Source organism: Protopterus annectens, chromosome 3.part0 (genome assembly GCF_019279795.1).
Source record: "Protopterus annectens isolate FY-2018-M chromosome 3.part0, PAN1.0, whole genome shotgun sequence".
NCBI classification, from domain to species: domain Eukaryota; kingdom Metazoa; phylum Chordata; order Ceratodontiformes; family Protopteridae; genus Protopterus; species Protopterus annectens.
The window spans coordinates 1,393,021,968-1,393,094,056 of NC_056731.1; positions in this window are offsets into that span (position 1 = coordinate 1,393,021,968).

A 72,089-nucleotide genomic window follows, 5' to 3' on the forward strand; every position below is an offset into this window, starting at 1 on the left:
ACTTTTGGGTTCTTTCCTGTTGCTGCAGGTGTCTGGTAAGGTACATCCCAAAAGGGGCATTGTACTCAATTATGGGCCTGATGAGGGATGAGTAAAGAGGCATGATGACCTCCCCTGATCTAGATGTGAATCCCGTCATGATTAGGTGGGCTATATAAAATGTTTTTCTAACCACTTTGGCCATGTGGTTGTCAAATGAGAGATTGCTATCAACTTGGGTCCCCAGGTCCCTAATTACTTCTTCTGTACTTAATGGATTACCACCTATGTGGTAATTTGTGGGCACTTTGTTTTTGCCAAAGGGGATGACTATACACTTTTTGGCATTTAGCCAGTATATATCTAGTGGAGATAAAGAATAGGTTATTGGTATTAGTCCTGGTGGATGAAGCACCTAAAGAACTACAGACAGATGTTTGTGATAGCATCCTGGAGGTGGTAAGAAAAATATTCCTAAATGAAAGAAGATTAAGAAGGCAAAAATGGCTGGCAAGGAAGGTTAGAGAGAAAAAAGCAATGTAGATTGAGAAAAGCATGTTAAACGGAATGAAGAGTTTAAGAAAATAGCAAAAAAATGATAATAAGGCATATTTAAATGAAGCAAACAACAAGAATGAAAAATTCTCTAAGTTTAAGATAAAATAAATAATTTATTTAGCAACAAAGCTTTTGAGAAATAATCTCTTCCTCAGTGCTAAGTAACAATAATTAAAAAATAACTGATTTAAATAAAATCACATGACTAGAATACACCAATCAGAGCACTGCAAAACACAAAAAAATTAAATTAGCAGTCAATTTTAAATATCTAAAGATCTCATTTGTAAAACTGTTTTATTTTGATCTGGATATTTATGTGCTTGGAAATAATTAATCCGTTTATATTCAGCACATTAATTTTTAAAGACTTACCACCCCTTATGATATTTAATTGTACAGTGGTAATAAAGCTAAATGTAAATTTATGTTAATTTCTGTTGTTCATGACATGTTTTGTCAAAGCATTTGTACTGAGCTACCTGTTCCAGGGACCTTAATATGGCCTGCGACTTAAATAGGACATGCTGGAGGAACAGATTTATCTCCCAGCAACTGCCACATCTTTGGAACAGGCTACCAATTCATGTGAAACAGAGCATCTCTATGATACTATTCAAGAGGAACTTGGACAACTGGATGGGTCACCATAAATTCTTACCGGGGCTAGTGCCCACAAGCCTCCTGGACATGGGCAGTCATCACTAAATGCATTACTGTGTATTGACTATTATTTTCAAGGTATTACATTGGGATGAAATGGCTAGGCTTAAAATGACCTCCAGGTTGATAGCCTAGCAATCTCATATGACCCTATGATCCTATAATTTAATAGTCTGCATATATCTGAAACATGTTTAAATATATGTTCTTTTAGCATCTGATTTGTTTTATCTACACAAAAACAGCTATATAACTCACAGGTTGTTAAATACATTAAATCTGTAGTCCTACATTTAGCAAAACACTTAAAAAAACTCTGTAACCAGATGAAGAGAATCACTATTCCTGTTAACAGAAATACAGAACTGACAATTAAAACAAGATAGAGTAGACTTAATTGTAACCTAAACCTGGTGGACTTCTTTGAGACAGTTACCAAGGCTATAGATGAGGGAAAGGTGGTAAACACAGCCTACCTAGACCTCGCAAAGGCCTTCAACACCATTCCTTATTCTGGTATTATAGACAAGCTCACCAGCCTGAACATAAACCCCTACGTCACAAGATGGGTTGCCATCTGGACATGGAAAGAACCCACATGGTGAGAGTTGTGGAAGCTAGGTCTGACTCTAAACTGGTTACAAGTGGCGTTCCCCAGGGTTCAGTCCTAGGACCCCGCCTGTTTGGCATATACTTCTCAGAGGTACAGACAAGCACAGCAGGACTACGGCTGACCAAGTTCATAGATGACTGCAAACTAGGGGCTATAATTGACTCTCCGGCTGACACAGACATTCACCAAAAGGGTCTCACTGAGACGAATACCTAGTGTCAAAATCATGGCCTCAAGCTAAATGCCAAAAAGTCCATAGTCATCCCCTTTGGAAAAAACAAAGTAGACACAAACTACCACATAGGCAGTAGTCCTCTAAATACGGAAGACATAATAAGGCATCTGGGGACCCAAGTAGATAGTAATCTCTCCTTTGATAATAACATTGCCAAAGTGGTTAGAAAATCCTTCTATGTGGCCCACCTAATCACAAAGGGGTTTGCATCCAGATCAAAAGAGGTCATTGTGCCCCTCTACTCATCACTCATCAGACCCATAGAGTACAACGCCCCATTTGGGATGTACCTTACAAGACACCTGCAACAGCTGGAAAGACCACAGAAGTACCTCACTAAGAGTATCACTGGCCTCAAACAGATGTCATATGCAGCTCGACTGAAGAAACTCCAGCTGTACTCATTTGCATACCAGCTACTCAGTGGTGATCTCTGCCTGACATACAAGGCCATGTCCAACCCAGAATTGATGGACATGCTCCACCTAAACAATTCCATATCCCCTCGAGCCACAAGGTCTAGGGATCTAAACCTCACCACAACAATAAATAGGACATGCTGGATGGATAGATTCCTGTCCCAGAGACTTTGCATGCTTTGGAACAAGATTCCAGTCTACATTAGGCAGAGCTCCTCGCTAACACTCTTCAAGAGAAACCTTGACGAGTGGATGGGAAACAGAAAGTTTACCCCAGGGATCACTTCAGTGGCTCTGCTGTACAGAGGCACAGGGAACTAATCTAAGGGGGCGGCAAAAGCCAACACATTCTGGCTAGGATTATAAATGCCTTTGGGCAGATAGCCTAGTACCTACCTATGAACCTATGAACAGTAATGCAAAAGCCAATATTTACATTCTAGACTTTAGCATGTGAGCTGAAAGCAGCCGATATCCCACTGTGCTGTTTAATCCAAATGCAAGGATAGCAAATACAGCTAAATGGACAAGTACCAAAATTATCATCATTAGCTCCCTGTTCCAAATAACCTCCCATCCAAATATTAATAATCTCCTCCCTGGCAGAGCTTATCCAGTCAGCAGAAACAATATGCAAGCTTCTTAGAGTATCCAGATATTTAGATGTCTAGAAGACAAGCCTTCTTGAACAGCCACAGTTAGCAAGGTTTTAACCTACCTTATGTTCATTTTTCTATATGTTCTACACATACTTCCAGTAGGGTTTTGTTAAACAGAGGACAAGGGTTTTGTTAAATAGAGGAAAGCAATGCATACTACCACTGTATTACTAACTCTTATATAAAGGCAATTTTCCTGCTCACAGAATCCTCTCGGGACCCTGGAGCACCATATCTGAGTGTTCTCCACATGAGCTGTAAAAATGTGAAAGCAGCCACCACGAATATCAGCAGGACATAGGTTACAGCAACTCCCAAGTAATGACCATAGGCAATCCTTCAAAAACAGCAAGAACTTTTATTCAAATAACATGAAATGAGCGCTTTCGCATAGCCAAGCTATGCTTCTTCAGATATCAATTCAAAATGAAATCTGTAATGCTTATATACAGCTTTTGGGCGGGCTCATTAAACATACAAATGCAATTAATCAATTATAAATTAGTAGTCATAGAGACAAAAAACAATCTAAACAGTTTAAAAACAGTTTAAAAACAGTTTGAAATGCATTACCTAAAACTGTTCATATAAATTATGCACATAGCAATGTAATAATGAATCATAACCATCATTCAAATCAAACAACAAAATTTATCTAAAAACAGCTCCAAAGAATTCTACAACATCAGATATACATTTTAGTTCAGTATTATGCTGACCTTCATTTTCGTCAAGCATAACAGCCATTGCTGTGTTCAGAATAATAAAACTAAATAAAACAACTCACTGCTCACTAGCGTGAATATATCAAAATAGACATAAGGAACGCTGAAAATCTACGACCAAGCGTACAACATAAAAATAGAGCTTACTTTGCCTCAGTAGAACATTTCACGATCCAAAACCATGTATATGTTTACAAACCATTTCTACTTTGTATATAGTACACATCCAAAAGCGTTCATAGCTATCACGGAGGATCACGTGCTTCTGAAGGATGACTTGAAGAAGACAAGGCTTCTTCTGGGTCCTAATGCCTAGAGTATACATAACTTTACAAGCATTAAGGCGTGTTTATAACAACTGCCAAAGTTGCTTGAAACTTAATCATATCAATGAAAGGGGCATTGGTTCAAATACCGTAACTAAATGCCTCCCTTCTATGAACATATAAACTAAATACATAGCTAATAAAATGAGAAAAATGAGGAAATACATACAGTATGTAAAAATATATATACACAACCATAAAAGATATGTGCAAACAAGCATGAGAGCCTGTATATATGATGAATCCAAGCTCATCATATTAGCAGCTAGACTATAAGACCTCTCTGAATGTCAAATAAAACAATAGCTTAAATAAATATAAATATAAAGGGTGACCTGTCTATGCTGATTAAAAGTGTATCAAGCCAACATAGGCTAGAAACCACCCTGCGATGTGCCTACTAAGAGGCATTAAGATGCATGCATGAAACCTCATATCTTCATGCTGTTCTATATTGGACTTATGAAGAGGAAACATGTAGATATAAAATCAAAAGTTACAGAAAAATGATACCAGTGAATAATTCCTCTATATTAGAAATAATGTTCATGCCATAAGACAAGCTAATATTAATAAACATAGGGTATGTACTGGGTAAACCTCAAAAAAGGGGATGTTAATGGAATGGGAGCACCCTCAGACCATGGCTAAAAAATAGACAAAGTCATACAAGAATATAAATGTTAAAGCCATCATGTCCAAACAGTATAATGGTAAGAGAACCCTACATATTTAGGAACGAAATAAAATATAGTAAACTTATACAATCCTATCTACGTTCAAGTAGTATAGGTTTTAAAGGTATGTAGCTATTCAGGCCCGGGGGAAGGTGTGCTGCTAACTTGAGTATCCAGTGTAACTCAGCCTTGGCTAGCATGTGTTCATTGCTACCTCTCCTAGCATATCTGATGTTGTAGAATTCTTTGGAGCTGTTTTTAGATAAATTTTGTTGTTTGATTTGAATGATGGTTATGATTCATTATTACATTGCTATGTGCATAATTTATATGAACAGTTTTAGGTAATGCATTTCAAACTGTTTTTTAAACTGTTTTTTAAACTGTTTAGATTGTTTTTTGTCTCTATGACTACTAATTTATAATTGATTAATTGCATTTGTATGTTTAATGAGCCCGCCCAAAAGCTGTATATAAGCATTACAGATTTCATTTTGAATTGATATCTGAAGAAGCATAGCTTGGCTATCGAAGCGCTCATTTCATGTTATTTGAATAAAAGTTCTTGCTGTTTTTGAAGGATTGCCTATGGTCATTACTTGGGAGTTGCTGTAACCTATGTCCTGCTGATATTCGTGGTGGCTGCTTTCACATTTTACAGCTTTTTCTTCCTTTTGTTTGGTGAGAGCACCTTCAGCTGTGAGTAGTATTCCTGGTACTGTTATCTTCATCTGCTGTTTGTCTACTACTCTGTGCCCACGATGGATAATCAAAATGTTGGGAATGCTTCCACTCCAGGGTCGAGGGAGACGTCGCCTATGGACAGGTCTGTTTGTACAAGACATTAACCCTTTATTGTCACTGGATTTGAATGAGGCACCAACTTTAAGAAATGCTAATGACACTGGTGAAAATTTACAAGAGTTCCATGACCAATTGAGAATGCTAGAGAACAACCTTTATCAACTACAAAGATATTTGTGGCAAAGACTACACCTAGAAGCGTGTCTGCACTATAAGGTAGTCCCCAGAGGCATGCGGGTGTTCTGCATGCCTACCTATGGGGACTCCCATCCGTCTCTGTTAAAGCAATGGCAGGACTTAAATATTAATCTAGGGTTTGATTATGTGAGACTCCTGTTGTCCTATTTTTCAACATTAGAAACTGAACTTGGGAACAAAACAGATGTTCTTTATCAATATATTCTCGACAATTTCTCTTCTGATTATTGTAGCGAGAAGTTATGTGCAGTTTTTACACATGTTAAATCTTTTGGTGAAAGGTTGAGTAAAACCAAGCAACATAAATTAAAGAGAGACCACACAGACTTTCAAAATGGCCAAGTGTTTGTGTGGCCTAGACATCAGGGTGAACAAGCTAATGCCATTCGTAATACCACTCATCAGGCACATGTCTCTGCTGGCTTAGAAGCTACCAATGATCCTATATCATCATCTCTAGATCTCCACCCTACGGTGCAGACAGTGACGGTTTCTAACCGGATTCGTGATTTGGACCCTATTGAGATCCAGAGTATGGACACACCACCACCAAATCAGGAAGCCCTGCTGAACCATCATTGTACAGGAGCCATATCCAAGAATAAAAATGAGAAAGATATGAAGAATCCCCTTTTTACCCTATCAACGGAAGTTTACCCCACAAGGGAGGCGTTCCAGCAGCAGGGGGCGAGAAACGCAAATATTCTGTCGAACGGAACATGTCCAACAGAAGGACAAGGTACTGACTCTGGTGTTTAATTTTTCTAATGTTGCTATTGATCCAGCTGTATTCAGCCTTCTCAACAGAGGCCTTTCTTTTATTCCTGCTGCCAGAGCCTTACTAGAAGATACACTACTGGACTTGAGACTCTTTTGTAGACGTGTTAGTCTTAAACTCTTTTGCGAATAATGATAGCAGTGTTAATTCAAATGAACCACTACATATTTTTAAGAAAAGAGTACCTTTTCACCCCATTACAACCAATGTTACAATGTTTTTGGATCTTTGTGAAAATGATTTATATATGTTGTTTTCCTCAAAACATAACAGGAAAGGGAGGTTTTATAATCTCAATAGAGAAGAAAATTGTGCCCTAACTTGGCTTAAGGGCAATGATAAATTAGTTGTGAAACCTGCAGATAAAGGGGGGGGGGTAGTATTAATGGACTCAGAGGATTATAAGAAGTGCATGTTTGAACTGTTATCTGATCATAACACGTATACTGTATTTCCACACACCATGTGTCTACCATTGTGAACAATGTTAAGGATAACATCTATGATCTACTGCTATGCAGGCAGATCAGTTTAGAGTTATATGAGTATCTGTTGCAAACTGACCCGATTATACCCATTCTTAAGGGCCTCCGAAGGTCCATAAGGAGACATGGCCCATTCCCATGAGACCCATTGTAGCAGGTGGGAGTTGGGTTACGGCCCATATTTCTACCTTTCTTGAGAGTATTTTACATCCAGTGGTAGATAGCTGTAGTAATATACTTAGGGATACCTACCAACTACTTGAGACCCTGAAAAGTGTACATTTAGAGAAATCTAGGGGAAGTTACCTACTTGTAACCATGGACGTTGAGAAACTTTTTACATCTATCCCCAATGAGGTAGGCATTCAATATATTAGAGAACTACTACACAAGGAAACTCAATTCTCCACTGATAGAATCACTTTGGTTACGCAATTGTTGGATATAGTTCTTAGCAATAATGTTTTCATGTTTGGAGATGAGTTCTTCCTGCAGGCATGGGGGTAGCTATGGGGACCCCTGTGCCAACACATATGCTAACCTCGTAGTTTATTGGTGGGAGAAACAGTTTCTGTTTGGTCATACATCCTTTAACCAGGTTAAATATTATAAAAGGTTTGTGGATGATATACTCCTAATTTGGGAAGGACCCAGGACAGATTTCTTAGTATTATTGGAACATCTGCATACTACCACTAATTTTTGAAGTTTACGGTAGAGAGCTCCCATTACCAGGTAAACTTTTTAGATGTTACGATACGTTTGACTGATGAAGGACTCATTACCACTACATTGTTTAGGAAAACTGCCTGGAGAAATGCATTGCTGGCTGCTGATAGCATGCATCCAGCATTTACCTTTCGTGGGATAGTAACCAGTCAGTTCACCAGGGTATTCAGACTCTGTCAGAATGTGAAAGATTTACATTAAGAATCCACTAAGTTAGAATATCTGTTTAATGAAAGGGGCTATGATATGCAGATGGTTAGAGATATCAGGAGGAAAATTATTGGTGACATAGATTCTGCTAACATTTGTGAGTCACATACAATCCATGGGTTTAGAAATAAAGTCCCTGTGGATTTGACTCGTGATGGTAATACCTTACAATATGTCATTAAATATACCAGTGAAGTTGAAAGTATTAGATGTATCATCAGAAGAAACTGGAATGTTCTCACTGGGAACAAGCAGATTAAGGATATAGTGGGTTCTTCACCCAGATTCTGTTATAAAAACAGTGATAATTTAAGGAAACAACTATGTAATGATCAACATATTACTAATGTAAGCAAACCCACATGTCTACTCTTGGGTGATATAACAACTAAAGGGACTTACCCTTGTCTACATTGTCCCAGGTGTAATAGCCTTAGTAAAACGCAGGAATTCAAGCACCCGTGCATGGATATAACTTTTAAACCTAAATTTTATGCAGATTGCAATACAAAAAATGTTGTTTATTTGGCTACTTGTCTTTTCTGCTCAGCCTTTACGTAGGCTTAACCAAGAGGAGATTGCGTGATCGCATTTATAACCATCTCTATGAAATTAGAAGACAAGATGAGACCAATGCCTTGGCTAAACACATACAAGAATATCCCTCCCATTGTTTTGCCTTTAGAGTCTTACAGATTATTAGACCCACAGCTAGGAGAGGTAGCAATGAACACATGCTAGCCAAGGCTGAGTTACACTGGATACTCAAGTTAGCAGCACACCTTCCCCCGGGCCTGAATAGCTACATACCTTTAAAACCTATACTACTTGAACGTAGATAGGATTGTATAAGTTTACTATATTTTATTTCGTTCCTAAATATGTAGGGTTCTCTTACCATTATACTGTTTGGACATGATGGCTTTAACATTTATATTCTTGTATGACTTTGTCTATTTTTTAGCCATGGTCTGAGGGTGCTCCCATTCCATTAACATCCCCTTTTTGAGGTTTACCCAGTACATACCCTATGTTTATTAATATTAGCTTGTCTTATGGCATGAACATTATTTCTAATATAGAGGAATTATTCACTGGTATCATTTTTCTGTAACTTTTGATTTTATATCTACATGTTTCCTCTTCATAAGTCCAATATAGAACAGCATGAAGATATGAGGTTTCATGCATGCATCTTAATGCCTCTTAGTAGGCACATCGCAGGGTGGTTTCTAGCCTATGTTGGCTTGATACACTTTTAATCAGCATAGACAGGTCACCCTTTATATTTATATTTATTTAAGCTATTGTTTTATTTGACATTCAGAGAGGTCTTATAGTCTAGCTGCTAATATGATGAGCTTGGATTCATCATATATACAGGCTCTCATGCTTGTTTGCACATATCTTTTATGGTTGTGTATATATATTTTTACATACTGTATGTATTTCCTCATTTTTCTCATTTTATTAGCTATGTATTTAGTTTATATGTTCATAGAAGGGAGGCATTTAGTTACGGTATTTGAACCAATGCCCCTTTCATTGATATGATTAAGTTTCAAGCAACTTCGGCAGTTGTTATAAACACGCCTTAATGCTTGTAAAGTTATGTATACTCTAGGCATTAGGACCCAGAAGAAGCCTTGTCTTCTTCAAGTCATCCTTCAGAAGCACGTGATCCTCCGTATAGCTATGAACGCTTTTGGATGTGTACTATATACAAAGTAGAAATGGTTTGTAAACATATACATGGTTTTGGATCGTGAAATGTTCTACTGAGGCAAAGTAAGCTCTATTTTTATGTTGTACGCTTGGTCGTAGATTTTCAGCGTTCCTTATGTCTATTTTTGATATATTCACGCTAGTGAGCAGTGAGTTGTTTTATTTAGTTTTATTATTCTGAACACAGCAATGGCTGTTATGCTTGACGAAAATGAAGGTCAGCATAATACTGAACTAAAATGTATATCTGATGTTGTAGAATTCTTTGGAGCTGTTTTAGATAAATTTTGTTGTTTGATTTGAATGATGGTTATGATTCATTATTACATTGCTATGTGCATAATTTATATGAACAGTTTTAGGTAATGCATTTCAAACTGTTTTTTAAACTGTTTAGATTGTTTTTTGTCTCTATGACTACTAATTTATAATTGATTAATTGCATTTGTATGTTTAATGAGCCCGCCCAAAAGCTGTATATAAGCATTACAGATTTCATTTTGAATTGATATCTGAAGAAGCATAGCTTGGCTATCTGGCGCTCATTTCATGTTATTTGAATAAAAGTTCTTGCTGTTTTTGAAGGATTGCCTATGGTCATTACTTGGGAGTTGCTGTAACCTATGTCCTGCTGATATTCGTGGTGGCTGCTTTCACATTTTTACAGCTTTTTCTTCCTTTTGTTTGGTGAGAGCACCTTCAGCTGTGAGTAGTATTCCTGGTACTGTTCTCCACATGAATTAGGTTGTCCGGGTCCCCCATCAATAGTGTGCATTAAACATTTGGAAAAGTAATTAATTAATGTAAATTTGAAACAAGAACTTTTTTTATGTGCAAAGACTGGCTAATAATCCTGCAGGCTTACATAGGAAATGCTATCATGGCTGTGCTATAGTAGCAACTAAATGGCAAAGTTTTTATGTGTTTTAAATGTTGATTTGTAGATTTTTTGTATGTAATGTTCATCAGATAAATGATTCAGGCAAAGCAGAGTACTAGAGAACTGCTTCTCAGAAAATACACCCATAACCCCTACTTTCTTTCCCTGTAATCTCCAGACACACTATAACTTGTACATACCTACTACAAAAGGGCATTATGTTGCAACTGCTATACTGACAGGGTCCCAGCACTCCCATAAGCAAAAAGATTGTAGAAAAATAAGCTGAATATCTCTGACTTGTTTTACCCAGCTGCCTTCATTTTTACAGCTGTTCTTCTCTTGTGAATAATCACCACTGTTCAAATAAGCAGTTTTTTTGTTTACATTCTGTAGACAATCTTGAACACTGCTGTCAGACGTGAATTGTATTATGGCTCTACAATCATAATAAGCTCGGCCCCTTAAGATATGGAGATAATTACTGGCCCCTGTCTGATTGCCTTCAGTTAAAGTGGGCATGTCCCATTTTTACCTCTATACACCCACCCACCCCTACAGCAAAAATACTTAAATAGTAACTGACTCTGACATCATTTCCTGGAGTCCTTGCTGGATGAATTAAAATCATAGAAAACCATTGCATTCTAAGGCAGTTGCAGTGCACACCTGCAAGAGAATTGTGTGCTTTGTTGTCCTACTCAGAACCTGTTTTTTTTTTTTTTTTTTTTTTTTCGGTAAAAAGGTATCTAGTATCTAGAGCTGCTGTAAACTATGTTAACTCTCTTGGGGTTTTGTTCAGCTTGTAGTACTAGACACACCAAGGAGTTAAGTATAAAACACGATACAACAAGCTTGTTTTATATATGTGTTACTTACACTTACGACATACACTTAAAGAGCCCAAATACTAAAATACACCTTCGAAATGAACAGGAGAATGAATGTCACCTTTGCAAATGTTAACACCTGCAAAATAAGAAGCTAGTGTCCTACATTGGAAGGCTGACTTTATAACTATATGCCTAATATTGTGGAAATCAGAGTTTGCCTTACATTATTATTCCTAAGTCTGTGTTATACTCCTATTGAGCATTTCAGAGCCAGAGACCAGGAACTGGAACTGGAGAATGACTGCTGAGGGTGGCTGAAACAGTCTTGACTACAAACTAATCAGCACTTCCTCCAAAAAATGAGCATGAGGCCATATTCTACATAGCTGTACAGCTGTCTGTTAAATAACTCATTTACACACCTGAATGTCACCTGCAACACGAAAAGACCACTATCTGGTAAGCATTCACTACTAGCTTGATTCTTGGATGATGCAATAATAGATATTTTGTGAATTTTAATATTATTAGTGGTTGAGTAAATTATCTTGATTGTTGCACTCCTGTAATCATTGAACCACCAGTTCGTAGTGATCAGTGCTGTGTCATAGTCACTTTTTCTTCTAAAAAAATGTGCACATGCCTAGAATTACAGGTAAGTACATGGTATTTAAATAATCCTACCAGCTGCAGTTGTAGCATGAAGAACTAGTCTTCATAGGTGGGGCCTCCATGACAAGTCAGACTGTGAAATAGGGTTCTATTATTTCTTAAACATACTTCTGCATCCAGTTCATGATGAACTGTACCTTTACAAGTGCATGTACCTTGGAGGACTATCTACCTTAAACAGAAATTTACTAAGCAAAAAAAAAAAAAAACAGCTTATAAGAAAATATAAACTCGTTAATGCTTAATGTCATTACCTGATTTACAGAATCTTTATAAAACAGTGCAGACTTAAGAGTATACGTGCATCTATTCTTAAAAAAACAGATTGGCATCATTATTTGGAGTACCTGAGATATGTGGAAGGAAATCAACAAAACCAGATCACCTCCTTGGAAATCATATTTACAAGTTTTGTACAGCCAGTGTGCTCAACGCCTCTCAAATGTCTAGAGTTTTGCCTCATATATTTGTTCTTCTCCTCATAAAATTTTTGGTTTTCTGGCAAATCATCAAGGATTGAAATCACTAAGCAATGACAAGCATTTGACTTTCAGACTTCATCCTTTAGAAAATGCATACTAGTGCAAATCCTGTTATTCTATTAACCTTCTGTTTATAGGAGCAATATGTAAAAAGTGACCCTATTTTTGGGCCTTTGTCTCCCCGTTATTTTTGTCTTTGTCCAGATTTCTTTTTTTTTTGCTAAGAGGTTGAGAGGTATGGCATGCTACATAAATGTGCTTCCAACTCACATCATGCCTAGAAAAAAAAACTAAAAGTATTTTTTCACAATTGACTTTTAGTTTGTTGAGGTCTTACTATCAAAACATAATCACTGGCTATGGGAAATTCACATATATAGTCAGCCGGCTGTTGATGGGCTGTGACACAGATTTCTAAGTATGCAATACATTTATTTGTGAGCATGTTAGGCATATCATCAACACATAATTTAAATCTAACATTGGTCATGGCACCCAGAAGCCATCACATGTAATTCTTCAACCCAAACATGGAGTTAAAACCAACAATGAATCTTACCACACAGTCTAGCTGCTACTACCACTATCAAAAGTCCAAGTGAGGGGAGTTATAACTCAACTTTAGGAAAAGTCACAGCACTTCATCTGCTGCTGGCCTTATCAATGCTCTCATTACATCAGTGGCCTTACCAATGCTCTCATTACATCAGTGGCCTTACCAATGCTATCATTACATCAATGGATGAAGTCAGACTACTTGGCAAAGTGTCTGGTGATCTAGTATAAGGGTTTGATTCAGTGACCCACATAAGACCGATATGTGAATTGCCACTGAATGTTCTACTTACAGTACTGCCACAGTACTGGAACTATGTGTAAAACAAGCCTTTCTAAATGGTTGTCAGATAACTCCAGTCCAGGCATATTTCATTAAGACAGTGTGCCTCAAGGTTCAGTCACTGTACCACCTCTTCTTCTCCTTTCTTCATGAAGTAACTCTACTGCTTAGAAGCATAAACAAGCTAATGCTATCAACATTTTAGGGCTCATGCCAGGCAACCATTCCACTTGGAAAACACCTTGATAAAAATCATCATAGGTGTATCATGGACTCTTAACTGACACTATATGTTAGGTTGGGCAAAAGAAGGGCTATAATGTGTGGAACCCAAACACAACTCAAAAAGTTGAAAAGAAAGTAGAGTACTCCTACAAATAAAAATTTTCAGTATCTTTAAATATGTTCTTAATAAATATCATATAGGCTATTGTTGTTATGCATCAATGTTTTGTAAGACATTGTTGTCTGTCCAAAAGAGATAATAACATTTTATTTTTATTTTTTAAACACCTTTATTGAATTATCACTTGTGACATAGGCACATTTACATTCAGATAAAAGCAATAAGACTGTGCTAACAAGTTAAAATTAACAAACATTATGTTTCACATATATTGCTATACATCACATAACTTAAGCAACATTACATGAATTATTCAATTCCTGCCCATTTTTTAAACAAGAAACATCTTTATTAAACCATTATTTATGACATAAGCAATCCTACATTTATATAAAGGAAAACAAACCACACCGACAAAATCCTAGTCGCAACCATTTTACATCACAAGCCATACTGACACAATGACTTTGGCCAGGATTTATTATTCAAATTCTGATGAATACTTTTAGATTTTAATACTGGTATGTCTTTGTCATGGAAATTGCTGATTAGTTTAATAAAGATTTTTCATTGTATTACATTGTTTAATATTGGTTCCATTTTTAATCACTGCAGCAGTTAGCATTGTCGCATCACAGTAAGAGGTTCTCCTGTTCGATTCTCGGCTGGAGCGTCTTCTGTGTGGAGTCTGCATGTCCTCCCCATGGTCGAGTGACATATAAAGACATGAAGGTAGGTGCATGCATGAATGGGTGTGACTTGTTTAAAGATTGGGCATCAGGCTGGCAACTCAGCACCGTAAAAATCCACTGCCAATCATTAGTGGACTGGAGTTCCGCTATGGCAACCCCTAACCGGGAAAAGCCAAAAGACATTACTATTCTATAGTATTACACTGAACATTAGTCACAGGGCTGTTAAATCAAATTTCATCTTTATACTGTGATTAGAAAAATACTAGACAGACTTGTAGTGATTGTGGGGAATGGTGAGAGATGAACTCTGACCATTCATCTCTGACCACAGCAGCAGTATGGCAACCTAGGCTTAATTACTAGACCAATACCTTTTTAATGCTGTAGGGGTTGTTTTGCAGTCTGCAAGACTGTGGACATTCCAGTCATACAATATGATGAACTGTCACATCACATAATCTAGATGAGAAAATAATCTTCAAAATGTAAGTCAACAAGACCACTTAGTGGACAAGATGACACGCTGATTAATGGTGTGTGCTGAGATGGACATAAGGAGCAGTATAATAGCTGCCATTGCACCACATATTGAATCCCAAAAGGCTCAGTTATGGGACATCACTTTTTTTTTCATACGCATCATAGCAGGGAAAGTAATCCATCCATCCATCCATTCAAAACTTGTTTTGCCCATTCTTGCATATGAGGTTGTGGTGTCACATCAATAGTAACCATCATCTACAGCTATTAACACAGCCAGGTGGCTAGCCCTGCTGTGGTAAAGTAGGGAAAATAATATCCAACAAAAATGGTCATCTACTTTTACCATGTGCTAAACAAAATGAAAACATGATCAGTAATTAACAATATGCAAATAAATATGAGCAAAGTCAAAATTATAAATTTACTTTACAAGTTTCAATATGATGGAGAGACCAGAAATCTATAAAGATTTAGGAACACTGATGAATAGCAATTTCAGTTTTCAGGATTGTATAGTTGTTATATGTATGGGCATCTAACGAACAGTGGGATACGTGTTTAGATATTTAAAATCAAGAAAGCCTAAAATGTTATTAGATGTCAACAGAGCTTGGGTTGCACAAAAACAAAAGTGCAACATATCCACCTCTTAATGATAAAAGTATAGAGGATATAAGGGAATTAAATTACCAGCAAAAATAATGCATTTTAAGAGACATACCTTTTAATAAAAATGTTATGTGATAAATAAATATTAGTTAATCAATATTCTAACAATTACACACACATTAAAATTAATGCACATCCTGTGTACAGTATAAATAAGTTGTTTGTAATTTTTTTTAATTATTTGACACCTTTAAACCTAAATCAGTATTGTGATGTCTTGCCAAAGTTAATAATATGCTTCTTAAAACACTGCATGAATATATAAATAAATGAATATGTCAAAAATATATACATAAAACATTAAAGTTTCATAGCTGTTATCTTTAAAATACCTCCAACAGAAATAAGACTCAACTGCCAACTCAATTCTTTAAACTCGAGAACAGTGTCAGTCACCACTTCTATCAGATCTATCCACTTTATCGAGGACAAAAAACATGAATTTCTTATATTCATGGAAATGTGCATGGTGTCTGTTGAGGGCATTGGTGGATTTGTCCTTTTTAATAATATACAAATGTTCTGTCTTTCTATTTTTTAGCTTCCTGTTAGTTTTACTGATATAAATATGTATTTTCTATATCTTTTCTAAACCAAGGGTTCACTTCATACATTATCAACATCTGGCTTTACTCACCTAGTTTCTCCACTCAACACTTTTCTTACTGATAAACTTAAGTGCAAGCCCCACTTTTTTTCATTATAAAACTTCATTACTTTATTATCCCCTTTCCTTTCATCTATTTCTTCTAACATTTGCTTCCCCCCTGCCCCTTTAAACTGTTTCTTCTAACGCTTGTTTTCCTATTCCTCTGCCCCTTTAAACTCCTGTAAGCTTTTCTCTAACACCTGCTTCCTCTCCCCCTCTCTCTACTCTTCACTCCCTTCTGACCCCACCCCTCCCCTTCCAGAGTTGCTCACCAGAGTTTACATAGTACTCTGAAATCCGTTGGTACCTTCTTTTAAACTTTCTCTTGTCTCTGGTCCCAACAAAGCAGCTGGCCCTCTGAGAAACTGTCTGTTTGCCACGTTGTCATTGCATTGAATTGTTTAGTTATCTATTACTAAGCCATCATATATACAAGTTATAAGCAAAAAAGCTTAGAGAAGAGATTAGTTTGCTCTCTATTCTGGACATGTTTATCTAATTGAATAAGGATACTAAGAATGATATTGCTGCACTAGTTTTATCTGTTTCATTACTGGCTTCCTGCATATTGTATACATGCTGTGTAGTACTGCTGTTGGCCTGTAATTACAAGCTGGTAGATGTAACACTGCTGTTGGCCTGTAACTACCAGTTGGTAAATGCACATGTATCTAATGTGTTTACTGTGCTAAGACTTGGAACAAGCAGACACACACACTGTGCTTCTTAGGCCGTGTGCCTTACTTGTACTGTCCTGCTTGTGTTTGTCTTTTTACTGAAACAAAATGGACTTCCAGGCCCTTGTAGTATATTCTGCCAGTGTGTAGACCTTCAGAAGGAACCCATTTGACTTGTTTATTGGATAGTACTGTCACTAGTACTGTCACTAGTACTGTCCCTAGTACTGTCCCTAGTACTGTCACTAGTACTGTCCCTAGTACTGTCACTAGTACTGTCCCTAATCTTTAACTGCTTGATTTCATTTGATTTATGCTGAAACCAAGTACTGTGTATTATCTGCTGAAAAATGCTGAAATCTTGTCTGTTTTATTAACTGCTGCATGCTTGTTTATTGTTTTGCTGTACAATTGGAAGGTATCTTTATATTGTAGAGTCTGTATATAGTAACTGGGTGTTGACAGCTGTATTCTCTCTTCCTTCTGCTTATTCCAGCTTGACTAAACACTAGCATCCCTTGAACTTGCTATGTTCTATATTCCCTCTTCCTTCTGACTACTCCAAATGTTTTGAATAAACGGCTGCTTCTCTTGACCATTCTGTTTTTTACCTGTGTGCTTTCTCCCCTCCCAGTACCTACTTAAAGCCCCCTTTCTTCATATCTGTGCTTTACTTACTGCTGTTTTCTTGTTTACTGTTAATGCTGTCCAATTAGAAGGTATAATCTTTTTATATTGTGGAATTTCTGCTTGTAGTATTTGGGTACTGGCAACTGCATTCTCTCTTCTTTCTGCTTATTCCAGCTTGGCTAAATGTTAATGTCCCTTGACCTTACTATGTTTTGTGTTCTTACTTTTGTGTACTCCAAATGTTAGAGTAAACACATGCTTCCCTTGATCATTCTTCTATTGCCTGTGGTTTTTCCCTCCACCCAGTACCTATTTAAAGGCTCCTTTCTCCATATCTGTGTTGTAAACTAAGCTACTGTCCTTTCTAGCTCCTCAAGCCTTTCTAGTCTTGTCTTTCCTTTCTACTGCTACCTGTGACTATGCGAGTACTCTCTCCAGGCCTTATACCTTTCTTCCTCACCCTCCAGCCTATAATTTTCACTCTGTTTTTATTTTTCTCTGTCTGTCTCTTATTCTTCTGCCTTCTATTTCACTCTTTCTGCTTTCCCCTAATATTCACTACCCCTCCATTAATTGCTCTCTTCTAGAGATTTTAATATGTTTTACCACCTTAAGCTCACTATCTTATTTTCATAACATCTCTCTTTTATTTTACAGTAGTCAACAACTCACCCCCTACCCCCACCCTGAATATACCTGGCTGACATTCTGTCTACTGACCCTCAAAGTGATACAAGGGTTGCTGTCTAGCCAAGGACGATAGGAAACCAACAAAAATAGAAAAACACCATCACAAGCTTTATGTACATGCCCCACTTGCTTCTTCCTCACTGGTGTTAAAAGCTTTTGGTTCTGTGCAAATTAATCTAGGTTGTGGTGTGCACACGTATTTCTCAGCTCACTAACCCCCCATCACCACCACCTTTCTTCCACCGCCACTGAGTATGCATCTCATTCCCTAGTCTCTGTATCACTTTGGCACCAAACTCACTTCAGGAAAGTGTGCTAAAGGCCAAGACTTTGCTGCCTCTGTCCTCTCTTTTCTAAACCAAGGGTTCACTTCATACATTATCAACATCTGGCTTTACTCACCTAGTTTCACCACTCTAGTCCCAAGTAGGTAACAAACTCCCATTTTAGCTTTTTGAGTTTTGTTCACCAGAAAATATATGGTTTCCATTCTACCAAAACTATCTCATGCAGCACTGTCGGCTTTTAACATATATTACTTACTGCAAATTTAACAATATCTGTGGAGATATTTTTTTTTCAGTATTGTCTGAGATTCACAGCTGCTTGAAGGCCAGTGCATCCCACTCCGTTCGCCCTCTGCTTTGCTCTGGGCTCACTCCGCTCCCCTACCCTACCCACCCCATCCTCTTTCCCTAGATTTATACCTAAAAAAAACACACACCCTTCTACCTCCAGCCAATACAACACCTGCCTCAATCCCCTCCTCTTCCCCTCACCTCCACACCACACCTTTTCATCCATTCACTATGTCCAACCTTAACTCCTTGCTAGCCAATACTCTCCTACTCCACCTACTATACCTCTTGATTAGCTCCACCTCCCTTCACTCATGCACCATCATTCACCTTCAATCACCTACTCTCCCTCTATCCTCCTCCAACAGCCACACCCACACATATGCAGCCATTAGATCACAGCTCTACAACACAACTACCTTTCTCCTCCTACTTTTCAAACATTTACCCATGCATATGACTTACCCTTCAACTCACAGATATGTAAAACTTAAATTCAGACAACTCACTCTATACAATATAATACAAATTAAACCCTAGGCTGACATCCACCCCAACCCAGGCCCTCTCACCCACATCCCTCATTACCCAACTATTTCCCCACCCAGGCCTCCACCAATCTCTTCCCAACATACTACTAACCGCCACCCCCTTCCCCCACTTCCAAAGACCAACAACACAGATCTAGTCTTTATAAACTTTAACCTCCATAGTATCATAAATAAAATTACTGAATTCCATGCAACCCTTAACTCCTACTTACCTGACAGTGCAGCAAAAACCAAAACTTGGCTAAAGCCCCACATCAAAGACAAGGAAATTATTACAAACAGATATAACATAATTAGATTAAACAGAACAAACAAAAGGGGCAGTGGTGCTGCTATTATGTATAAATACACACTCAACCTGGAACTATTAAACTGTGCCCCTCCTGACCTACCAAACTCTGAAATCCTAACAACATGCCTAGTAATAAACCCTGGCAAATTTATTATTATCATAACCACCTACCTCCCCCCGGCAACAACCTACCCATAATTGAGAATCTTCTTGTCTGGACATCAACTAATTTCAGCCAGGAAACCATTATCATTAGCAATAAATTTAACCTGGACTGGCATTCCTGCAATACCGACAGCCCCTTCAATTTCCTAAATCTCTTCAATTACACCTAAACCATACCCTGTCCAACCCAGCTAGATAAATACTCTAAAAAGCAGTCTACACTAGATTGGATACGAACTAACAAACCCAATCTAGATTATTTAGCAGGCTGCCTTCCAGACTCCCTCAGTGACCACTCACCTAACCTTCCTGTACAGAGAATAAGCTCAGACACAAACCAACACGATATATACATTTATCAGGAACAAAAAAAAGACTTTTCCCCTCCACTTTCAACCATCTTCTTCAGGAAAGTAACTGGTCACCTCTGAGAAACCTCATACTTGATCAGGCAGTCATTTACTTCAACAATACCTTTCTTAAAATACTCAACAATCTAGCACCCACAAGAAAAATAAGAGTAAAAACTAAGCACAAACCTTGGCTATCTAAAGATACCCTAGCACTGCTGAAGCAAAGAGACAGGGCATGGTCACTGACCACACTACCAAAAATAACATAGACCACACAACATATCAGCAGCTACATAACCAGACTAAGAGACAGATAAAAATAGACAGGCAAAACTATTTCCTTTCAGACCATGCATGTCAAACAGAGCACCTCAGTGGCCCTCTTCAAGAGAAATCTTGATGAGTGGATGGGAAATAGAAAATTCACCCCAGGGATCACTCCAGTGGCTCTACTCGACAGAGGCACTGGGAACTAAGGTTGGGTGGCATGTTGCCAGGGTAATCCTATGGGCTAGGCTTGTAAAAGCTCCAGGGCCATTAGCCTAGTACACACCTATGAACCTATGAAAATTTTGGCAAAACATTAACAATCTTCTCAACCCAGGCTATACCCCCCCACCCACCCACCAACTCCAAGGTTTCAGATCCAATAGCTACACAATTTAATACCCATTTCATTAACTCAATCACAACTCTTCTTGGTAATCCAACTAATCAACCTCTCACTGTACCCCTTCCCTCTTCTGACTCCCCCATCCCCTTCCATTTCACCCCAATCCAAATGAACTACATACAATATCTCCTTTCCATACTCAAACCCTGCTGTCTAGCAGCTGATAAATTACCTAATGAATTCCTTAAAATTGCTGCCCCCTCAATCTCCTGTCCCATTTCAGTCCTAATTAACTGTTCTATCTCTGGACAATATGTACCCCATCTATGGAAAATATCCCACATCATTCCCACTTCACAAAGATGGCCCATTTAAGGATCTAACTAACTATCGGCCCATAGTGATACTCTCCCCTCTAGCCAAAATCTTAGAAAAATGCATCACTCCCAACTCCTGCCCACCTCCTTAATCACAAACTCATCTCCCCAACACCACACAGCTTTAGGTAAAAACATAGTACCAGTACTGCCCTGCTATCTTTCACAAACACCATTCAAGATCCTATAAACAGAGGCCAAATGGTCTTCTCCATATTCCTTGACATGTCAAAAGCATTTGACACCATCTCCCACCAAATCCTACTAAATAAACTATCATCCCATGGCCTCAACACAGCAGCCCTGTCCTGGTTCCATAGTTATCTCTCTAACCATCAGCAAGCCAACAAATGGGAGAACACCCTGTCCCCCTTCTACCCATCACTGTTGGTGTACCCCAAGGATCCCTACTTGGCCCCCTTCTCTTTACAATTTTTACTAACAACCTCAGCTCTTCAACCCAACTAGCCTCCATAGTCCAATACACTGATGACTCTACATTAATTTGCACAGCCCCCACCCCACAGGACCTACAAACAAAAATGCAAAAATCTTTCCAGGACATATAAAACTACCATACTAGCCATCAACTCATACTTAATCCCAACAAAACCAAGTTAATTGTCTTCAATTAAAATAAACCCAAAACATGTCTGACTCCACTTTCTATCCTTTCCAGAAACAGAACCAAAATAGATCCCACCAGCCAAGCCAAACTTCTAGGTGTCACAATCAATGATGACACCCACATCTCCCTCACCATCAAAAAAGTCCACTCCAAACTTGGCACCCTTTACAGAATTAAACCTTACCTTACAGACAATGCCAGACTAGCCACTGCCTGCACACATCTACTCTCCACCCTCCTCTATGGCTCCCTAGTATTTAAAAACATTCAAAATTCTGACCTAAATAATCTGGAATCATGCTACAACAAAATCGCCAAGTTTGCCACAGGCCACCCTTACAGAACCCACCACGGCTCTGTACTCTCCAAACTTAAATGGTTAGAACTACCAAACCTTCTAACATTTAATCAACTGTCCATAGACCACAATATAATTACAAACCTAACAACTGCCCGGCACTCACCAATCTAATCCAACCCAACAGCAATCCTAGAGCTCTAAGATCCTCAAATAAACTATTGTTAAAGATTACCCAAGCCCACAACACACTGCCCTTTTTTCCCATAAAATTGCCAGACTGTGGAATACTCTTCCTCAACCTATTGCTAAAAACTCCAGCACTCGTTAGTTTAAAAACCTCCTTAAGGAACATCTAACAAAGCACTTTCTCTGCACCTGCCATACTCCTGTTTAAGCTACCTACTACTCCCTTACATTACCCTAAAATAGCTCATTCTCACAGCTACAACTACTAACTTCAGAAGGCTATCTTGATTCTACACTCAGTTTCAGTTAGCAGTGTATGCACATATACTGCTTTGTCTTTATCTGTAATGTAGACTGAATTTCTCTATCTTGTAATTACTGTATCACACTGTTCTCACTATTAACTCATGCAGCCAGTTTTTTTCACTAACTGCGCCATCTTTTGTCATATTTGTTAATTTATTTGTTAATTATTTGCTAATTATTGTTATATAACTAATTTCTTTACTGACTTGCCTTGTACATTATTGATTAATACGTGATCAATTTGATTGTTTTAATACTGTTTATTTGTATGTATGGAGCTTTTCTCCCCAGGCCTCCACTGAAAATGGGCCTCATGCCCAGTCGGACATCAACCAGTCAACAGACAAAATAAATCAATAAATAAAATGCATTGCACATCAAGCACGTAGCAAGATATACAACCCAAGAACTTTCACAATAACATCTGCTAGGACAAATAATAGTCCTGTAGAATCCTTCAACAACAACATAAGGTCCCTGATGAATGAACCTACAGTATCTACAATGCATGCAAGTATTCATACAATCAGGCCCACCTATGATAGAATTACTACCAAGGTTACTCAACACAATTGTAAAAGAACTCCCCACAGTTCATTTCACATCATTATTAAACACTAAGTTCCAGTTCTTCTTGATCAACCCACATACATGTGCACATCCCTACTGTAAGGAATTATAAAAGAAACACACTCACATCACAAAACAGACTTGGTGTTAATTAAGGCTCATACCTGATTGTCATGACTGCTCTTTTCATCCTTACATAGGTGCAAATCTATCGTCACCCTCTTAAAATCTCATTTTTAACATCTAAAAGTGATAATGGATAGCCTCTGTCTAAAATCAAGGAACACAAATAATCCAAATCACATTCAAATATGTTGTCCTTGGAAGTGAACCATTTGGCCTTTAACTATGCCCCTCTTTTTATGCAGGGGGTGACAACTCGAAAAATGCACATAAAAACTGGGGAACGTATTCTTACGAAAACTGCAGAAGTGTAGCATTTAAACTCTAAATTCTTAGATACAGTTACATCCAAGTGCAGTTAAAAACCTTCTCTAGTATACATCTCTGTAATATGTGCTATCAAATTATCAGCATGTCATTTTTGAGTACCATAACTATCCTGCAGGTTTTTCTTATATTCTAATCCTTCTCTTTTTTGTGCCTGTTACTAATGATGTATATTATATTGTACATATGCAACAACTGTAATATCTCTGTATTGCTACCTATTTCTATTTGTGGAGCTTTTCTCCCTGGGCCTCCACTGAAAATGGGTTTTTTAACCCAGTTGGACTATCCCAGTAAACAAATGTTAAATAAATAAATAAAATAAATAAAGTAGTTTATCTTGCTAGTATCTAAACAATAAGTAAATTTAAAAAAAATTGTTTATTCTTCCAGTTTAATTAAAACTGCTCTCATTGATCTATTGACCCTTTACACAAAATCAAGCTGTCATCCAAAAATATGTGATAGGCATATTGCAAACACATATGTCTCCTCCCACACTGCAAGTACTGCATTAGCGCAGCAAGGGGCACAAGCTGCTCCCATTGCTACCCCCAAGATTTGATGAAAAAATTCACCTTTAAAAAAAAAAAACAAAATTGCTACCTAATACTAATTCTAACAATGTTACTAATATCTGAACCTAGGTAGTTGAAATAGTACTGTGGGAGCATAAAAAATGACATAAACCACTCAATACCAATTGTATGTGGTATTACTGTACACAAATTCACATCTACTGTAAAAAACAATATATTTTCATCAAAAGTTAACAAATTCAAATTAGCTAACAAATGCCAAGAATCCGTCAAGATTTGACGCTTCATATCAAAAATCCCTTTGCATTTCATATCGCCATATTTCTCTATTTGTTCAGTTTTAGTATAATTCACCACAATAATAGGTCTGGGGGGGTCAAATTGACATTTATGGATCTTGGGTATACCAAACACAGATGAAACAGCAAGTTTAGAGACCCATAAAAACTGAAACGTTTCTAAACTTATAACCTCTTGGAAAACTAAATCATTAAGGATGAAATCAAGCTTGCTGTAAGTAATATTGATTTTATTCTTCGATATGCTCCTGTAGATCAATTCATCCTACTATAGTTGAAACAACTTGTTAGAATACGCGGTACTGTCCATAATGAAAACCCCACTCCCTTTTACTGGTTTCATTATACGAATTTTCCTGTTTTCCACAAACTCCAATAGACAACTTCTTTCATTAAACATAAGGTTCTTCGTGTAGATCAGAGTGTATGTGTTGTGTCTTAAGAAGTATATCAAGGACTGAATGTGCACATATAAATACCAGGCACGTGCTATTCCCAGTGCCATTTTGAGAGTGCAGCCAAAGAGTGAGCATGTATGATTGCAGTAGTTAGTTTGTATATAAGTTACTTAAGTTAAAGTCAGTAAACTTCTGTCGTGATGTGTTTGTCTATAATAAAGCTGCTTGAGCAGAACCCATGAAGACTCTTCTATTGTGTCCAAAGTAGGAGAGCAACATGGTGTCAGAACCAAGACTGCAAGAGAATAAGATTCAGAGCAATGAGGTGCAGAGATGACAGTGAAGGTAAACTAAGAGAAACGAGCACAAAAAAGAGAGAGAAAAGAAGCAAAGTTAATGAGAATACACACAAACTACTTATTTCATAAAAAAGACAAAATGGGGCATTACAAGGGCATGAAATGCATTATTAAACTAGTGGGAGGCACAAAAGGTTTATTAACTAAGGGAAATGATTAAAATAAAGGTGTTTGATGAAACGATTATCAAAAAAGTAAAATGAGCATCTTAAAAGGCAAAATGAGTATGTTAAAGGTAAAACGGGCTTGTGTAGAGTAAAATGAGCAATAGAAAAGTACAATGGGCATGAAAAGAGATTAAACGAGTAAAAAAATATAACAAGGGCAAAAAAGGGGTCACATTAAGCGTAAATAAAGCAAGGCAACTGCACATTTTTTGGCAAAGTGTTGTGTTTTGGCATAACTATGACTTCATATTGTATCAAAGGCATAACCAAAGTTATTCGAAATATCTCAAAGTGTGTAAAAGTGCTTACAGTGTGTGCTTATTACTGTGCGTGTATTTTGAAGAGTTTATATGTGTGCAAAGTGCAATCATTTTGAAAAGTTTCTTGTGCTGGATGTGTCTATTCACAAATGCACCATTACAGAGTGTTTCTTGCACTGTAGAGAATTGCCTTTGCCTAGAAAGGTACCACCATTTTGGAGAAATTTCAGTGTACAGTTCATTTGCAAAGTGCCATTACTTCATAATGTTATTGATTCTGAGCATCTCTTGCCCAGTTCATTTGCATCATGCAGTTATTTGATATGTTTCTTACACTGATAAGCGGTGATTTCTTGCAATACAGTAATTACAAGAGTATTGCAGTGCCCAAGAGACTTATTTTGAAAAGTTCAGTTGCACAGAGGCTTATTGTGACATTGGGCAAAGTTACAAGTACTGGCATAAATTTCTGGCATATGTGTATGTGCATGTGTTCGTGCTTATTTGCGAAACCCTTCACTGGTATGTGTTAATATGGCAGATGGACTTCGAAAGCCCTTACCATTTGTATTTGATAAGAATATTGCAGAGAATTAGAGAATATTTGGGCAAGAGTATGATATTTTTATACAAGCAGCTTAGTCAAATAAAGATGCACCACCAAGGCATTCATTTTGTAAACTTAGCTGGGTCAGAGGCCATAGAAAGAGAGCGTTCATTTGTGTATGCACCAGCAGTAAAAGGTGAAAACCATCATATTATTGTACAGGCTGAATCAAGAGAAAACCCTGAATGTCTGAAGTGCAAGTTCAGAGAAATGTGTAACCCCCAGACAAATATTATATTAGATAGGGGACTTGTTTTACATGAGAGATCAGAAACCAGGGGAGACTTTTGCAGCTTATATAATTGATCTGAGAAACAAGGCTAAAATCTGTTGGTTTGGAGACTTAAAAGATGAGTTAATAAAGGACAGTCTTGTGTGTGGTATTAATATTACTGCTGTGAGAAAGATTTTGCTTACTGACAGTGATTTAACATTGAGTAAAGTCATTGAGATTTGTCACTTTCATGAAGTGACTGAAAGACACAGAAGTATGTTTGCAAGTGACAAGAGCATGGTTTCAGCAGGCTCCAGAGCAAATGTAGATAGTATGCAACATGGCAAACAGAAATAGGCCTACTAAGCATGTGTTAGCCAAGACCCCTGCTGGCTCACCAGGGAAACCACTTAGTTTTCCAGTAAGTTCTAAGACCAGTTCAGTTAAAGCAGCATGCTCAGTGCAGTACAAGCATGAATCAGCAAAATTCAAGTATAATTTTATTGATAACTATCACAACTGTGGTGCAAATCATGAGTCTAATAGAGAATAATGTTTGGCATTTGGTCAGCAATGTCACAAGTGTGAATAATGGAACCATTTCCAAAAAGTTTCCAAATCAGGTAAACCTCATGCAGTTGTAAAGAATGGTCACACAAAAAAGCAGGTTGATCGAGTGGAGATACACCATCTACATAGAAAGTAGACTGCTGTATCAGTAATTGGTGCAACAGTTAATGCAGTGAATTTATTGGCAAAGAGCGAAGTGTTTTGTACTGTCCAGATCAATGGTAAATCCACAGAGCTTAAAGTAGACACTGGTCCAAAGTGTAATGTTATATCAGCAGACACATTTGCTAAAATGAGAACTACTGAGCAACTCGATGTAGCCAGTAGTGTGGAACTTGTTGCTTATGGAGGTGAAGAAATTCAAACCGAACCCTCAGTGATGCTTTCATTTTATTTGGCCAGGAACTGTTACAACTTGTTATTCTATATAGTCCAAAGACCAGTACAGGCATTATTGGGTATCAAACACAGTTTGAGAATGAATTTGCTTTCTTTTACCAAAGAAGTTCATCACATAAGTGCATATCCAAGTTCCAATTTTTCTGAAGCCATTTTCTCAGAGTATGCTGATATTTTTGATGACAAGTTGGACAAACTTTCAGTTATGTATTCCATGAAGTTAGACCCAAAGGTCACTCCAGTAGTCAGACCAGCAAGAAGAGTTCTGATAGCTATGCAGGATAAAGTTATGGTTCAGCTGGATAAAATGGTACAGCAAGGTGCAATTTGTCCATATACATAACCAACTGAATGGGTGTTGTCTATGGTAGCAACTCATAAAAAAATGCTCAGACGAAGTCAGAATATGCATTGACGCAAGAGATTTGAACAAGGCATTGAAGAGACCACATCACCCAATGTGCACAGTCAAAGAGGTTGCAACTCTAATACCAAATGCCACTGTTTTTTTCTGTCTTGGATGCAAAAAGTTCATTTTGGCAAATGATGCTTGATCGCAAATCCTCATTTACTAACCAATTTTGGTACCCCATTTGGCAGATACAGATTCCTAAGGATGACATTTGTAATACATTCTGCAAGTGAAGTCTTCCAGAATGCAATAAAGCAAAAATTTTTCGAGTTATCCTTGTGCCATAATAGTAGATGATTTATTGGTTGGAGGCAATGGTGAAGCAGAGCATGATAGAAACCTAAAGAAAGTTCTAGTTCATGAAGTAAAAATGAAGCTCAATCCTCTGAAGTGCAAATTCAGACTACCAGAAGTTATATATGTAGGTCATTTGTTTACAAGTACAGGCTTGAGACCAGACCCCACCAAGCAAGCAGCTATTCTTGAGATGTCAGCACCAGACAATATTCAAGCTCTACAATGTTTCTTAGGCATGATCAACTATCTAGGCAAGTTTATATCAGACTTCAGTGAGTTGACAGCACCTTTAAGAGAGCTAACGCACAAAAATGTTGCATGGTCATGGCTAGAACAACACCAGAAGTTATTTGAAGACCTCAAGCAGAAAGATTGCCACTCCACCTACATTAAGATACAATGATGTGAACAAGCCAGTTACTCTTTCCAGTGATGATTCAAAATTTGGTCTTGGCACAGATATTCTTCAAGAAGGCAGACCAGTAGCCTATGGATCTAGAATACTTACCCAAACTGAGAAGCAGTATGCTCAAATTGAGAAAGAACTTTTGGCTATAGTATTTGCATGTTTCAAGTTTTATGATTATATTTATGGATGAGCTAATCAGATTGAAACTGACTACCAACCTCTAGTCACTATTCTAAAGAAGCCTATGCATTCCCACTCCAGCAAAGAATGATGCTCAGATTGCAAAATTGCATCTTCAAAATGGTCTGCACAAAAGGCAAACTACTCTGTCTGGCTGATACCTTATCCACATCACCCAGGAATACAATAGAACAGCTTGACACAGAGAATTCTGACTTTGATGTGATGGCAGTGCATCGTTTTTCTACCACTAAGCTTGATGAGTTGAGAAGCCACGCAATGACTAATCCAATTTTGCAAAAGCTCAATCACTATATTAATGTTGGATGGCCATCAAAGTAATCTAGTGTACCACCCGAAGTGCAAACATATTTTACTTACAGAGATGAAATGTTGATGGAAGATGGCATTATTTTCAAAGGTCCTAAAATTGTTGTTCCTGCTTCCTTACATGAGTACATCCAGATTTTGCATCGTGGTCACCCAGGTTCTATCTCCACTAAGAGCCGAGCAAGAGAACTAGTATTCTGGCCTTCATTACTGAAAATATTGATAAAGTACTTTCTTCTTGTTCAGTATGCAATAGTACTGGACTGCATTTGCAAAGAGAACCACTTTAGCTAAGTTCAGTTCCTGAACTACCTTGCACAACAGTAGCCACTGATATCTTTGAGTGGAACAATCAACACTACTTGGTATTGGTAGACTCTTATTCGAATTGGTTTGAGATTAACTTACAAGCTAATCTAGCATCTACTACTGTTATTACGAAGTTAAAATGTCATTTCTCAGTCCATGGTAGTCCACACAAAGTTATTTCTGACAATGGTTCTCAATTTACTAGTCAGTTGTTTCAGATATTTGCAAGAGAATGGGACTTTTTACATGTTACTAGTAGTCCTGAATATCCTTAGTCCAATGGTCTAGCTGAACGTACAGTACAAAGTGCAAAGCAATTACATGAAAGGTCAAAGCATGACAATACCAATGCGTTCTTGAATTTACTTAATCTCAGAAACATACCCCGTGACGATATTATTGGCTCACCTGCTCAAAGACTTCTATCTGGGCAACAAGAACTACGCTGCTATTAGTTCCAGTTTATTGAGGCCTAAAGCTAAGAACAACAAAACCATCAAGGCTCAATTATTCAAGAAGCATTCTATCCAGAAGTCCAGTTATGATAAATCGAGCAGATTTCTTCATATGCTGAGGGAAGAAGGAGAGACTGAGAATACAAATGGTGAAAGGTTTTGACTGGATTGGTTGAGTTACAGGCATATGTGCCGATCCGAGAGCCTACCTTGTAGAATCTGAGGGTGTAGAGTACAGGAGAAATCACAGGCATCTTATTCCTGTACCAGAATCATCATTGCAGCAGTGTTCCTGTGATACAGACTCCAGATCTCGGAGCAAACCAGACGTTTCCACTCTAGAGTGTGTTTCAACCTCTACTTCCATTCCTGAAGATATTCCAAATACTTCCAGGGTTGAACATTCTGAAGAGACAGCTCCAGTCGCTAAACCTAATTCACAGTTTTTATGTCACATCATACGGTCAAATATCCAGGCCCAGTGTGAAATACGCAGCATCATGAACATAATTGTGTGTATATATATATATATATATATATATATATATATATATACACACACACACACACCTAGTCTTGTATAATTGCATGACCTAGAACTACTTGTATTATCTGCATGCCAAATAGATTCATAATGTTGCATGATCTATTTTTCAAAGAGGGAGGATGTAGATCAGAGTGTATGTGCTGTATCTTTAAGAAGCATATCAAGGACTGAACATGCACATATAAATACCGAGGACATGCTATTCCCAGTGCCATTTTGAGAGTGTAGCCAGAGAGTGAGCATGTATGATTGCAGAAGTTAGTTTGTATGTCTATAAGTTACTTAAACTAAAGTCAGTAAACTTCTATCATGATTTGTTTGTATATAATAAAGCTGTTTGAACAGAACCCACAAAGACTCTTTTATTGTGTCCAAAGAAGGAGAGCGACACTTCACATACCTAATTTTCTGATTTGAAATCTCTCTGAATTGGTCCTCACATATCCTTTCAAAAACAGACACCCAGGGGTTATAGGGTGGCACAAAACTATGTTTCCTGTGGAGGCTGTTATAGGAAATGAAAAGAACTTCAGCTTTATCAGAAAAAAACAGTTTAAGGTTTAAATTCCTAGTAAAAAGCTTAAGTTGTATTAACACTTTAACAATATCACCTCTGAAACTAGGAATAACATTAAACCCTTTTCTAAACACATTTAAAGCATCACTCGACAACAGGCACATCAGCTTAATTATAAACGTTAAAGGAATCCTCACTCAATAGCTAAAAAGTCCCAAAACAACCACACACACAATAATTTAGTATCTGTTTGCCTTCACCCTCTCCCTTCGCCAGTTCCTTGGAGTTTGACCTTTGTAATAACTCATGTTGAAAGTTGGGTAGTTGGACTCCCTCTGGTTCGTTAGACAGTCTGAACAGCAAACCTGGGGACTGACTAAAAAACATTATATTCTTCTACAACCAAATTCCCAACACTTTCTGTATTTTTCATAACTCAAAGTCAATGAATGGCTAGGCGTACCTCTCTCGACAACATTAAAACCAGATTTTCTAGGATATGCTTTGTCAGATTCATATTTGTGCTTGTTTCTATCCATTTTTTTGTTTTATGCATCCTATTTGCTTCAAAGTGCTTATCATTTTTGTTAAAATATCATTATAATCCATCCTTTATAAAGTTAAAAGTAAATTTTTAACTATAGATGAATTTAAAATCTTAATGTCAGTGTTAAGCTGTTCCAATCTCCATTCATTTTCTTTTAACAATAATTCAAGAATCCTAAGACCAGCAGAATCAAATAACTCAACAAGTTCCTTGTACAGTAATGAGTTTCAGTCTACCCCATTTGGTAATTTTTAAACCCTCAACCCTTTAGGCACACATTTAACCCATAAGCATTCAAGAAAATATGCGTTCTCAAGCTGAATGTTCCTCAATTTCAGCAATTTCATGTTAAAATCATTTAATTAAGCCCTTAAACTCCCATTGCACCCCCAGTAGATGAAGTAAAACTAAAACTTGGTGTATGGAGCCAGGTGTCAGAGTTAATATCTGTATAGCTTTAAGTACTCACTGCAAAATGTCTGGTGTATTTTTTACATATTCATGTATTTATTCATCCATGCAGTCTTTTGTTTAGGAAGCATATTATTAACCTTAGCAAGGCATCACAATACTGGTTTAGGTTTAAAAGTGTTTTAAATATTTTTTTATTTTATTTCCAAACAACTTTTTTATACTGTACATAGGATGTATCATTAATTTGTTAGAATATTGATTAATTAGTATTTATCCACTACATGACATCTTTTATTAAAACGTATCTGTCCTTAAGAATGTATTATTCTGTAAGATCACAGTGTATGTGTTGCTTTGGTGTGCATTACACAGTTTTTGATCATCTCTCCAGACTTCCTTGTTTGGTCTTTTAGCATTTTCTGTGGAGGTGTGGGTTCCAGTGCATAGTGATACTTAATGATGAAGAAGTGAACAAGTACAATTATCCACAACATCTATACAATGATAATTATCATAGTGGAAGCACAAGATCCTTCTTTTTTGGTGCTATTAGAATCTATTGACAACATCTAAATTAGTAGAGTTGCCCCCTTTTCAAATGCCAAAAGTGAGATATTTTATGAAAATTTGAGATTTTGCAGGACAGACCATAGTCACACCTCGTGCAAAGGACAATCCTTCATTTTTTTTGCAAAATAAAAGATAACTCTTGTAAAATTTGAGTTGTTACTGATATTCAATATTATTTAAAAAATAATAATATGTAATACAATGTACTATCTAGGGCTTCAACATCTTATGTGCCTCATATTATATATCATCTTATCTATATTGCATGACTAATGAGGTAGTTGCAAGGTGGTGAAAGGGATTCATTGACTTGCACTTCCTGTCCAGGTTAGTGACTTCAACTCAAAGCCAAAATTTAGCTGGCAACTTCAGTGCTGGTAAAAATACTGACTGACAGTTTTATGTATGCTATGGGTGCTAACGTGTTTGTCACTGTCCACACAAAATGACTTTACAGTGAATGAGTTCCCATGCACAGTGTTATTCTACCCACCACTTGTGCAATACTACTAGAAAAAAGAAAATGCAACAGTAATGCCCCATTTGGCATGTACCTCACTAGACACCTGCAACTGCTGGAGAGGCCACAAAAGTACCTGGGCCTTAAACACATGTCCTACACGGACAGACTCAAAAAACTCCAACTATTCTCTGTTTATTATCGCCTACTTAGAAGCGATCTCTGCTTGACTTACAAAGCCATGTCTAACCCAACTCTGTTAGCAATGCTGCATTTAAAAAAATCCCAATCCCTCTGCACCACATGCTCCAGAGACCTCAACCTCATTCCCACAATCAACAGAACATACTGGAGGAAACAGGTTCATAACCCAGAGACTGCCCATGCTATGGAATAGACTTCCATACATGTCAAGCAGAGCACCTCACTGGCCCTGTTCAAGAGAAATCTTGATGAGTGGATGGGAAATAGAAAGTTCAACCTGGGGATCACTCCATTGGCTCTACTTGATAGAGGCACTGGGAACTAAGGTCGGGCGGAATGATGTAAGGGCACTTCCATGGTCTAGGCTTGTAAAGGCTCCAGGGCAAATTAGCCTAGTACACACCTATGGACCTATGAACCAATGAACAGTAGTGATGGATGACTATGTTGAAAGATTTAGTCCTGGTGATAAATGGAAATCAATCAGGATACTTGGATAATTGAGCATATGTATATATATTTTTATTGTTATTATTATTATTATTATTATTTAGAATGCTTTTTATTGAAGTTGGGTTTGCGGCTCTGCCACACTCTCAAGCAAAAGCTAAATACATGCTACTTCCAGTCTAACATGCAAGTGGAGCTGTTCCCTGATTCAAACAAAAACAATGTAATACATTATTCCAGTCTAACCTACATGTGGAGCTGTGCGTAAAGTGAAGCAAAAGCCAACATGCCGCAGAAATAACTGTGTAACCTTTACAAACTTTATATTTATTTAACTTTTAAAACGCAATGGCAGGCATACCTCTCAATAGTCCCCAATTCTGACTCAAAATGTAATTCTGCTCCTGTAATCCAGACTCACACACAAACACACACACACACACACACACACACACACACACACACACACACACACTCTCTCTTGAATCTCCGTACATCATTTCCTATATACACACACACACACACACACACACACACACACACACACACACACACACACACACACACACACACACACACACACACACACACACACACACACACACACACACACACAAATACACACAAGCATGCGCTTTGCATGCTGCCATCATCACAACCCCAAAGTTTTCCATTTCTCGATCCAGAAGCATACTTCTACAATCAGCTACTTCTACACAAGCTATTCAGAAGAGAATGTGAACTCTTAGCAGATTTTCCAAGATGTGCAGTGGCATTTGAAGCAAGGAGAGAAGAATTGCAACAAGTCTTTAATGAAGTGTGACCAATCCATCAGTTTGCACAGGAGTTACAAACTGCCATTGAGCATATTCAGATGTTTCACAGTGCAGGAGCTGGCGATGAATCTCTCTTACAGGATACAGACATCAAATTACCTGACACCAATCAAAGCTGCAGATGACTGATCTAGCGTTCACCCAGCAAAACTTAAATGCTGACCAAAATAAACTCTTCACATTTATTAAAAAATAAATTCACTGAGAGATTCAAGCAGAAAATTGTCCACTGCTCCAATTATTTGTAACAAGCAGTGTAGGAACTGGAAAATCATTCACTTTGTAGTTGGTAGCTGAGCACATACATCAAGGCTACAGAATTCTTTACAAAAACACAGACTTTGTTAGTGTATGTGCCTACACTGGAGTAGCAGTCTTGTCAATTGGTAGGCAGACATTGCACTCAGACTTCAAGCTAACTGTTCAAAGAGGTTATAAGTTTCCTGAATTTAAAAAAATTAACCAGTATTTGGCTTGAATAAATATGACACCTCTGGCACCATGTAAGGTTCATCATAAATGATGAAGTTTCTAAGCCGCTCTACAAATGACTTTATCAAATCAATCTCCATCTTCAAGAACTTAAATGCAATAGCCACCTCTCTGATGGTGTGAACATGTTGCTGTTCAGAGATCTGATGCAGCTTCCTCCTATTCTTGGACACCCAAATTTTGTACAATCAGAGGAAATGCCAGGTATGGTGCATTTATTCCACCTGGTTTACTTCTTTGAGCTTAAGGTAGTTATACAACAAAATGATTGCACTTTCATGGACCTTCTAAATAATCTTCACAAGGGTCATCTGACACAGGAACAATATGAGATATTAGTGAGAAAAGCTGAACAAAGCAAGCAAGTAGGTGACTTTGCCCCTGGGTGAGCAATTAGAATCATGCCAACCAATAAGATGGTCCAACATCACAATGAACTTGTGATGAATAGTTGTCAGTTCATCAGTGGAGAAGTTGACTATCTATGCTCATGACAATTTAATGGAAAGCAACATGAGATTGCTTCATCTGCCAATTAAGACTATCTTTCCCTAGCAGATTAAAAGAACTGTGGGAGTGTCTAAAGTGTTGACCATTTACCAAGGGCTTTGTGTTGTGCTCCATTACAATGTTGATATGTCAAAGGGTCTCATGAACGACAGCATGGGCATCATATCTGATACTGAATTCCAAGGCTGGCATAAGCGCCAACTGTGTCAACAGGACCAGGACATCCCTCAAGTAAAAGTAGAATTTGACAACAACATTGGAATTCATTGGATTGCAAAACTTGGTTATAGCATTGAAGAAAGAAAATGTTCCCCATGGTTCCGTGCCACACTGTCACAGTTCACAAACTACAAGGCAGCACTATCCAAACAGCCGTTGTAAATTTAGGACCAGACTATATAACTGCAGGACAAAAATTTATTGCTCTTAACAGATGTACATCACTCAAAGGAATCAATACTGATGAAATTCATCCAAGATACTTCACTGAGGGAGACATTTGCAATGTAGACGCACTATTGGAAATGCAGAGGTTAAGAAATTTGCCTGACTATTCACTTAGTTAATACACATTTATGGTAAGATTGATTGATTATTATTAATAAACCTTGATAATTCAACATAAGTACAGAATTACTGTTGTGTTTTACTTAAAAACTAAAAAGCAAATAATAAAAATATGAAATATTTTTTTAAAAAAGAATGCTTTTTGTTTTTATGGAACAGAGATTTTTTTCCCTTGGAAAAAAAAATCACTGTTCTGAGCTTTTGAGATTGTAAGCTTTCGCTTACATAGGGTCGATTATTCATCGTTCACTTTTTTAAGAGTTCGATGATATAATATAAACCCAGGAAAATGAATGATGTTGCTAGAGTTAGACTGTAGAGCTGTAATAGTACATTTGTTTTATATTTTTCCATGAAGTGCTTAAAATAGGTGTTTGCTAGTACCTTTTTGCAATGCTATTAAAGTGTACTGCATACTACGTGAAATGACTATGAACTGAAATGGCCACAGAGGAATGGTATCTGCTGTTTATCCACAGCAGGAGGTGCTCATCTTATAGCATTGTTTGCAGGGTGTTCAAATTCTTTCCACTTGTTTTAGTTACTGTAAGCGTTGACAACCTGCAATTCTCTAGTCACTGTAGACAGCTTAAAGTTAAACTCACTGTGGATTGACAGCAATTGAGAAGCTGACATACTGAGTATGGGAAATACCAAAATACTTTGTGTTTTTGTGCATTAATGTTTTTGAGAGAGGTGGTAGGTGGTAGGTGGTGTAAGAAACCTCTTTTTTCTCTTTTTTTTTTTTCAGGTTATGCTGTATATTCTTTGAACATTTGCCTGTACATTACTGAACCACATAAGCTTTGTATAGCCCTGAAGGTTACTGGTAACCATAAATATTGCTGGGGTCTATATTATAACATCAAATTTTATAAACATCGAATGTTATAATATTGAACCCGTAATGTTGAACGCTGAAAACAGCGAAGGTGCAGGACACCAAATTCTTTCCCAGGGAAAGAATTCGGTGGGCCATTGCTGCGGCTTCGCTGTTTTCAGCATTCAATATGTTGGAATGTTATGGGTCGGGTTCAGGTAAGTGTGCGATTGTGTGTAGGTTAAGGTTGGGGGCAGGTTAGGTGAGTTAGGGTTAGGGCGCGGGTTAGGTAAGTGTGCGGTTGTGTGTAGGTTAGGGTTAGGGGGCGGGTTAGGTGAGTTTGGGTTAGGGTGTGGGTCAGGTATGTGTGCGGTTGTGTGTAGGTTAGGGTTAGGGGGCGGGTTAGGTGAGTGTGCGATAGTGACGGACCTTAGGGTTAGGGTTGGGTTAAGGTAAGTGGATAGCTAGTAATGTATGTAAAGTTTAGTTTAGATATAGGTGCAGGATTTTAAGTGTATGTGTGTGGATTGCTGTTTACTGTGTGTGTTTGTGTTGTGTGTATGTTTCTCGGAATAGCGATTTTTTTCCCTGGGAAAAAATTCGCTATTCTGACTGTCTGATGTTTTCAGATTTTGGTGTTTGGGGTTCGATATTAAGACATTCGATGTTTATGAACTTCAATGTTATAATATAGACCCGTATTGCTGCTGTTGGTAAAACACTTCCGATGTTAAATTCATCTGACTGAGCTTCCCCATCGTATGTCTAGCTGATTTTGACACAAACTGATCACTGTCCTTTTGCCAATCTGCTGAGCTGTTTTTACCTACATTTTGAGATACATATATATATATATATATATATATATATATATATACACACACACACACACACACACACACACACACACACACACACACACATATAAAGTGTGCTTGCTCACTTTTTCTCTCTTGATTATCTTTACAGAGCTTTTATTTTATGCTGCTTGAATAGTCTGGTCACAACTCTCTGATTAGTTGTAAGCTGAACATTTCAGCACTAGAAATGTGCTAACTTTCCTACTTTCACACATTTTTAATGTATTACCCAGATCTGTTGATATCTTTCTCGCCTTACTTTTCATTATGAATCTATTATTCCAGAGTGGCTGATCAGTCTGTTAGTCTGTTTATAACTTTACCCCAGATGTAGACTGAAGGCTTTAATATTTGATAATTAGTTAATCTATTCCTTTTTCACATGATCTGAGTATTTACTTAGACCTGTTGATTATTCTGCCCCTATTTATTTATTCATTTATGTATTCATTAATTTTGCTCTCCTCACTTCCTTGCTTGTGCTACCTGATGACTATAAATTCCTTCTTGGTCTATTGACCTATTCATTCTTCTCATCATTCAGGGTGAGAGTAAGCCAAGGGGAACCATTATTTAAGCAGTTATCAGGGGTGCTTTAAGGTTTCCGTTTATTATTTATTGATTTTTTTTGTGGGCACATATCAGTAGAAATGTTCCATTATGCAAGTGAAGGAAGCATGTAATGATCCATCCACACTGGGTGTTCCCTTACTTCCAGAAGGGACATTGACAGCCATTCTCAAGGTATGGGAAGTAGTTTTCCCAGTCTCCACCTGAAAAATCACACCATCCCAGTGTACTACTCAAGAGTCCACAACCATTCCCCCATCCCCACTTCATCCCAAGAACAAGCAAGTGAGCCAAGCCCCTTTTATTCCTCTGTCTCTTCTCCTGGATCCTCACATGTTAGTATGGTTAATTGAACCCCAGTTGCCTGAGACACAGTCAGGGTGCCATCCCCCTGCTCCATAGAGACAAGTTACTTTTTATAGCACTCTCTGAGTGTCAGAAAAGTCTATTCATAACTCTGGTTATTTTTTTTTTTTTTAAGACTTACTGGAATTGACCTAAATGCTGGGCTTCCTGTTTTTACATCAGTTGTATGTATTGGGCCTTTTCTTCTTTTCTCTTGTGGTCATGTGAACGTTCTACTCAGAAATGGAAAATTATATGGTTTGAGTTGAAATTTCCTGTTAATGCACCTTTACAACCACATTAAGCATACAGTTAAATGCTAGCTCTGTGAATGAAATCTGTTTATTATTAGTTACACATTTCCATTTTTATTTTGTGACTTTGGTATACCTACAATCACTTCACATCAAAATATTTCTACAATGACTTCATTCATTGAGTTCTGTATAAAATATTTGCAAAAATGATAAACTTTTGCAATGCACTGGCAGATTAATTTGCACAGGTATAGGAATTTTCCTTTAAGACATATGTGGGAAACGTAACCAGCATATCAGTAAAATGGTCTTGAAAAACAGATGCAGCTAGTCAAAAGAGAAGACGATTCAGCTGAAAATAAAGATAAAGCTTTTTCAAAAAAATAAATGCTTGTTGTTTAATATTCAGTAGAACAATGATGATTCAGACATTATAGTTAAATGAATTTTGGAAGCTGTTAACCATCAGGCTAGTTCACTTTCACATAATACAGTTATTGCAGTCACACCTGTCACCTCAAGAACACCTACTAGTAGCATTGACATTTCTAGCACTACAAGACCTTTATCTTTGGTAACAAGAATAAAATGAAAGTGTCAAACACGCTGATGTAAAGAGGAAAAGAGACAAACTTAGGATCTGAGGAAGGGAAAACCCGAAAGCGCTTATCCATCCTGAATGGTGCAGTTTTTTTGTGTCTCTACGTATTTTTCCACAAGGATTTTGCTACAAACATTTCTGTTTTATCGAGAGTTTGTTTTAATAAAGGATTTTAAGAGTCTTTTGGATGTCCGTGGTGGTTCGTTCATAACTTATTCACTGCAAACTTAGCAGCTGGTCAACAAGTAAGAACGAGTACAAACACTGGATGTAAGTGATGTAAAATACATACTGCATCCTGTCTTGAACATTACAACGTTTAAGGTTATTTTTCATTCGCAATAAGGCAACCAGCTTTTCAAATGAAAATTTTAAATCAAATTTCTTTTAAAAATAGCATTGAATGACATATGTTTATACACTATCTTGAGAGTGACTGCTATAAAGCATTAACCTTTAACAAGTGTTTTCTAGATGGGGTGTCAGTGAAGGAATTAAGTCCTCCATGTCATAGGTTCATAGGTTCATAGGTTCATACTAGGCTATCTGCCCAAGGGCATTTATAAGCCTAGCCCATAGTTATGTGGCTTTCGCCACCCCTTTAGTTTGAATAAAACTATGCCTATTATTTTGCTGTGCCTCTGTCAAGCAGTGACACTGAAGTAATCCCTGGGGTATATCTGCGATCTCCCATCCATTGGTCAAGATTCCTCTTGAACAAGGCCAGCGAGGTGCTCTGCCTCACATGTACCAGGATTTTCTTCCACAGCATAGGGAGTCTCTGGGTGATGAATCTGTCCCTCCAGCACGTTCTATTAATAACCGTGTCAAGGTTTAAGTCTCCCGCCCTTGTGGTTCTGAGGGATCTAGATTTTTTGAGGTGAAGCATATTCATCAAATCTGGGTTTGACATGGCCTTATATGTCAGGAACAGGTCACCTCTGAGCAAGCGGTATGAGACTGAATAGAGCTGGAGTTCTTTCAGTCGGGCAGCATAAGACATATTTTTGAGACCCTTTATCCTTTTGGTGAGGAACTTTTGGGGCCTTTCCAGCTACTGCAGGTGTTGGGTCAGATACATTCCGAATGGGGCATTGTACTCAATCATAGGTCTAATGAGTGATGAGTACAGGGGGACGATGACCTCCCTTGATCTAGATGTGAATCCCTTCATGATCAGGTGGGCAATGTAGAAGGTTTTCCTAACTACTTTAGCAACATGAGTGTCAAGCGAAGGCTACTGTCAACCTGGGTCCCCAGATCCCTGATGACTTCTTCTGTGCTCAGTGGATTGCCACCTATATGGTAGCTAGGGGTAACCTTGTTTTTCCCGAAGGGTATGACTATGCATTTCTTGGCGTTTAACTTTAGGCCATGGCTCTGGCACCAGTTATCCATTTCTGTGAGGCCCTTCTGAAGGATATCTGTGTCAGATGTGTTTTCGACTATGGCCCAGTTTGCAGTCATCTGCAAACTTTGTCAGCCATAACCCTCCTGCGTTTGCTTGTACTTCAGAAAAGTAGATGCCGAACAAGAGTGGACCCAGGACTGAGCCCTGTGGGACACCACTTGTGACAGGCTTTGAGTCTGACATGGCTCCAGCAACTCTGACCCTGTGGGTTCTGTCACTTAGCCAGTTTGCAACCCATCTTGTGATGTATGGGTTTACATTCAAGCTGATGAGTTTTTCGATGATACCTGAGTGGGGTATTGTGTCGAAGGCCTTTGCCAGGTCAAGGTAGGCTGTATGGACTGCCTTTCCCTCATCAGTGGCCTTGGTGACTGTCTCGAAAAAGTCAGCCAAGTTTAAAAGGCATGATCTGCCTTTGACAAAGCCAAACTGGGTTGGATCCAAAGTCTGCAAGTTCCCTATGTCTTTATTTATGAGTTCCATTATGATCCCCTCCATGGCTTTGCAGATGAGGCTTGTCAAGCTAATGGGACGGTAATTTCCAGGGTCGGTGGAGGCACCGCCCTTGTGAAGTGGGACCACAGTCACCGTGCGCCACTCCTTGGGTACGTATCCTGAGGTGAGGCTAAGATTAAACAGCTGTCCTAACTGTGGGTTTAATTCCTCATTGAGTTCATGGAGCACACAGCCGGGGACACCATCCGGTCCCATGGATGCTGTGTTTTTTTGCCTTGGAGAGAGCAGTTCTCACCTGGGCGTTGAAGATGTTTGGAGGGCTACAATCCTCTGGTATAGATATCTCTCCTTTTTGGGGGGGGGGGGGAGAAGTTTTCACTGAACCTGTCAGCCAGTATGTTGGCAATGTGTGTAGGTTCAGTAATCTTCACATCATTTTGAACTAATTCTGAGCATATCTGGGAGTTTCCTCCTAGGTTTCTAACATAGCTAAAGAAGGCCTAATGATTGTCTTTTGAGTCCTTGGTGATTTTTCTCTCAAAATTTGCCTTGGATGATTTTATGAGAGCGCTTAGTTTTTTACTTATAATGATCAAAGGTGTCTTACCTTTCAAGGATTTTGCTCTATCTTGTAGTAGCTTCCTCCTTTTGTTGTAGAGCTTGTTTATGGCTGGGGTCCACCAGACTGGACGCTTGCCTTTGGTACAAAGAGTCTTAGTTTTGTTTGGGATTGCCTGATCCATGCAGTCCTGTAGGTGCTGGTAGAAGGCATTTGTAAGTGATTCAGCGGTTTGAGTAATGTTTACCACTGGCTCAGGGGCCTTAAAGGAGACCACACTAGTTTTAGAAGTGTGAAGTCGGCTTTTGAAAAGTTTTTCACTGTGGTCTTTTTTATTTCAGGTGGGGGCGGGATGAGGACCTCCAGCGAGATTAGTTTATGATCTGATCTCACCAGTGAGGGGTATACTTCCAGTGTTGAACATTGTGATCCCATGTTCGTGATGATGAGATCAAGTATGTTTTCTCCTCTTGTGGGGATGGTGACTAGTTGTTCCATGGCATTTGAGTTTATGAACTCCAGGAACCTTTGGGCTAGAGTGTTTGGGCTTGAGTAGTATTCCCAGTCTATATTAGGGTAGTTGAAGTCACCTAGTATGATGGTGTTTGGAGATACATTTATCCCCTCCAATGTTTTCAGGAAGGCCATGTGAGGTTCCTGAGTTTGAGAGGGTGGCCTGTAACATGCTACAAATTGCAGAGCAGTCTTGCCTATGGTTAATTGCACCTGGATGGTCTCCAATGCATCGTGCGTTGCCACCAACCTTGAGGTGTGGGTGTCCTTTATGAATATGGACACCCCCCCCTCCTTTCTTGGTGTTCGGATTTTGGGGCGGAACGCATGATATGAGGTGAAACCTGATAGTGCTGGGGTGCTCTCAGGAGCCTTGAACCAGGTTTCTGTCACAGCACAGACATCGATGTTCTCCATACTGAGAAGGGCCTCGAGTGCGTGCATCTTGAGATTGAGACTTCTGGCATTGAGCAGCATTACCCTTAGTTTTTTCCTTTTTGTGTTTTAGGGTGGTAGGTTTAGAATTTGAGCCTTGCCTAAAAAAGGCACTATGGGGGTGGCAAGAGCCTTTGCCAATATCCGGAAGCCTAGGGGTCACAGGTGCAAGCCGTCCCTTGCGAAGCAGCGTGGCTTGTCCAGCATGTCATCCCAGGCAGACAGACATTGGATCCCCTTTGAATGACACCAGAATTTAAGCCAATTATTAAAGCTGATCATCTTATCACTGTATTGTGGCATCATTCTAGGTGAAGGTAGGATACTGCTCAAGGTCAGGGTCATACCTGCCTGGGCTACATAATCAGAGAGCTCCTCAATGTCTCTTTTCATGTAGTCCAAGGAGGTACGTCTCAGGTCGTTGACACCAGCGTGGACAATGACTGAGTCGTACTTGTACATGCTGTTGAGAGACCTGAGTACTTGCGTTATGTGGCAGATTCTAGCGCCCGACAGGCAGCTTACTGTGACCTTCTCCTTACTCAGTCTGGTGAGCGGGACGTCAGTGTGTCTGACTATGGAGTCACCTATGACAAGTATGTTTGGTGTTGTATTTGGCCTTAAGGGCAGTGACTGCTTTGCACACTGATTTTGTTGTTTATGTGTTGTTTGTGTGGTGTATTGAGTTTGCAGTTGCTTGGGTGTCTGCTTTGGAGGCCTCTGCTGTTTAGCTAAATTTTTACTCAGAGCCTCCGAGTATGTCTTAGTGTGTTTATGTGTTTGATTCAGTGGTGTGGTTGAGTTATGTGAGACTGGTATTGTGGTGTATGTAGTTGCCTTCTCCTCCTGCCTGGTCTTGCCAGTCCTGAGTTGAGAGAGCACAGCCTCCAGTCTGGCTAAATAGCTGCATCTCTCACAAGTGTTAGTGTTATGTGGGAGGAGGAGAGGGTTGTCCGTGTACATGAGGCAATTGTAATATTGTCTCAGAATTCCCAGATTCACCAACTGGGCAGGAGAGGACGCCAGCATCTGACCCTTCGACATGCTAGAAAGAATTATGAGTTGGTATGAGACAGAAAAGTAGTGGGCTTAGCAGGGAAGTGGGCACTCCTGGGGGGTTTTGCTAGTAAGAGATAATTCTTAACAAAGATTAGTCTGCTTTTAATTATTTTCCTTGTAACTTCAGGGATGGCGTATTTTCTTGCTTCGCAAGTCAAGCGTGTTTTACAACCTTTTTTCAGGCATAGCAATAACAAACCCAGATGCACAGTGTAATGTAATACATCTTTGAGAGGATTCTTTATAAATGCAAGGCTTATTAGTAAATGTAAGTGAACTGGAACTTATTTTAATGAATAGTAACACTACAATTGCTGTATAAATGAAGGTTCTCATCATTATGTAATGTACTCTAACCTTTACTTGTTATATTTTGTTTCTTACAACCAGGGCTGAGCCTCTAGTTTATCATCCTATAATCAATGCTCTATCCAAGTAAATATAAAATAAAATGTATTTTTTCCAGTGTGAAACTCTGGATTGGATGTTGATGTCATTATTTAGTGTGTGTTTCTCAGACCTACAGTTCCTTGTTCCCTTTCTGATTATAAAGCTTTAATAACTGATATAAATCATAAAATAATGTTGGTAGATTTCACTAGTTCTTCTAAAAATACTTTTAATGTGCTGTGGAAATCTAATCTTCATTTTACAATATTGCTACTTTGGATGAATAACTTACCCTGGAAGCAGAGTCATTCAAAATCTTATTATGAACAAATATTTTAGGCAGCATCATAGGTGTTAATTTTTAAGTAGTGTTTACTTCTATATGATGCTGCAGTTTGCTTAATTTGAAGCTGGGCTGTGATGTAGATTGCAGAAGTGCTAAGTACAATACAGTAACCCAGATTTTATTAATGACACTGGCATTGAAGCAGCAAGAGCTAGAGAGAGAGGCATGAGTAGCTACAGAATGTTCTCCCTTCTCAGAGGGAGGACTGAGGGTAAATGTCTCAGGCAATGCCTATTGCTTACAACATCTGGTAGAGATTGGTGTTGGACAGAGGTGCCTGCCTACAAAGGTGAATAGCATCACCTGTAGAAATATCTGACAATCCCCTGTACCACCTCATTTTATACCTGCCTCTCTGGACTCTGTGGCTATGCACAGTGGGAATGTTACACTTGAAAGGAAAGAACACCTGCAGGTGGTCTGGTTGATTCACTCCATAAAGGAGAATGAATGAGTGACAGAGGCAGGGATGATGGCTTGGTGATCAGCAGGCACAGAGGAGAAAAGTCACTTTAAAATCTGGATTCATTGTTTATAGTCATAATCAACTTTCAAAAATGTAAAAATAAACTTCCCAATTGGTTTATCTGACTGCTAGCCCAAGAGTTCGAGGATTATAACATTAGCAGAATCGTATGCACTACTAAGATTTCAGCATTGCAAATCTTGCCTTTACTCAGACTAATATTTCTGATTTAGGCTGCGGGGCTCTGATAATCTCAGTCAGTTGAAGACTATTAGACTATATGTAATTCTATATGTAATGCTTTAATCAATAAACATGTTCCTATAGAGCTTAACTTTGGTACTGACAATTCTAACAATACAAGATAGCTGACTGCACTGGTCACATAGAGGGATAAAGCTTTAAGTATTGATAAGGTGATCCAAGTTTCATTACTGACTTGGACACTTGCCAATGCAAGCAGGGATGATAGGTGTGCTTATCCTGGTGGGAAGAGATGGTGGTCTCAGCCAGCTTATGATGCTGTTCTGCTGACACAGCCTGCACTGGAGAGCAGAAGTGTATCAGGGTGCATGGAACTGGTGCAGGGAAGACGTGGGCATGTTTGGAGGGAGGAAAGGGAGCATATGCAAGGAAGATGTGAGCCTGACAGCTTAATGTAGAGATGAGTGGCCTTGTCAGTGCATGCAGACAAGCACCCATGCATGGACAAAAGGGCCATAGACAGCCCTTGTGATGACACAAGTGCCATGAGGGCAGAGTGACATCACAAGCAACTGTGATGTCTCTATTTCTATGACACCCCCCCCCCAGGTTTCTCAAACCCCTCTAGCTCTAGGGATACCCCACCACTGAGGAACAAAGGGATGTGAAACAAGAAAAAGCTAGATGGTTGTCAGGCAGAGGGATAAAGAAGTATTCAATAAAAAGTAGCCCTGGTGAAAGACAATAATTAAGAGAGTTTTAAATGGCACAGTTTCATAGTGCATAACTGTACTCCTACTTGTTCTAACAAGAGCTCATTAAACACAGCTACAAAACTCTTCAATTGACCTTAAGCAATACAAATGCTGTTTCTAAATTTAAACTGATAAATGTTACAAGAGAATAAAAAGGCATTATTTAGTTATGATAAATGTAGAAAGAAAATGGCACTGTTGAGCAATAATGCATGCTAACAGTGTTAAATCCTGGCCCCAACTCAAACAATGTCTGTAGTTATGCATGCTAACAGCATTAAATCCTGGCCCCAACTCAAACAGTATCTGTAATAATGCATGCTAACAACATTAAATCCTGGCCGCAACTCAAACAGTATCTATAATAATGCATGCTAACAGCATTAAATCCTGGCCCCAGCTCAAAGAGCATCTGTAATAATGCATACTAACAGCATTAAATCCTGGCCCCAACTCAAAGAGTATCTGTAATAATGCATGCTAACAGCGTTACATCCTGGCCCCAACTCAAACAGTATCTGTAATACTGCATGCTAACAGCGTTACATCCTGGCCCCAACTCAAACAGTATCTGTAATACTGCATGCTAACAGCATTAAATCCTGGCCCCAACTCAAACAGTACCTGTAATAATGCATGCTAACAGCATTAAATCCTGGCCCCAATTCAAACAGTATCTGTAATAATGCATGCTAACAGCATTAAATCCTGGCCCCAGTTCAAACAGTATCTGTAATAATGTATGCTAACAGCATTAAATCCTGGCCCCAACTCAAACAGCATATGTTTGAGCAATACAAATGCAAATACCAGAATACAGGACATATCACTTAATCAATACTACTCTGCACTAGGCTAATTTCCTCTCATGTCACTCCATTTACATCACTACCCTACTGCTTACCACTATCTTTATGCTTAATGTAAATACATACATAGCCTCTCTGTCTCCTTGCTCACTGTCACCTTACCATGTTTACCTTTCCCAGTCCCTCTGCCTCCTTGAACTCTGTGCCTTTATCATTACTGTCTCCTTGCTCAGTCACCTTACCATGTTTACCTTTCCCAGTGCCTCTGTTTCCTTGTGTCACCTTACCATGTTTACTTTTCCCAGTGCCTCTGTCTCCTCGGATTCTGTGCCCTTACCACTATTTACCTCTTGCTCTGTATTCTAAACACCTGCCCTTACCATATAAAAAGCTCAAGTTTAAACCTGCTGCTCACTCTTTTCTTGCTACCCCTCTGATTCCACTTTTCCACTTGTAAGAGGCCCAGCTCAACATGGTGTAAAGTTTGTACATGGTACTTCTTTGTGACTACTTTGCACTACCTCTGCATTCTACTACTAGTTGAAACAGTCACATTTTTGTTGCTGCTATTTTGAATGTAACCTGAACTGAGTCAGCAATTGTTCATGCAGTAATCAGTGCTCTACCTGGTAACCAAAATGTAAATAAGTAAATAAAAATGCTATATATACTTATGGAAAAGTATATTTCTAACTTTTGCTCTAATTTTTGACACATCTTGTGTTTCTCTCCTCTAATCTTGAAAAAGGCAACGTTCCCATTTATTGAAAACATATTTCTCAACTTCCTAGCCCAAGAAATCTGAACAAAGCCAAGACTAACGGGACAACAAAGGCCCAAAAATCAGGGACATATTTTAAATATTATAGGATTTGCTTTCTAAGCATATATTTTAAATGTTATATGCTTAGAAGGATGCTAGAATAACAAGTTTTCCATTAGCATACCTTTTTTGAAGGACATGAATTTTGAAGCTAAAATAAAGTACATTTTGTAAAATCTTACCATAACAGTAGATGTCCTTCTCTTCACTGTTGCAGTATTCTTTATTATAAGGATCTCAAGTCAAGGGCAGCCTGATGTTTGGCTAGTATACTAAAGCCTTATGATGCTGTATGTGCCATACATCACTTTTCTGTTCCCCGCACAAGACATAGGGCATAAAAGTGACATACAGATTCTGTTACCCAGAACTGAATTTCTCCAGTAAGCAACAGTCTCCACAGACAAAGGAGTCCATGTACATCCAAAAGAAGAAAATATAAAAGAGAAAGGGAAGACCCTTAGCCACAAAGGAATCCAAAAGAAAAAAAAACAGAACGAAGAAGAGAGGATTGGAGGGAGTAAATACTGCAACAGTGAAGAGAATGCCATCTACTGATATGGTAAGATTTTACACAACTGTACTATGTCCTTCTATATCACTGGTGCAGTATTTTTACTATAGGGAGAATAAAAAAAACTCAAGAAAAAGAATGGAAGGTAGAAGGCTGAGAACAGCCCTCAACAAACCCATATAAAATGGTTCTAGCAAAACCTGCTCTGGCCCTAGAAACCATATCAAATTTATAATGCTTAGTAAAGGTATGCACTGAAGACCAAGTAGAAGCTTTAAGGATGGAATTAGTGTTCTACCCCTTGAAGAAAGCACCAGAAGAGGCAACAGCTCTAGTGGAATGAGCTGTAACAGAAGTAGACAAAGATTTGCCATGAAAAGAATAACAAAAATAAATGGCCTTAGATATCCAGGAGAAGATGGTTTGCTTAGAAAAAGCCAAAACTGACGTCCAGGGATGAAAGGAAATAAAAAGTTGGTCAGACTTACAAATGGCCTTATTTTTATCCAAACAGTACCAGAGCTGTCTCTGCAAATCCAAGGTATGCAAGACCCTCCCACTAGCAGACTGAGGAGAAGGGGAAAAAAGAAGGGAGTTTTACAGACTTAATTCAAGGACAACTCATTTTCTACCTTTGGCAAAAAAGAAGGATTAGTACAAAGGGACACCCTGCCCCTGTGAAACACTGACAAAGGAGGAATAGCCATAAGAGCCTGGAGCTCAGTAATAGCCAGCAAAAGAACAGTCTTCCGGATGAAATGTTGCAAAGAAGCAGAATTTGTAGGCTCAAAAGGAGCCCAAGTCAATTTTTCCAAAACAAAATTAAGGTCCCAAGGAGAAGGAATAGGCTTCCTTGGGGGCCTAAGATGCAGGACACCTTTAAGAAACTGTTTGACCTCAAAACAAGAAGCCAAGGGAGGACTCAAGAGCAGACAAGCAGAAATGGCTGACAAATGGGCCTTCACGGAATCAGAGCTCTAATCTAATTGATATTGATATGGTCTAACTTCTGATGGGGGAGACAGAGACCTTAAAATTTCAGGTGACCACATGAAGTCTCCCACCCCATGTCTGATGCATTGGTAAACAGTTCTTGAGAAGGAACTGGAGGCTGAAAGGGCAGGCCAAGGTTGAAAGGAAACTGTTGAATCCACCACTCAAATTCCCTTTTTAGACAAGGAAGGAGAGATACACCGAAATCCAGAGGGTGGCAATGCTGCAGTCAAACTGACTTGAGGTACCACTGGAGCCTCCCTATATGCATGCATTCTGGCAAGAGGGAGAACTGAAACAGAAGAGGCCATGAATTCCAGGACCAGAAGAAACTCTGACTGAAATGAAAGTCAGAGGAAGAAAAGATTGAAAGAAGGCTGTCAATGACAGAACTTTTGGAGGTGATAGAGAAGCCAACATTGGCACTGTCTGAATTCTGCGACCCAGATATAAATGATTCTGAGATGGAGTCAGAACAGACTTTTGGAAGTTGATAGTAAACCCAGACTTTTAAGAAGAGAGATGATCTACCTGAGAATACTCCACTGATGAACAAAGTCCAAATCCTGTAAAAGGTGAATGGGAGAAGGTGCCTGAAGCAACAGATAATCTAGATAAGGAAAAATCTGAATGCTTTTGAGCCTTCAGAAAGCAATCATAGGAGCTAGGTGTCATTCTTCTTATGTGCAGTAAGAAGACATTGAGGCTTTGGTGTTCGTTTAAGTAGTTTATTGTAAACAAATACATCAGGATGGATGGCAGGAACATTAAACTTAAACTATATAACTGACTTGACTACATACTTGCATGCTCACACTCTGGCACTCTTGCTTGCACATGCTCAGTACTTATATGCATGTGCAGACTCACTGGAAAGCTTCTTAAGGGTATATCATACACTCTGATCTACATCCTCCCTCTTTACTGAGCTATCTCATGTAAACAACAAAATCTGAATAGGCATGCAATTACACAGGCACTAATAAAGAAAAACAACAGTCATGTCCAGGTTGCTGTGTATCTGGAACTAGGTTTCCAGATGTGGCCTGATCTTGTGACATAATAGTTAGGACTGAGTTTAGCAAAAGGGACAGCCATTTGGGGAATGTTCTGCTTGAGGAGTTTCAGGGATTTTCTCAGGAACTGGGATTGCTGATAGAATGTTCTCTGGAACAGGAACTTTGAACAAATCACTCTGAGAACTAGAGTCTTTGTCACAGGCAAGATGCTGTAACACTGGTTTGGACACTGGTAACAAATGCTTCCAATTTCATCTGAATTCCATTCCTTGTGATTCCACAATGTTCGATCTCAGCTCTTGACACAAACTTTTCACAAATCTAATACGATCAAAACCTTTTGATGTCTGCATCCTCACTATCTCCCCTTTCCGTAAAGAATGGAGCGGTTTGCTGGCTTTATCATAGTAAGACTTCTGGGACAAATGCTTTTGCAACAGTTGGGCTTTTACTGCTTTGTTGTTTTTGGCACTTGGAACCAATAAATGACTGTTGATGGGTAATGTGGTTCTGGTTTGTCTCAACATAAGTCTCTGGGCAGGTGAACCAAGATGTTTCTCACGAGGAATGTTTCTGAGATTTAACAAGTTGAGAAAAACATTGGTATTGTCACGTCTGGATTTCTCTAACAGCTGTTTTGCATTTTGAACTGCACGTTCAGCTAAGCTGTTTGATTGAGGGTATTCAGGACTACTTGTAATATGAAAAAAGACCTACTCATCTGCATAATTTCTTGAACTGCTGACTTGTAAACTGTGCACCATTGTCAGAAATAACTCTATGGGGACTACCATGGACAGAAAAATGTCACTTCAATTTAGTAATGACAGTATTGGAAGTTAGGTTGGGAAGTAGGCCAATGTCAAACCAATTTGAATAAAAGTCTACTAACACCAAGTAATGTTGACCATTCCACTCAATGATATCTGTGGCTACTGTCGAACAAGGTAGTTCAGGAATCTGGCTTAAATGAAGTGGTTCTTTCTGTTGATGTGGCTTTGTACTATTACATACTGAACAAGATGAAAGTACTTTATAAATATCTCTTGACATAGAACGCCAAAATACTAGACCTTTCACCCTTCTTTTGGTAGAATCAGTTCCTGGGTGGCCACAATGCAAGATCTTGATATATTATTTTTGCAAGGATTTTGGAACAATCACTTTAGGACCTTTCATGATGATACCTTTGTCTGACAAAATCTCATCTCTGTATGGAAAATAAGGTTGCACTTCTACTGATAAACAAACTGCTTTGAAGGTCATCCTCGACTGATAAAGAAGTTGAGCTTCTAGAGAATTGGATCTGAAGCTGTGTGAATTCTGAGTTCATCAAGACATGTGGAAGAAAAATTTCTCACTTCCCTGACCTCAAAATCAAGGTGCTCATTTTTATGCTGTTCTGTGTTTTTTTTTTTTCCTGGAAGATCTGGATAAAGCTTCAGTAAGATAAAGAAGTTTGTCTTCTGTGTAAACAAGACAGAAATTGTACTTCTGCAATTTGAGCATCATACATTGCAGTCTAGCAGGAACTGTATGCATAGGCTTTCTCAAAACAGCAACAAGAGGTTGGTGATCAGTTTTGATCTGGATAGGTTGACAGTAATTATAATCATGGAACTTCAAACATGCAAACACAATTGCCAAAAGCTCTTTCTCAATTGGAGCATATTGCATCTTGGTTTGGGTAAGAGTTCTCAATGCATAGGCTACTGGTCTACCCTTTTGAAAAATGACTACACCTAGACCAAATTTAGAAGCATCACAGGAAAGAGTAACTGGTTTGTGAACATCATGGTAGCTGAGAGTTAGTGGGTTGGCAATTTTCTGCTTCAGGGCATCAAATACTCTTTGGTGCTGTTCTGACCATGACCAGATTACATCTTTGCATGTCAGCTCTCGTAATGGTGCTGAAAGTTGGCTTAAATCAGGAATGACCTTACCTAGATAGTTGACCATGCCAAGAAAACATAGGGCTTGGATATTATCTGGAGCTGGTGTCTTGAGAATTGCCATCTGCTTTGAAGGATTTGGTCATAAGCTGGAACCGGTAGAAAAGAGTCCAACATAAGCAGCTTCTCATAGTCTGAACTTGCACTTCTGAGGATTCAGCTTAAGATTCCCGTCACATGCTCTTTCTAGAACTTTCTTGAGGTTTCTGTCATGTTCAGCTTCACCATTGCCTCCTACTAGAATATCATCTACTATAACAGCACAGGGATAGCCAGAAAAAGTTTGCTCCATCGCACGTTGAAAGACTTCACTGGCAGAATTTATCAGGGGCGGCCCATGCTATTGGGACTGCTGGACTGCAGCCCCCTCAACAAAAAGTAAAAAGAAATTAAAAAAAAAAAAGAAAAAAAAAGTTTTAAATTATCGCAGACTTCGCGCATGCGCAGTAGTCCAGACTACTGTGAGTCTACTGCGCATGCTCCAGGCAGTCCAGCCGTCCTGGTAGGGAAACACGAGCAGAGTCTGTGCACTTTTAAAGTGCACAGACTCGCTGGGAAAATGCGTCGGGGCCGGACTGCAACACCAGCAGTCAGGAGTCTCTCGTCGGGAAGGGCATGTGGATGTACGTTATGGAGAATGGACAGGTAAGTGTGTTAATTATGGTGCTTTTAACGTTTTGATAGGGACTTAGTGTTTGAAGTTGATAGGGGGTGGTGTGTGTGAAAATGCCCTAGGTGCTCATGGTGGTGTGGTAGGGAATACCTCAGGCTTGAACCCTGTACCCTGTATGCAGGTGTTAAAAACTTGAGTTCCCTACCCACCACCATTTGTAAAAAAATTGCAGATTTTTGCCTCATATTTGATCTGATCTGTTCCTCATAATATCTGTGGTTTGTAAATGTTGCAATGCTTGATATTTGATGGTGCACTGGTAGCATTGTTGCCTCACAGCTGCAGGTTCTCAAGTTTGATTCTTGGCTGGGGTTCCTTCTTTGTGGGGTCTGTATCTTCTCCCTGTGTTTGTGTGGGTTTGCTTTTGTGTCCTCCCATGTTACAAAGACGTGTCTGCATTATTTCTTCCTGGTCCTCTGCTGAAAATTGTTTTTTTGTTCCAAGTCAGACTGTCCTGATTAACAAATGTTAAATAAAATTGACAGGCATTTGAATTTCAGACTTCAGGTTTCTGAATGTTTAATTTCTTACATATTTTATGGTCCAGTGGCAGTATTGTTGCCTAATAGCTACAGGATTTGTGGTTTGATTCTTGGCTGTGGCGCCTTCTTTGTGGAGTCTGTGTTTGTGTGGATTTGCTCTGGTATCCTGCCATTTTACAAAGACGTGTCTACAGTATTTCTCCCTGGGCCTCTGCTGAAAATTGTTTTTGTTCCATCAGAAGTAAAATTGACAGGCATTTGAATTTCAGACTTCATAGTCTTCAGAAAATACGTAGTAAAACAACTTTTTATTCTAGCAATAAATATATAGTAACACAACCTTTTATTATAACAATTTTTTAAGTTTATAAGATGACTATTTGAATTTTTTCCTTATTTTTGGGACTTTAATACCCTGTTAGTGGCTTTGTCCAGGTTTTTTGTGCTAAGGTTGACAGCTATGGCAAGAACTGAATTCACTGAATATGTTTGAGGGCTGTATTCCCTCATTACTGGGTTTGTCCAGGTGTTTTGTGCTAAGAGGTTGACAGCTATGGTGAGAACTGAATTCATTAAATGATAGCCATTTAAGTTTCAGTCTTCCTCTCGTTCACAAAACAGCTGATTTGGTGTAGTGGTATGTTGCTCTTGACTGTTTTGCACAGGGACCTTGTCTGTAAAATGTACGGTGGTAACACAGCATTTTTCTTTCACAAAGCAGGTGATTTGGCATAGTGGTATGTTGTTCTGACTCTTTTGCACAGGGACTTTGGCAGTAAAATGTATGGTGGTACCGTGGTAACACAGCATTTTATTCTAGCAGCTTTCCAAGATTATACAAGCAATGTTTAATGTGTCCCTGGTTTTGCCCTTTTGACCCACCCCAATAAATTTGGCTTTTTCCAGACTTCTTGTGCTGCGAAGTTGAGATGCAGTTGAGTATTGAGTAGATTTTACAAGGAGCTGTGAGCTGCAGGGGAAGAGAAGTTTAGTGCTAATAGCACAACAGGCTGTGTGATTGCTTTTGATGCAGAAGGTTGTTGGTTCTACTCCCATAAGGGGTGAATGCTGCCGTACTGAAAGTTAAGATGCTAATTATGAGCCTGTTATCAGTTTGCTATCCATTTCCTATTGCAATATTACTAGCTTATTTTTAATGTAATTTAGGCAATTTATTCCACAGGGGCATCAGACACTTTATTGTTTGATGAAACCATGAAATATAAAGGTGATTGCTAGCACCAACCTCTTCATTACAGATTTATTTAACGTGGAATTATTTAGATGACTTTTTTACTACTTCAGAGATTTTGCATATTTACTGATAATGGTGGACTGTAGAATTGTGCATATTTACTGATAATAGTGGACTGTAGAAGCTTGAGTAGACATTTATGATGGAAATGTTCTGAATTGGACAGTTTTGTTTCATTGTTTACTGGAAAAATGTTCAAAGCAATAGGAAGGTGTATCAAAGAGCACATGTATGTTTCATATGCAAGGGGCCTATGATTTGAAAACAGCCCAGAATTAATTTTTATCTGCCACGAGTAAAATGTATTTTCTTTGAATGTGGATTTTAATGTTTCAGTGAATGTGAGTTTCAAGGGCAGAGAAGGTTTAATGCCAAGTTTGTTTAGCAGATGTCTTAGTGTTTGTGCTGTAAAATGCAAAAATAAAACTTTCAAATGAAGTTCAAATCATCATAGAAATAAATCAGTATGCACATTAGTGTTTATGGTAAATGGAGTGAAATAGCAAAGTAATGGATCATTGGAATGGCTGCAGGGAGGCTCCATTCAACCAGGGTTTTGTGAGGGGGAAGGGTGACAAACTTAGACAGCCCCAGCTGAACCATACCTCCCAACTGTCCAGATTTTCAAAGAATGAATAGATTTTTTGCTTCTTATTTTTGATTTGTTCCTCATAAATTGTGGTTTTCTGGCAAATCATTTAGGAATTAAGTCATTAAATAATGACACACCTAGTTTCAGACTTCATAACCTTCAGAAAAATGCATGCTAAAGTAAGACCTGTTCTATCAACTGTCCCAGTTTATAGAAGAGCATTTTTTAGTACTGTTTATATGTTCCCTCCAATATATTTGGCCTTGTCCAGATTTATGTCCCAGTTTATACAAGAGCAATTTTTAGTACTGTTTATATGTTCCCCCAATATATCTGGCCTTGTCCAGATTTATTGCATTAACAGGTTGAGAGGTACATGCAAATAAATTGCTTTATAGAATTAGGCATAGCCAAACCTCTGAACTGTCCCTGATTTTGACTCAAAATGACGCTCTTCCCCTAATGATCCCTCCGCAAAATAGCACTTTTGGAAGAAAACATGGAGGGTTTATAATTAAGAAATAACTGCAATAATCAGATTACTTTTATTTCAGAAATGCATTTAGATAATTTTATTTTGTCAGCTGCTTAAGTTAGCAGTACTAATATTAAAGTGTCCCTTCTTGACATGTTCCCAGCTGTATTGTGTTACTATTTTATATTTTTACATCACATTTTTTGGTCCATTTTTCATAAAATTGTGTTTTTTTGGCAAATTAGTGACAAATAATTAAAGACTGAAGTTAGAAAATAATGACAGACATTTGAGTTTCAGATTTCATACCATTCAGAAAATTCATACTAATGCAAGACCTCTATTAGCTTTCTAAGGTTATAAGAGCGATATTTTAAAAATTGTCCTTATTTTTGGGCCTTTGTCCCATTTCTTTGTATGGCTTTGTCCAGATTTCTTGCTCTGAGTTTGAGAGGTATGACAAATGTGTCAAGGACATCACAAGTCAGCCAGAGACATTTCAAACTGTGACATACTTGTTACACCCCACTCCCCCATGTAGTGACTCTGGATGTGTCGAAGCAAGGCAAGGAGTAGTTATGCAGTGTAAATGTGCAGAGAATCCCACCCATCCAAGGTAGACACAAGTACTAGAGTGGCTTTTCATATGTCCTTGATTTTTACAGAATGGTCTGGTTTCTGTCATATTTTTTGTACTGTTGATTTATGCTTATTACTCAAAGTGCCTGTTGCTCTGTGTTTAAGTAGCAATACTTTAATGACCATCAGGTAAGCTTGGCTGAGATTGCAAGATGCAAGTAAGCTTTAATAAGCATACTGTTAAAGAATTGCCAACATTGAAAGCCTTTCTGTTGCCATGTAGAGAATATTTAACTAGATAATGTATAAGCCTTGGGTATTGACATGCATATGCCAATATTTGTAATAAAGGACAGAATTACATTATTTTAAGAATCTCATTACACTTGGAGACTTACAGTCATCTCTGCAGGCTTTAACCATAAACCGAATGCCAATCGCGTGGTCTATAACCTGTACAGTAATCCTTTTAAGCAATGTATCTTGAGCTTATTTCTTGTTTGCTTTTAATTTTTTACTTTGATCATGTTTTCCCCATGAAACAAGTAGATGTCAGGCAGCGGGTCTTTTTTTGGATAAGGAACATTTTTACAAGTGGGGGCATCAGAGATTTCTACTTTCAGCATGTTACTTGTTACTTTAATAAAGCTGAATATAAATTATATTTAGAACTGCAGTGCAAGAAGTGGTTTGAGTTGAGTGCTGCTTGTTTTTCTTATACTTGATTTTGACTGGCATTCCATTAATGTATTTAAAAAAAGTAATTTATTTCTTCATGCCTCACAACCTTTTTTGTTTCCATCTAGATATTAAGCTATCATGCAGCCAATGCATTGAAATATTTTTATTCTTCTACACTTCATTTTGTCTTGATTGGACTCTCATGACAACTGTTTGGCACCCAGTACAGTATACTTAGTTTTTGTGGTTTGCTGCTACAGGTGTTTGTGTGTGGTAGGAAATACCTCAGGCTTGAACCCTGTACCTTGTATGCAGGTGTTAAAGACCTTAATTCCCTACCCACCACCATTTGTAAAAAAAAAAACCTGCAGATTTTTGCCTCATGTTTGATCTGATCTGTTCCTCATAATATCTGTGATTTGTAAATGCAGCAATGCTTGATATTTGATGGGGCAGTTGTAGCATTGTTGCCTCACAGCTGCAGGTTCTCAGGTTTGCTTCTTGGCTGGGGTGCCTTCTTTGTGGTCTCTTTATCTTCTCCCTGTGTTTGTGTGGGTTTGCCTTTGTGTCCTCCCATGTTACAAAGACATGTCTGCATTATTTCTTCCTGGGCCTCTGCTGAATTTTTTTTTGTTCCAAGTCAAACTGTCCTGATTAACAAATGTTAAATAAAATTGACAGGCATTTGAATTTCAGACTTCAGGTTTCTGAATGTTTAAGTCCTTGCATATTTGATGGTGCAGTGGTAGTATTGTTGCCTCACAGCTATAGGTTTTCTGGTTTGATTCTTGGCTGAGGTGACTTCTGTGTGGAGTCTGCATCCTCTCCCTGTGTTTGTGTGGATTAGCTCTGGTGCCCTATCATTTTACAAAGACGTGTCTGCAGTATTTCTCCCTGGGTCTCTGCTGAAAATTGTTTTTATTCTGTCAGCAGTAAAATTGACAGACTTGAATTTCAGACTTCATGTTCTTCAGAAAATCCATAGTAACACAACCGTAACACAACCTTTTATTCTAGCAATTTTCTAAGTTTATAAGATGAATATTTGAAATTTGTCCCTATTTTTGGGACTGTATTCCCTCATTATTGGCTTCGTCCAGGTTTTTTGTGCTAAGGTTGACAGCTATGGCAAGAACTGAATTCACTGAATGTTTGACAGCTGTATTCCCTCATTACTGGGTTTGTCCAGGTGTTTTGTACTAAGAGGTTGACAGCTGTGGTGAGAACTGAATTCACTAAATGATAGCCATTTAAGTTTCAGTCTTCCTCTTTTACAAAGCAGCTGATTTGGCGTAGTGGTATGTTGCTCTGTTTTGCACATGGAGCTTGGCAGTAAAATGTATGGTTCTAGCAACTTTCCAAGATTGTACAAGCAATGTTTGTGTCCCTGGTTTTTGGGCTTTTGACCCCCCCCCAATACATTTTGGCTTTTTCCAGTTTTCTAGCGCTGCGAAGTTGAGTATTGAGTAGATTTTACAAGGAGCTGAGAGCTGCAGGGGAACAGAAGTTTAGTGCTGCTTAAGTAAAGCTGGTTTGCCTTGTTAATAGCACAACAAGTTGTGTACTTGCCTTTGATGCAGAAGGCTGTGGGTTCTACTCCCACAAGGGGTGAATGCTGCTGTACTGAGAATGTTCTCCTTGGTGAAGATACTAACTATGAATCCGTTATCAGTTTGCCATCCATTTCCTCTTGCAATATTACTAGCTTATCATTTTTTAATGTAATATAGGCAATTTATTCCTGAGGGGCAACAGGCACTTTATTTTTCGATGAAACCATGAAATATAAAGGTGTTTGCTAGCAGCAACCTCTTCATTAGTTACAGATTTCTTTAATGTGGAATTATTTAGATGACTTTTACTTCTTCAGAAATAGTGCATATTTACTGATAATGGACTGTAGAATTGTGCATATTTACTGATAATGGACTGTAGAATTGTGCATATTTACTGATAATGGTGGACTGTAGAATTGTGCATATTTATTGATAATGGTGGACTGTAGAATTGTGCATATTTACTGATAATGGTGGACTGTAGAATTGTGCATATTTACTGATAATGGTGGACTGCGAAGTCTGAGTAGACTTTTATGATAAATGTTCTGAACTGGGCAGTTTTGTCATTTTGGGTGCATGCATTTTGTTTCATTGCTTACTGGAAAAATGTTCAAAACAAATTTAAAACGCCCTCTAACAACTGTAATATATTGTACAAGGAATATAATTTAGTACAATGAGGAAGGTGTATCAAAGAGCACATGTATGTTTCATATGCAAGGGGCCTATGATTTGAAAACAGCCCAAAATTAATCTTTATCTGCCACTGGCAAAATGTATTTTCTTTGAATGTGGGTTTCAATGCTGTTTCAATGAATGTGAGTTTCAAGGGCAGAGAAGTTTTAATGCTAAGTTTTCATTGTGAGACTGCATTGCTTTGTTTAGTAGATGACTTAGTGTTTGTGCTGTAAAATACAAAATAAAACTTTCAAATGAAGTCCAACTCATCATACAAGTAAAGCAGTATGCACATTAGTGTTTATGGTAAATGGAGTGAAATAGCCAAGTAATAGTTCATTGGAATGGCTGCAAAGGCTCCATTCAACCGTGATTTTGTCAGGGGGGAAGGGCAGCAAACTCAGACAGGCCCAGCTGAACTATACCTCCCAACTGTCCAGATTTTCAAAGAATGAATAGATTTTTGCTTCTTATTTTTGGTTTGTTCTTCATAAAAATTTGTAGTTTTCTGGCAAATCATTTAGAAATTAAGTCACTAAATAGAGTTTCATACTTCATAACCTTCAGAAAAATGCATGCTAAAGTAAGAACTGTTATTCTATCAACTGTCTCAATTTATACAAGAGCAATTTTTAGTACTGTTTATATGTTCCCCCAGTATATTTGGCCTTGTTCAGATTTACTGCATTAACAGGTTGAGAGGTGCATGCAAATAAATTGCTTTATAGAATTAGGCATAGCCAACCTCTCAACTGTCTCCGATTTTGGCTTAAAATGTTGCTCTTCCCCCTAATAATCCCTCTGCAAAATAGCAATTTTGGAAGAAAACATGGAGGGTTTACAATTAAGAAATAACTAATAAAGTTATAGATTACTTGAAATGCATGTAGATTCTTTTATTTTGTCAGCTGCTCAAGTTAGCAGTAGTAATATTAAAGTGTCCCTTCTTTGACAGGTTCCCAGCTGTATTGTGTGGCTATTTTATATTTTTGCATCACATTTGGTCCATTTTTCATAAAATTGCGTTTTTTGGCAAATTAGTGACAAATCACTAAAGACTGAAGTTAGAAAATAATGACAGACATTTGAGTTTCAGATTTTATACCCTTCAGAAAAGTCATACTAATGCAAGACCTATTCTATTATCTTTCTAAGTTTATTAGAGCAATATTTAAAAATTGTCCTTATTTGTGGGCATTTGTCCCACTTCTGTGTATGGCTTTGTCCAGATTTCTTGCTCTGAGGTTGAGAGGTATGACACATGTGTCAGGGCCATCACAGTCAGCCAGAGACATTTCAAATTGTGACATACTTGTTGCACCCCACTCCACCATGTACTGACTCTGGATGTGTCCAAGCAAGGCAAGGAGTAGTTATGCAGTGTAAATGTGCAGTGTGCCCCCATCCAAGGTAGACACAAGTACTACAGTGGCTTTTCATCTGTCCTTGATTTTGCAGAAAGGTCTGGTTTCTGTCATATTTTTGTACTGTTGATTTATGCTTATTACTCAAAGTGCCTGTTGCTCTGTGTTTAAGTAGCAATGCTTTAATGGCCATAATGTAAGCTTGTCTGAGATCGTAAGATGCAAGTAAGCTTTAATAAGCATACTGTTAAAGAATTGCCAACATTGAAAGCCTTTCTGTTGTTGCCATGCAAAGAATACTTGACTAGATAATGTATAAGCCTTGGGTATTAAAGGACAGGATTCCATTATTTTAAAAAGCTCATTACACTTGTTGGAGACTTCCAGTCATCTCTACAGACTTTACCCGTAAATTAAACAGAATACCAATCATGTGTTGTCCATAACCTGTACAGTAATCCTTTAAGCAATGTATCTTGAGCTTGTTTCTTGTTTGCTTTTCATTTTTTACTTACATGTTTTCCCCATGAAACAAGTAGATAGTTGTCAGGCAGCAGGTCTTTTTTGGATTAGAAACATTTTTACAAGTGGGGGCATCACAGAGATTTCTACTTTCAGCATGTTACTTGGCACTTTAATAAAGCTGAATATAAATTATAATTAGAACTGCATTGCAAGGAGAAGTGGTTTGAGTTGAGTGCTTCTGGTTTTGCTTGTACTTGATTTTGACTGGCATTCCAGTAATGTATTTAAAAAGTAATTTATTTTTTCATGCCTCACAACCTTTTGTTTCCATCTAGATATTAAGTAAGCTGTCATGCAGCCAATGCATTGAAATATTTTTATTCTTCTACACTTATTTTTGTCTTGATTGGACTCTCATAATGATGGTTTGCCACCCAGGGCAGTGTATTTAATTAAAGTTAGTTTTTGTGGTTTTGAGCATAGCTCCTCCCCTTTCTGGTTGACCACACCCCTTCCCCTTGACCCCACCCATTCAGCTGTCTCCTGCAGCCCCCCTTTGATTTGAAGTCACCAGCCGCCACTGGAATTTATACCAAATGGCATTCTCAGAAATCTGTATCTTCCAAATGGTGTACCGAATGTGGTTAATAATGAAGATTTTCAGTCAAGCAAAATTTTCCAAAATGAACTTTTTGCATATAAGACAGAAAAAGCCATGGCATTTGGCATGAGGGTAGTAACATCTTCAACTGTCCACATTGGATGATAAGTTATTTTTAATACTTTCTTCAGATCTCTTGGATCAATACATATTCTGATATGTATGTATTCATATGAGCTTTTCTTATGAGCTACTACCATGGAAGAAACACATTTGGTAGGTTCTTCTACTAGACAAATTACTCCTAGCTGCACTATTTTGTCTAGCTCAACTTTGACTCTGTTCTGCATTGCTACTGGAACTTTCTGTGCAGGTCTGATAGCTGGGCTGACCTCTGGATATAACTTCATAGAGTGCACAACTGGTAGTTTGCCTAGTTGGTCTGCAAAAATATCAGCATACTCAGAAAAAAAAATAGTTTGCATGAAATTTGAGCTGTTGTCATCCAGGCTTACATGGTGTACTTCTTTCTTAAGTGAAAACGGTCCCATTTTCAAGCTGTCTCTGAAGCCTAATAATGACTGCACATGTTTCGTGACTATGAAAAATTGCAAGTCATAGCTGTTCCCAGCAGAGTAACATGAAAGCACTACTGAGCCTTCGGTTTGAATCTCTTCACCACCATAAGCAACAAGCTTTGCACTCTTTGTCAAATCAAGTTGTTCTGCAGTTTTTAGTCTAGCAAATGTTTCTGATGACATAATATTGCACTTTGAGCCAGTATCTACTTTAGCTCTACAGGACTCCCATTAATCCAAATAGTACAAAATAGTTAATTTTATTTTATTTTTATTTATTTTACATTTGTTGACCGGGCTAGTCTAGCTGTAGACATGCCAATTTTCAGTAGAGGCCCGGGGAGAAAAGCTCCATGAAATCATACAGAGTTTATACAAAGTTAAAATAGAAGTTATACAAATATTGAAAGAACAGGATTATCACAAAAAATGTTTTTTTTTTCTTTTTTTTTTTTATACAAATACAAATTAGAATTTCCATGGTCATTTTGTAAGGTGCAGAGATACAGTATACATATATACATACATGTTATATGCAATAATATAGTTTATTGATACATAAAAGGTAGTTACTATAGGATGGGGTGAGATAAGTGAATAGGAGAATATTTAGTCAGGGTTAGTACAGGTGCATAGCCAGTAATTATTGAGATATATTTTTAGATTCCTTTTAAAAAGCGAGAGAGAAGTCTGAGATGTGATTTCAGAGGGGAGTTTATTCCATAGTTTTCCAACAGAGTTAGAGAACAAGGAGTCACCTGCTGAGTTGGGTTTAGTAGTATTGATCAGCAGTTATTTTGAGGAGTGTAGAGTTTTGAGATTATTATAAGGTGTAATGAGGCTAGTGAGTATAGGAGTATTGCTAGGCTGATACAGGGTCTTGTGGGCTATTGTCAGCTGGTGAAATTGAAGCTGGTTAAGAAATTCAAGCCAGTTTAATTATTTAAGTTTTAGACACTGATGGGTTCTGAAAGGAGAGCCTGTAGCAAATCTAGCAATATTATTATAGGAAGTTGCTAGTTTATTGAGGTTGTTTTTAGAGAGATTGGTATATATGGGAGAGGCGTAAAGCAGAGTGGATATTAGGTGAGTTCTGGCTATAGCGGTCCTAGCTCCTGGTGTAAGATAGGGTTTAATTCTGTAATGGGATCCCAGTTTTTTGTTAATTAATTTTATTGTAGCGTTTATGTGAGTATCAAAGTTTAGATTGTTGTCTATTGTTATTCCTAACAGTTTAGTGGTAGAGTCAGAAGAGATAAGAGTACCGTTGTTAGAAGTGAGATGGAAATGTAAAGAGGTGGATTTTCGGGTTGGTGTGAAGAGTAGCAGTTTAGTATTTTTGGGATTTAGAAGGAGGCAGCGGTGAGAGAACCATTGTTCTACAGTGTTGAACGCTTTTTGGGTAAGAGTCTGAAGTTCAGTTTGAGAAGTGGCTGAGCAGATTATGGTAGAGTCATCTGCATATTGAATGCAGGTGAAGTATGGAATAGCTGTTTGCAGGTCATTAATGAAGATGGAAAATAAGAGTGGGCCTAATATGGAGCCCTGTGGGACACCGAGGGAGATAGGAAGGTGATTAGATAGTTTATTTTGCCAGAGTACAGCCTGCTGATGGTTATCAAGGTAAGATGTAAACCAGTTCAAAGATAGAGGATCAAGTGAAAGAGAATTTAGTGTATGAAGGAGTAGTTGGTGGTTAACCATGTCAAAAGCTTTGGATAAATCAATGAAGACTGCGGATGAAAGACAATTTTTGTTGCGATTATTGTTGATACAGTTTGTGACTGATAGCAGGGCAGTGGTGGTACTATGGAAAGGTCTGAAGCCATGTTGACAGTTAGCAAGTAGGTTGTTCTGGAGAAGGTGGTTGAGTATTTGTTTATGGATGCATTTTTCCATAATTTTTACAATAGGAGATATTAAAGCTATGGGACGAAAGCTGGAAAAGTCGTTGGAGTTCCCCCCTTTATGTAGTGGAATGATACGCAAAATTTTCCAGATTGATGGGACAGTTCCTTAGCTTATTGATCTATTTATCAGAATGGAAATAGGGTAGGCAATGGCTTTAGCTCCTTTTTGCAAGAATTCTGCTGGGAGTTTGTCAGCTGAGGGGGTGGTAGGTTTTAACTTTTCGAGAAGGGAGGAAATGTAGGAAGTAGACACTGGTTGTAGGTGAAATGGAGGGGTTGGATTTGTAGAAGAAGTGGGCAGGTTAGATATATTAGGAGATATGTGGCTAGCTAGAGTTTGGATGGTATCTGTGAAGAAAGAGTTAAAGGCATTTGCTGTTTGTGTGGGATTCTCAGGGTTTGAGCCTTGTGGGTTGGGTGTGATCAATTGGCCTGGGTAAAGAAGATTGTTAATACTAGTCCAAAATTTTTTAGCTTCCTTGAGAGAGGTTTGTTGTAATTGTAGATAATAATTCTTTTTATCTAGCAGGATGGCTTTTTTTGTACTGTTTCTATGTTCTCTAAAGGTTTGGCGGTCTATCAGATTCTTAGTAGTATGCCATTTTGCCCAGGATTTATTTCAAAGTAAGATTTTTTTGTTTAGTATTATTAGTGAGCCAAGGGGCTAGTTTAGCTTTGATTCTAATAGAGCGAGTTGGAGTGTGGTGATCCAGGGTGGCTAAAAATGTGGAATTAAAGTATTCCACTGCTTCATTTAGAGGGAGAGTTTTTAATGGTGTCCAATTACATTGCTTCAGTTCTGTTTGGAAAAGTTCTGGGTTAAATTGCTTTTTAGAGCGTATTGTTCTGAAAGTGTTAGGGAATATTATGTTGGTTTTATGTCTGATAATATATGTTAGTGAATGGTCACTTAGGTAATCTGGAAGGGTTCCTGTTGTGTAGGTTTGCTGAGGAGTATTAGTAAGTATCCAATCCAAGGTACTTTCTTTGTTATTGAGTCTATTGGTTCTGGTAGGGCAGTTTATAAGTTGTGAGAAGCCATAAAGGTTAATATGGGTGGTGGGGTTAATATTAGTACAGGAATTCCAATCTATATTGAAGTCCCCAAGGACTATAGTTTCTTGTGGGAGATTAATAGAAAGCCAGTTAAGGATATACTCGAGTGCATTACTGTTATTTCCTAGGGGAAGATAAACACAGATGATGTTTATGGCTTTACATGTGTTGACCTGAAGTTTGGAGATAATTATTTCTGCACTAGTATCCAAAGGTAAGTTACGATTTAAAGTGCTGACTTGTAGCTCTGTTTTATAGAGGATTGCTACCCCCCTCCCTTTTTGGAAGTACGGTCACGTCTAATGATATTGTAACCAGGTGGGGTGATTTCATTGTCTTTAATGGTAGGTTTTAGCCATGTTTCTGATAAACATAGGATATCAAATAGGTGAGCCTGTAGGAGGGCGTGAACGTGAGCAATTTTATTGCAAATACTACGTATGTTCAGATGTACTATTGAGAGTGAGTTGGTAGGTTTAGTAGGTGATAGGGTCATAGTTTAGTCTTGGTTGCTGTTTGCAGCAGTAGGGGGATAGTTAGGACCAGGGTTGGGGGGAATGTCCCCATATAATAGTGAGCAGTGGAGTCTTAAAGGTTTAGGCTGTTGTGGCTTACAATAGAAGTCAAATAATTTTCTAGTTTTTAGGTTAGTGAACTTAATGTGTGATAGTCTATGATATCTGGCTAGTAGGTAGCTGGGTTTGAAAATGAGGTTTAGGACGTTTTGAGAGAAAGGTATTGTTGGTGTTGAGGTGTGTTTGGATGGGAAGGGAAGGGTATAGTGGAGTGAATATTCATAGGAGGTAAAGAGATAGGTGGTGGCTAGAAGAGGTAATAAAAAGACCCAAATTAATAAGTGTACTTTGTGGGGGATGATTGGCATAGACATTTTAAAGGATGGTGAGGTGAGAGAGAAGTGGAAGGTAAGTATTAAAAGTACTTGAGAGATATAGTAGTAGGTTAGGTATTAGAAAAAGGAGGGATGAGAGGTAGGTATAAGTGGGTGGGTTGTGAAAAAAAGGGGGTTGGGAGTGCTAATGACATGTTTTGCATGATAGGTATAGGTATAGAAGGGTGTGTCCTTTACAGGAATAAATGTAGGAGCACTGGGGGCAGGTGGAATTTGGGGGCAGGGTAGGGGAGCAGAGTAAGCCCGAAGGGCGAACGGAGCGGGTAGAGACAAGAGAGTGGTCTTGTCAAGGAAGACAATCAGTGAAGTATGAGAAATTCAGCAGGTAAGTCTGGTACATCTGGGAGTTGGAGTGGGAGAGTGTGGAAGAAAGTCAAGAGGCTAGTAGGAAGAGATTCAGACTATTAGAGGAATAGCAGGTAATAAAGGATACCTTAGGACAAGGAGAGATGGTGAAAAAGTTTGTAGAAAAACTGGGGACAGAGTACTAGAGGTAGGATTAACAAAGGTGTAGAAAATTAATATACAATAGCTTATAATGTGACACCACCTAGTGGCCAGTCACTTAATTGCAAGAGATAGGTCTCCTACAGGAGATGGCAGGCTAAGTGAAAGTTGGAGATGGACCAGATAGTAATAGAGAGGTTATAAGTTAGAAGTAGGGATTATTTGAAGAGATAAGTGGGGGGGGGTTGGCTGCTGGCTAACTTAACTGGGAAGCTTGACTAACCTAGCAGAAGCTAATACATTTGTATAGTTGCATATTACTCTTAGTTGTAACCATACATACTTTCACTGCCTTATAAGAAGGGAAATGTCTCTCAGGGAGCCAGTAGCTAATTCTTTAGTTTGGATTAATTTCTGTGGCATCCAGCAGGGTAAATTCAGATGTTTGGTGTAAGGGCAAACAGGAACACAAGGCTGGTAATATAGAGAAAGAAAGAAAAGTGAGTGAGGCAGACAAAAATACAACTAGAAAGCAGGTAAAGACATTTCTTAGATAAGGTAGCATTAGGTGTTACAGCAAAAGAATATTCTGTTAGTGTATCAAACTTCTAATGTACTCTAAACTACTGAAACACATTCAGATAGCTAGGATAAAAAAAGGAGTTATATTTGCAATTAAATTAGATAATCCATTTACAGACAAACAAGAAATTACATAGTGTATTGGAACTTCTATGACTCTAATATCTTCTTATAATACAGTCAGATAGCTAGGAAAAGGAGAAGCTTTGATTAAATAATACACTTACAAAGTACTGTTTTAGGTATGGGACACTGTGCATTAGAGGTGTCTAGTCTAGGATACATTAAATACATAGTCAAAAGTAATTTGGTATTACTTTAGTGGATTAGCCTTGGGACACTGTTAAGGTTAAGCCTAATATAATTGCCTATGGTTAGAAGTCGGTAATGTTTTCATTCATTTGTTATTTAAATACATTTTAATTGTGGCTTTACTGTTAATAAAATATAAGAAAAGGAAGGAAACTGTCGCTATGTTAAAGGTATAAATTGGTACTACTCGTTAAATGTAGTGTTTAGGTGAACATCTGCACTTAGAGATGGGTAGAACCAAGTTATGTTTTCAGCAGTTAAATCAGTTCGGCAATATCTTCGTGCTCACCGCTCACTGGGATCAGCAAAACACAATAAGAAATAGTGAAAAATATAGGTTTAGATTCAATTTCGATACAAAGTATAAGGATTAATTCCGCTCTGCACCTATAAGGGGAAATAACACTTTTTTGTGTTCAGCGGTAGTAGAGCCGCTTGTTATAGCCCCCCAAAAATATTTTTTTCCCACAAATCTACTGCATTGACTGTTTCACCAAGCACAGACACACCATCAACATAAAAAGTAGGGTTGCAGCTTTCAAATTAATTAACTTGCCTCTTGGAACCCTCTTTTAATAAAAGAATGTCTCCTATTTGATTTACAAAATCTTTTGAAATTATTCTACTTATTACAAGAATGACCCTGCTGACCAAAAGCTATACACGTTTCTATTTTGGTTTCATGATTACCACTACAATTACAACAGTTGACTATGAAGCTAGCTAAAGGCACATTATTTGATTTTGCTGACTCACCCTTGTGCTTCACTGAGCATGCTCTGGAATTTGATGAAAAGACTCAGGGTTTCCCAGGGACTCTTACAGGACCTGCAGTAGCTGCCATGTGCTTGGCCCTGTTTCTTTTAACCATGTTCTGCATGCTATCAACATGAGCTTTATCACTGTGCTACTACAGCTATTCTCATTTGTAATCATACTTGTGTGCTTTTCTGTAAGCTCGTATATCTGACAAATCTCAATGGCCTTATTTAACATCAAATCACCATCTCAAAGCAAAATCTTTCTCACTGTGTCATTATTAATACCACACATAAGCCTGGCCTTTATCATTCATCTCTCAAATCATGAAATCTGCATGTTTTAGCCTTATTTCTCAAATTAGTCATATATGCTGCAAAAGTTTCACTAGGCTTTTGAATCCTTGTGTAAAATTAGTGCCTTTCCATTGTAATATTCATTTGAGAGTTACACATTACTCTAAATTTACATTTTAAGTCCTCTGGGTCTTACCTTGTTTCAGCTGGTACCACTCACTATATGGTAGTCTTCCAGCTCCCCTACAAACATAGCAGATGCATACACAAATGAATGCTCTCTTTCAATGGTCTCTGAATCAGCTAAATTAAGCAGAATTAATGCTGTTGTACATGCGTCTTTGTCAGAAAAAGCAGTCTGTATGAAAATATCGTATTCCTGCTCAAACATTCTCCAATTTTCTACAATATTGTTATCAAACACAAGTGGTGTGGGTCTGCGAAAACTTTCTGGCATGCTCACAGAATATACTAAAACACAATGCAAAATGACCCTTGTAATTAAGTACGAACATTCACACACACCAGGTACTTGTAATAATATTCAAATGCACAACAAACTCTTTGAAAGACTGTTCTCTGCGAAATATGCTTTGAAATAACTGTACTTTGCAAAATATTCTTTGAAACAAATTTACTTAGTGAAATAATTGCACTGTAATACTGCACACACTTGGAAACACTTTGCACACTTCGAATATTTTGAATAGCTTTAGTTAATATGAAAATGTATCACACACTGAAAAAGTATGGTAGTTTTCACTTTTTTGTACATTTTATGTGATTTGGATAGTCTTTCAAACATTTTCGTAATTATTTTTAATATTTTTATCAATATGTCACAGTTATGGACATTTCATTGAATAAGAAATTCATTTTGAGCGTTCTGAGTGCTTCATTTTATATTTATAGCGAAAATCATTTAAGCAAGTTTTAGAACCTGGAACTTGTTTCTGACCTATTTTGCAAGTTGTTTGAGCAGCAGAGATGATCCACTCCTGTATATTCCTCCAACTTTAACTGGTTGCCTCATGGCTGTAACTCTGGATCTGATTCTGGCACCGTGTTGCTCTTCTTATGTGCATTAAGAAGACATTGAGGCTTTGGTGTTTTTTTAAGTAGTTTATTGTATACAAATACATCAGGGTTGATTCCTGGAACATTAAACTTAAATTAACTATCTAACTGACTGACTACATACTTGCATGCTCACACTCTGGCTGCTCACTCAAAATGACACTCTTGCTTCCACATGCTCAGTACTTATATGCATGTGCTGACTCACTGGAAAGCTTCTTAAAGGTATATCACACACTCTGATCTACACTAAGCATTTTGTGAATACTCTTGGAGCAGTAGGGAGGTCAAAGGGCAAAGCAGATAACTGAAAATGAAAGGAAGAAACAGAAAACATAAAAACTTTCTGAAAAGAGGGTGAATAAGGATATGAAGGTAAGCATCCTTCAGATCCAAAGTCACCAGAAAAGCCTGGGGTTGTAAATGAGGAAACATGGTTTGAAAAGTAAGCATCTGAAAAGAGGGGACATTGAGAAAGGTGTTGAGCAGAGAGAGAGATACAGAATAGGTCTTCAAGTACCCTCCTTTCAAGGAACAAGAAACATCATGGAATGCAACCCCTTTCCCACTTGGAAAGGGGGAACAGATTGAATGGTTCCTTGGTTCACCAAGGACCCAAGACCTCTGAAAAATGAGGAAGTTGTTCTAGAGCATGTTTAGGAATCCCAGAACAAGGAGGAAGAGACTTCCATACCATGAAGTAACCCCTGACATAGAAAAAAAAAACAAGAGTCTAAAGTAACAAGAAGCCAATTTGGAAGACAAAGAGAAATCCAAAGGGACAGAGGAACCAGGTTGGTGGAGGACAAGTTGTCAAAGAGAAGCAGGCTTAAAGGAGGCTTGTGGGCCACAGAAGTTTGAGAAGACTTAGCACAGGAGGCCCACCTACTACCCTTCCTGTCCTTGGAGGCCTGTCAGGGTTGCCTGCAGATAAAAGCAGATCTAGAAGGATAATTCCTCTAGAACTTAGGGATAGCGGGTACAGATTTAGTACAATCATAAAAAATATGATTCCAGTCTGCTTTATGTATCTGCTCACATCTCCAACATATTCCATTTGTGGAGGAACTGAACTTGGTAATTTTATCTGGTGTTAAAAAAGCTCTGTGAACATATTTCCAGTTAAAGATTTTCCAGTATTGTGTATGGGAAGTCTGTTTAACTGATAACAAAATATTTACTTTAATTTCTTCATTCAGTTGTAGTGAATGGCCTTTCAAAATATATTTCCAATAAGAAGCTTTAGGTATAGTTTTATAGTATATTAGTTCTTTATATAGGAAGGATGTACTATTTTCTTTATTATGGTCATTATATATAATTTCATATACGTGATTTATGAATTTCGGCATAGCTTTACAAGAACTATTCATTATGCTACATAAATTTTGAGAATACATTAAAATGCTTTGTAGAGTCAACCAATCTTGTGATTGGATTTTCTAAGCTGTTTTTATCTCTTGAATATCTAAAACTTTTAACTCTTTTATGCGTTGTATCCAACAGAAAAATTTGTTTTGTTCCCAAGAAGTGATTATTTCTCTATATATTTTGTGAGGATAATCCCTTGTTATTGTGAAAGGTATTAGGAGATCAATCCAAAATTTCAGATCCATATTAGTATTTATAAGTTTCCTAAATGGACTAATGTAGTAATTAATCGGATATGTTTTAGTATGTGTTACTATATTATATTGCATGCATGTATTTATTAGATACCAAGGTTTATTAGCTTTATGTAATATTGGAAACTTATTTAAAAAAGTAAACTCATTTATTGATATAACAGTTAGTAGTTCTTTCCAACTGGCCAAATGATTGGGATTTATCCAGTCTATAATAGTTTTGGATATGGATGCCTTTATATATATTTCTATATCTGGAAAGTTTAATCCTCCTAGTTTCCATGGTCTAATATGATGTGCTAAGGCTATTCTATTTCTCTTAGGGAACCATAAAAATGTTAAGAAAGCTGAATTAATTTCTTTGAAAACACATCTATCAGGAAGCAATTGAATAGTTGTAGCCACATATAGAATATTGGGTACTAAAACCATTTTTATTAATTGAAGCCTGTCTTTAAAAGTTAATAATATTTTATTCCAACTATCAATACAGCGTTTCATTGTGTTAATGATATGGTTATAGTTTACTGATGTTACCTCATTTAAATCTTTACATAAGACTATGCATAAGGACTTTAGAGTAGATTCTTGTTTCCCTATAATATGGTTTTCTGTAGCCTGTACTTCTTTCTTTTTGTTTAAGAATAAAAAATTAGATTTTGACTTATTGAAGTGAAGACCTGAGATCAAATAAAATTTCTCAATCACTACTTCTTACTCCTCTAAGGACTCTTTAGAATTAAGGTTAATAATATGTCATTGGCAAAAAGCATTATTTAATTTTAAAATTATATTGATTGTAAACATCCACCCCTTTTATTTTTAGGTTATTGTGTATTATTTCTGCGAATACTTCAATGGCTAGAGCAAAAAGAATGGGCAACATAGAGCAGCCTTGTTTAGTGCCTTTTGCTATATGAATAGATTCTGATGTGAATGGGCCTAATTTAACATAGGCTAA